General features: G+C 45.2%; 1 long non-coding RNA gene across 1 annotated transcript; it reads left to right on the forward strand.

Annotated features, from left to right (window-relative positions):
- The first annotated feature begins 17,793 nt into the window (after positions 1-17,793).
- On the forward strand, positions 17,794-39,806 carry LOC120097867 (uncharacterized). Its single transcript, XR_005495702.2, has 4 exons — positions 17,794-25,754; positions 31,788-32,028; positions 34,933-35,073; positions 35,354-39,806. It is a non-coding gene; the product is annotated as an uncharacterized LOC120097867 (long non-coding RNA).
- Positions 39,807-72,089: the final 32,283 nt, after the last annotated feature.

The raw sequence follows: 72,089 nt of genomic DNA on the forward strand, positions 1-72,089 counted from the left end.
CCCAACCATCCCCCCATTGCCGCCCTCCCCCCAACAGTCTAGTTCACTGGGGGTTCAGTCTTAGCAGGACCCAGGGCTTCCCCTTCCACTGGTGCTCTTACTAGGATATTCATTGCTACCTATGAGGTCAGAGTCCAGGGTCAGTCCATGTATAGTCTTTAGGTAGTGGCTTAGTCCCTGGAAGCTCTGGTTGCTTGGCATTGTTGTACATATGGGGTCTCAAGCCCCTTCAAGCTCTTCCAGTTCTTTCTCTGATTCCTTCAACGGGGGTCCTGTTCTCAGTTCAGTGGTTTGCTGCTGGCATTCGCCTCTGTATTTGCTGTATTCTGGCTGTGCCCAGCGTATTCTAAAACTATTTTAGATGCTTGATTTTCGCTGGTGTGCACAAGCGTTAAGCACGGTGGCCACTCTGCTGGTCAGAACTTGCTATGACCAGACACCTCAGTGAAAGGACCAAGATGGGAAACTATTCTGTGTGCTTGTCTCAGCCTGTTGTGGTGGGGATGGTGTGCTGGGTGGAGATACTCACTTCATAGTAACCAGGAAAGAGAGAGGGGGTGGTGGACAGGGGAGGAGGAGAGGAAGGAGTAGGGGAAGAGGGAGGGAAAAGAAGGAAAGACAGAGAGGCAGAGGGGGAGAGAGAGAGAGACAAAGAGACACAAAGAGACACAGAGACAGAGAGAGACAGAGCGAGCCCTATCCTGTTAGCTTACCCCTTTTCACCCTTTTTTTTTTCTCTTTTTCAGAGCTGGGGACCGAACCCAGGGCCTTGTGCTCACTAGGCAAGTGCTCTACCGCTGAGCTAAATCCCCAACCCCCCTCCCCTTTTCACCCTTCTGTGTCACCCTGTGCCACCTCCATCCTGTCAGATAGGAGAAGCCTTCCCATTTTCATTAACCGTCCCTCAAAACACCTACAGGACAAGCCCAGAGGTGTGTTTTATCAATATTCTAGGCACTTTCCAATCTAATCAAGCTGACAATGGAGTCATCACAATCATCTGCCAGTCTGTGTTAGGGCCCAGGACCGGCTTCTGTTCCCATAGGAACAGTGTTGTGTTCGGAAGTGTGGTGTTTATAGACGCTGACCTCTGTGGGGGAAACGTTGCTGTCAAACTCTGATTCTCGCAAGCAGGACTGTGCCCAGGATGTTGTAAAGCAATGGAAGGGAGTATCCCTCTCAGGAGGTGATGGAGAGTGTGGGCTGAATGAGGGGTGGGCTGCATGGCCTAGAACCCACCCTGAGGTGAGGCTGAGGGATGACCTGGATGTCTCCACCACCCTCACTGAAAGTTGAAGTAAAGAAGCAAGTACTCATGGTTGCTCGTCTTCTGGCTTAGATGGCTCTCCCTCAGGCTCTCACTTCCCCCATTTTGTCTCCAATACTTTCGTAGTTCAAAGGCTTCAACAGGAAAACCAGAGTCTCTTTGCTTCGGCTGGTCAGTCTAACTCCCTTCTTCCAGGTGGCTATTGAGTGTGTCCCAGTGGAGTTCAACTCTGCTAGCCTGTCACAACCCCGGGCTGAGCTAGTTAGCCATTTCCTGTGGCAGGTAGCGCATGGTAGAGATGCTGCTGTCCAGGACAGAATCCTCAGAGTGGGGATTTCAGTTCCTAACGAACCCCCACGTCCGTTCCTCAGCTGCTAACTTCTAGGATGGCATCCCGGGCTTTGGCTGCAGAACAGCCAACCTGGAACTACGTGTTGCTCAAGCCGGCAGAATGGCTTGGCATCAGGTGATGTGCACATCTGGGCGTGCAGCTGGATTCAGTGTTTCCAGTAGGTTTTGTCACTTGGCTCATTCTTAGGTCTGTTAGCACCAGCTGGGGCTCGGGAAGGCTACATACAACACATCTTTCCTCAGAGGGAACCTCTTAGCCTGTCAACACCTGCAGCCCAGAGTGGGATATGGGGTGGGAGGAGAGAATATTTCACTGAGCGGCACAGCATGTCCAGTCGCTCATCCACTGTGAGATGATATCCTCGGTCCACGTGGTGCTGTAGGGCCCAGGCCATGAGCAATTGGATGTGATCACTGCTCACAAGGCCTGGCTGCTTCTTGTCCTCCCACGGCTGCTTCCGGGGCACCAAGTGACCCAGGCTACAGATGCAACATGGTCAGATGAATCCACTCCCATCTTCTGCTCCTACTTGGTTAGGTTCTGTGACCCCTGGGTGATAAGGATGCCACACACAATGATTTGTCTAAACTTTAAACAACCCAGGAACATATCGTTCTTAATTTTTGAGCGAGGATGACTAAGCCCTTAGCAGACAACAGCTAGGAAGCAGACAGACAAAATCTAGAGTCTGTCCCATCTGATTGAAAGGTCGTGCTCCTTGTAGCTATCTCGCCATGGCTCACGCCACATCAGCTGTACCCTCTGAGAAGTTGTGTAGAAGTTCCAGCTATCAGCTTGGCCTCATCGTGTGGCTGGATCGTCTGCAGTATACCTCGGCTGCTTTAAGACCCGAGCATAGTTGGTGCAGATTAGGAGTTTGCTCTCAGGCTGAGCAAGAGCAATCTAAGACCGATACTTAGATCAGAGGTCAGGGGTCAGCTCCACGCCCCCTTCTTGTCTGCGTATTTCAATACAGTTCTTCACAATGTCTGCCAGTGACAGGCAGGACAAAGGACATGAGGGAGATGAGGGTAGGTGCTGGCAGAGTTAAAGAGCCAGAGTGCAAGGCTAGACCTTTTGTGTGATGGCCACAGCTTACTCTCACATCCGGGTATCAATACTCAGTCACAGGGCCGTGCACAACCGTAACACAGACGGAAAATCAGCCTTTATTGCGAACATTCGTGTTGACGTCTAAAGTGTAGGATTAAAGAAGCACAGAGGTCCACTTTGCCACTTGTCACCACAGCAAATCTGCATTTCAAACGGGAAAAAGGGTTGTACACGTCACCCAAAGTCTCCGAATGCTGGAGGGAAATGAAGACAGGTGGTTGGAGTCCCCGCCATGGCCAAGTCATACAAGGGCAGAAGAGCATCTTAATATGCTGATGATTTGTCTCACGAGGCTCTCTAGGATTTGTGGGTCACAGTCCACCACACCGGATGGTTATACATCCCTAAGCCTGACGACGAGGAAGCTGAGAATTACGGTGAAGCTCGTGGGCTTGGAGTAAGTGAGACTGCACGTAAAAATTAGAATTCTCAACTTTCCTTAGAAAATCAAATATAACAAACTCTGCCTGCGTTCCTACTGGGCAGGATCCACACTTCGTTGTTGTTCATTTTGTTTTTGTTTTTGTTTTTGTTTTTAAAGCTGTTCCTGGAGTCAAAGCAATTGTCTCCTGGTGTGCCCCACCCAGCTTCGGGGCACTGTATCTTCAGAAAGTGGTTTACGACGATTTCAGGAGCCCTTTCCTAAGCTGATCTTGACAAGCTGAGGTAACCCACCTTGTCATCCAGGGTTAGAGCAGTTTCCCCTTGGATGCCTCGCCTTTACGATCACCCCGGTGACTTTCTATGTTTTCCCTCCCTCTGGCCCACAAAATTCCTTCATGTATCTGTGGAAGATTGACAGCTTATTAATTAAAGAGGTGGGGGGCACGAATCCATAACGTGCTTTGTAAGTCAGTGTGAAAAATAATCTCGCCTTCCACATTACCGTCAAAACTTCAGGAATGGTCACAAGTCTTCTCCTCAGTCTGCTTGGGAAGTGGATGGAATTTATCATCTAAAATCTCATTGAAGCCATGGTTCTGTTACCTGTCCGATATCTGAACTTGAAGTGCAACTGAAAACAACCTGGGCCAAGGTGGTAGTGGTTAAGGGAGCTTTTGGGAGCACCGGAGGGCGCTGTAAAGGGTAACATCAAGTTTAGTTTTCAATCTTGCAAGCTTTTCCTTTTCAGCACTTCTGACATTTCGAGGATCCAGTGTCCTCTAGGGTTTATGCCACTGTTTTTATTTACCTAAGGAAGAGAAGATAATAAACACAGACAGTTCCGGCTGCTCGGAAGGGGCAGGGAGAATTTTCTCCTTTCATAGCTGAAGAGGGAAGGGGTAGAGAGAATTGACACTCCTCAGTAAATGTACCCAGAGGTCCACAACCCACACCGCTGGGACTTTCTCTGCTGTTTGGGACATAGGCTGAGTGGTGGAAAGTCGTCACTCAACACAAGTTCCCAGCGAAGAGAAACAAACGACATAGAAAAAGGAGCGTTCTTTTGAGATAGCTTTAAAACTTCAATTCGTTTTTTATCATAGCTCAGGCAGAGGAATGAAAAGCAGTGGGAACACACACTGAAGAGGTCCCCGCACAGACCTGTAGTTATTTAGGTCTCCAAAGTGACTTTTAAGGACATAATTAGAGGTAGGCAGTACCAGGAAGAGCCTGGTAATGGGACGCCAAGAGTTCCTCTTGGGGAATTTAGTTAGGAACGCAGTAGAGCTGGTGAGCACTTTGTCCATTGTGACTGTCTGTTCAGTATGGACTCAGAGCCCTGCTTCCCATCCAGATAACCACCTTGTTAATGGTGGGTGAGCACTGATGGGAACATGCTTGCAAGCCAGATTCGATGGGCTCTCTCTTCTCTCCTCAGCTGCAGGAGTTTCAGTTCTGACTCTGCTAACTGGAGGACTGTTAGCCCAAGAACAACTGTCTGGTGCATCTGAGGGAAGTCTTAGTGAAGTCTCCATTTGCCCCGAATCACTTTAATGGTGCAAGAGAGCCCATGATGAGCTTTTCCCTGATGTCTCATTACTCCAGGCCCTAGCCCAGCATCAGGACCACTATTGACATCTTATTAGAGTCATCGTTATGTCCTTGACATTATTTTAATAGCACTGGGAACTGCACGGTGGAAATAAATCACAAGCAAGCAGTCCTGAATCGGGGGTTCTTCTAGGTGACTCCTGGACTCAACTCCACGCCCTCTCCCTGGCTGTAAATACAATTAAGTGGCTCCTTGTCCGCCGGGACCACGGAGACGGAAGCTCGTCACAGCTGTGTTCTGTGCATTGGCTGTAACACCAGAGTCATGCATGAGCCCAGCTCCCAAATATCAGATATAAAACGTGTTCTGTTAGGTGTGAAGGGGTGGGAACCCCGTCACCGTGTTTCTCTCCCACAATTAGCAGGTAGCACACATATCAGCTGTTGCTACCATTTTGACTTGAACAGACGGTCTGGGTTTCTGTATTTCGAAGCCTGAATACCTCCAACATCTCATTTTCAGACTTCCCCTGCCCTTTCTTTCATTTCTTCCTTCTTTCTCCAGCAACATATGAGGTGTTACTCCCTCTCCCTCCCTCCCTCCCCCTTTCCCTCTCCCCCTCCCTCCCTCCCCCTCTTCCCCTCTCCCCCCTCTCTCCTTCGTGCTGATGCAAACTGCGGAGTTTAGAAATCTGCTCTGTGGCTAGTTTCCTTAGGCTATAAATATCTCACTTGGCTGTTTCAGAGATGGATGATTTACAAATTTGGGGAAATTTAAGTAAAATCAGGCCCCCATTAGTTACGATGGCCAAGAGGGCCGCAGCGCTCCACATCACGCTCCTGTAAAGCTTTCTCTGGAATTTGCCTGAGAAGCAGACAGATCTGCGTGATGACAGTCTATAAATAAGAGATAAATCTATAAATAAGAGACAGCTGTTCCCACCTCAATAAAGTCTTCGAGCGAGTAGAGTGGTTCATGGGAAAGCGCTCTCACCGTCCCCAGCTCGGTGCATGGACTCTCAGGCTAACACAGACTCACGACCACGGGATGCTTGTCTGAAAATCAGCCTTCAGCTGATTTTCCTGACCCTCACTTCCTGCACAGAGGGTCTGAGAATTGTGCAACATTTCCCCCCAGTGTTCAGGTGACATCAAGCCTCTCGTTCTGAGGACCACACTCTGGGAATTGAGCTAGACCTTTCTTACTTCCAAGAAACAGATGCTTCTGCACTTTCAGGACATTTTCCTTCACTTGGTGACAGTGAAGGAGTCACAAATGAAGGGACCAGCAGCCCCCAACCCTGCCCAGTGCAAAAGGCATCTAGCTCTGGCCGTGAGAACCCACCACAAACACGATGGTCATTGACATCCATGGATTCACGTGTCAGGTTCTGGGGACATCTTCCCTTCCAGTGAGGCCAGTGCTTTCTACACAGCACAGATTCCATGCCCACATAGACACGGGAGGAGGATGCCTTCTCTACTCCGGTCTCTATTTCAAAGACAGTTACGACGGTTTATAGAGATGTGCAAAATAAATCAGAATTCTAAGGGAAGACAGTGGACAGAAAGTAAGGGGAAATTGAATGTTCTGAAATGAGAGCCGAAAGGCTTGGCACAGCTAGAGAAGTCACTCACGAGTGCAGTCTGAGTGCCCTCCCCTGAATCAGGGAACCATGATGAGAACAAGATTCTCATTTATCCATACAACCAAGGAATCCAGTGACATACGTCAAGCACAGCCCTGAGTGACAGCATGATGCTCCTCAGAACCAGAAGATCGAGAAGACTGCATTGTTTACACAGAGCATGCGCATGCAGGAGCATGGGAAGAGTGCACAGAATCCTCAGAAGAAGGTGCATGCAGAATTTGAATCTGTTCTCAGAGATGATCCTGCAGTTCTCGGGTGCATCTCTGCTATTTATACAGAAGTGCTGGCGGGAATGCACCCAGTTGGCATGAGTGAGCGATGTGAGGGCATGAGGCATCACAGGCCACAGTTGGCAAAGCAAGCCTGTACATGCGGAGAAAAAGGGAGGCATAGTTTCCCCGCTTAATGGGAGGTAACTCCAAACTCTAGTCTCTCTCGCTCATCACGCAGGCGCGTGAGTGGCTGATTGGTCAGTTCCTGTCACCTGATCACGGGCTACAGTGGGAAGTCTAGAACTTCTAGACTGTCATGGGCGGTGAATGCAGAAGTCACACTGTGTTCTTTCCCTTTTTATCTCTGGGGCCCAGCAGTAAGCTTTTCATGCTCATCCCGCAGGGTCAAAGCTACTGGGGTGCTGTGAGGGGCCGGGATGCTGTGAGGAGCCGGGGCTCTGTGAGGGACCGGAGTGCTGTACCAGGACCATCGCAAAGCTAGGCATTATGGTGAGCTGCCTGGTCCTCACAAGATACAATAAACAAGAGACAGGTGCAGGCTTAGACATCTCGCTCTTTCCATATCTCATGGTTCCCTGATTCAGGGGAGGGCACTCAGACTGCATTCGTGAGTGACTTCTCTAGCTGTGCCAAGCCTTTCAGCTCTCATTTCAGAACATTCAATTTCCCCTTACTTTCTGTCCACTGTCTTCCCTTTGAATTCTGATTTATTTTGCACATCTCTATAAACCGTCGTAACTGTCTTTGAAATAGAGACCGGAGTAGAGAAGGCATCCTCCTCCCGTGTCTATGTGGGCATGGAATCTGTGCTGTGTAGAAAGCACTGGCCTCACTGGAAGGGAAGATGTCCCCAGCACCTGACACATGAATCCATGGGCATTGATGGCCATTGTGTTCGTGAGCTCTCTCAGCACAGGGCATGGCTGAGGGCTGGTGGTCCCTCCTTTGTGACTCCTTCACTGTCACCAAGTAAAGGGAAATATCTGGAAAGTGCAGTCCAGTCGAAACTCCCTCAGACTATGAGTCTATCAAGCGAGAGTACTCCTATGACTGCAGGGTGTTCCACTTACACACGTGACTCCGAACCAGCAGAAGGCGTCTGATTCCTTGGAGCTGGAGTTACAGATGGTTTGTACTGGGCTCTGGGGATCAAACTAGTGCCCCTAACCACTGGGCTGTCTCTCTAGCTTCTAAACTACTGTTTATTGCTAAGGTAAAACCCCCTGTCAGAGACCATTGACAATAAGTGAAGGACTCCTACGGAAGACAAATGATCCATTGGGATGGAGGCACTGGACTGAACAATCCGCTCACAGGACGAAAAGTGTCAATAAAAACACAAGATGAAGCCCCATTCCTTACAGAGGATGAACCAATTACATAAACAACCAGTGACGTCTCTGGCCACCAGGTAGACCCATTTTACAGAATATGGGGGTGCATAAGAATGAATAATGTCAGTCACTGTTGAGGAATTTGTTGAGCCCAGTACAAACCATCTGTAACTCCAGCTCCAAGGAATCAGACTCCATCAGTAAAAGAAAAGAAAAAAATTAAACTGCATGATTCTTTGGAGGATGCCCGTTATGTGACGATATAGGAAAGTCCTCAAAGATATATGCTTGAAGCAAAGGGCCCAGAACAATGCTGAAATGGAGGGTCTATGCAATTCAATTTTGAATGAATATTCTAAAATGCAAATACACTAGGCCCAGTGAGATGGCTCACTCTCCAGAGTGCGTCCATGCAAGTGTCAAGACCTGAGTTTGGGTCCCCAGAATGATGTGAACAGCCAGTTTGGCAGACACTTGTAATCCCAGGAATGGTAAGATGGGAGGCAGAGACAGGGGGATCACTAGAAGCTCACTGACCAGCTAACCACAATCCACTTGGTAACATTCTGGGCCAATGAGAGACTCTGTCTCAAATAAAGCAGGGAAGGTCCCTGAGGGTTGTCAGTGGACATGACTTTGACTTCCACAGGCCCACTGGTGCGCACACCCACATGTGCACCCCACCACACACACAGAGGAATACTTTACTAGCATGTGAGAGGGAACTAGGAGCGCCTCACAGAAACAGACTCACGATTACTCTCCTCTTGTTGGCTCCCTTCACATTGGAGTCATCTCCCAGGGCAGGCTTCTCAGATTGCCGCATGCCTGCAAAACGCCCAGGTTTCTTATAAAGTGCAGCTTCTGATTTAGAATACAGGGGTTGGGGATGGGGATAGGGCCAAAGAGTCTGTCACCAGCTCCCATATTGAGCTCAAGATTTTAAGGGGAGAGCATTAGCCCATCCCCTGGTGCGAAGGTGAGATGGGGCTGAGTTTCGTTGCTGGAAGAAAACTGCACACTGTTTCAAGAGAGAATCCCCCAACAACATTTGTAAAAGCGTAGGGTGGAAGGCAAGTGTTCAAGACCGTGAAGGCAGGCATAAGGAACACTAACTGAAGGGTTTGCTGCGAGGCAGAGAGATGAGGCTCAGTGCCAACAGGCTGCAAAAAGGGGCTTACAACATAGGGCAGATCAAGGGATTAAAGAATACAATGTTGCTAAGAGGAAATAAGGGGGGTGAGGGACAGGATCAAAGAATACAATGTTGCTAAGAGGAAGTACCCGGGCTAGTGAGGATCATCACTAAACAGACCTTGTAGGATTCTTACTGCCCAGGGTGGGCAGACATCCTGTGCAGGGTGATGACCCTAGTCTGATATCCAGAATGCTGTGATAGCCAGGATGGGGCTCTTGTTAAATAACTTAGCTGTAGTCTGCGCTGAGGGTGGGTAAGACAAGACAGGAAGGCTGGAAGGAGGGTCAGCAGCTGGATGGAAGCTTAGCCAGGAAGAGGATCTTTGTCGTCATACAATAGGAAGAGTGAGAAAGTATCCAGGAAACACTTGGCTACGTGCACACAAGTGTTTATTCAAATAGAATGTTTATTCAAATATAATGTGAAGAGGGAACCAGAAGACCCAGTGTGTGGCCACAATTCCCCTTCACTTCCTCTCTGGGAACTCCCTCTGCCATTTTCCCTGCCTGATTTCCTGGTCCTGAGTAAAACTCTGCATTCTGTGCTTTAACAGATGTCTCCCTCCGCCCCTTCAATAGCTGACATTTTCTTTTTAGAAACCAAGATGGCCGATCTCATCCTTACTCCAGGGGATGGGACCAATTCCCTCTGATGTCCCTTAGGACACTGGGACTTGAAATGTGGCCTGTAAATGTATACTTCCTAGGATTGGAATGAATAAAACAAACAAACAAAAACCCAAAAATCTTGGGCCCTGAATCCAACCCTCTGAGACTGCAAAACATTGAAGTTTTAAAGCTACGAACCCCCAAATCACAGGTCGTGAGGAGCAGCCCACGAAGTGTATATTAGTGAACGTTATGAATGTATGAAGTGTATATTAGTGAATGTTATGAATGTATGAAGTGTATATTAGTGAATCATTGCAGCCACATGCTTAGCCACTCTTCTCTGTGACCTGCTGAAGGTTTCTGTGCCGTGAGGGGAGTCTAGAAGAAGAGAAGTCACACTTAAAAGACGCTATGGACCGAAAGCTCAGCTCCGACACAGACACTGGGAGGATGTAAAGCTGCTCCCAGCCTCTGGGACAGCCAGCCAGGGTCTGCATGGTGGCCTGGGACTCAGGGAGAGCCCTTCCTGTCTGAGAAGACAACGGGTGTCTGTCTTCTGGTACCCCATTCCCCCCCACACAAAGGGATGATGTCATGAACATATAAGACTTCTGAAGATGCCAGTGGAAGGCCACTGGCCTCTCCACCTCTGTCCCAACACACACTTGGCTTGTCCATGCCTACTTCAGCACTGCTCCGCTGGCTGCCCATTTTTGTTGTTGTTGTTCTCTTCAAATAATTTCTGGAATAATTTATTGAAATAGATACCTCCAACCACGATTTTACTGGTTAGGACTGCTCTAGCTCTCTGGGGTCTCTTGAGCTTCAATATGAACTTTAAAGTCATTTCTGTCTCTGTGAAAAACTACATCAGGATTTCGATGTAGGTGCCACTGAACCTATAGATTCCTTTGTGTAAAATCACCATTTTCACAATACTCACCCTTCTGGTCCATGTGCATGGTGGTCTTCTCATCCTCTTGTGTTGTCCTCCATTTCTTTATGTGGTGTTTTAAAGTTTTCATCATGTAGGTATTTTTTTTTCTTCAAATTTTCATTAGGTTTATTCCAGGGGACACTTTTGTAGCCATTGTGAGCGGGGTTGCATTCCTGATTTCTTTCTCTCTCTCTTTTCCCCCTTACATGTTTGTCTTTACATGTTTGTCTTTGTTGTACCGGAAGATTACTGAAGCTCGTGCTAATTTTTCACCGGAAATGTCAGTTTTGGGACTTTCCCAGGAGCTTCCATCACAAACGTGGCCTTTGGATGTGTGAAAAAAATATTCATCATCTTAGTGAGATCTCTGGCAGAATAAGTTATTTTTTTAATTCCAGTACAATTTAATCTATGCATTTTTCCTTTGGTGTAGTTTACAACTAAGAACTCTTTAACTTAAGTCCTCAGATTTGTTCCCTCACTTCCCTAAAGGCAATCCATGTATTATATACATTCTCACGATTGACTTTGATGCTATGTTTTTGTCTGTGTACATATTCATGTGCTGTGAACATCTGTACATTCAGGTGCACATGAGTATGTACCGTGTGCATGAAGGCCATGCCAGCTGTCTTCCTCCCTCCCTCCCCACCTTAGTCTTTAGAGACAGTGCCTTTTCTGGCCTGGAACTCAGCAACAGGGTAAGATTGGCTGACTCAGGGACCCGCCTGTCTCTGTCCCCAGAACTGGGATTTCTACCTGAGCACAGGTCATCTGATTGCAAGTCTTCATGCTGGTGCGCTTTGACAATGATACATTCTTTATACGGTTTAGATTGATTTTAAATTTTTTTACTAATTCTTTGAGAAGCATGTGCATAGATTTTGATCATGCTAACCTCCCACTCCTCCCACAGACTTCTCACGCCTCCCCACCTTCCCCAAGACTCTGAGGCCTTTTGTTTTTTCAAGGAAAGATCCCATTGATTGCAATTTTTACTGCTTATTTGTGGACATAGACCTGTGGCAGTATGACACACACACACACACACACACACACACACACACACACACACATATATGCACATATGCACATGCACACACATTCACAAATGCACACACAGACATGCACTCATGCACATACTCATAGACACATACATACACATATACTCATATGCCCAATGTACACACACACACACACACACACACACACACATGTACACACATATATGCTAACATTTTTACTGTCACTGGACATCTTTTTAGAGAAAACCTCCATATGTCTAGAAATCTCTTGCTGGGTATTTATTACTTTATATATGTGAGTACACTGTCATTCTCTTTAGACACACCAGAAGAGGGCATCAGATCCCTTTAGAGATGGTTGTGAGCCACTATGTGGTTGCTAGGAATTGAACACAGGACCTCTGGAAGAGTAGTCAGTGCTCTTAACCACTGAGCCATCTCTCCAACCCTCTTGCTAGAGTTTTAAATGGATTTAAAACACACACCCACACCCACACCCACACCCACACACACACACACACACACACACACACACACACAGATCAATTTAGGAAGAATTTGCAAATTTATTGTGTTAAATCTTCTAACTCACAAATGGCATTTTTCTTCAGTTATTTATGTTTTCCTATATATTTTTTGAATATTTAGCCTTTAGATTGCACATAATAGAGCAGACACTCTTGTCCCAGTTTCAAGAGAACACGCTAACATTGATTAGTATTCTGCGTGTGTGGACATGCATGTACTACAGCACACATGTGGAGGTCAGAGGACAACTTGAGGGAGCTGGTTCTCTCCTTCCATTGTGTGGGTCCTAGGGACCAAAGTCTGGTGGCCAGGCTTGGTGGCAAAGGCCTTCAGCTGCTGAGCTCTCTCACTAGACCTGGAAAGATTATCTTTCATGCCTGTCCTTTGTGGTCCACGAGGCAGTTACATCATGAAATACAATGTATCCAGGGCGTCTGGAAGGTAAGCACGCTGGCAAGAGAGAGACAACCTTGACAGCCCACACCCGGACCCCAGGTCTCCAGTCCATAGGGAGCCTGTGGATAATCTCCTTTGACCTACACTGGTGTTTAGTCTTCATTAGTTGACAGGGTTTTAATGAAGCGCTTGAAGATGCAGAGGCACCGAGGAATAATCCACAGAGCCATTGCCGCTGGCCTTGTTTTGCGCACCTGCTAACTGCTGCACTGTTCGCTACAGCTTAAATTAGGAGCTCTTCCCAGGAAAGCCACACGAGCTGATGCCTTCGCTTGCAGGCTTTGAAGGAAATGTAGTTTGGGTGTTTATATGATTTCTGTCCCAATCAAAAATGTGATGGTCACATTTTTCTCTTCTGGATTTTTTTACCTGCATTTTTAATCACGATGATGAATTTAATCTCTTCGTTCTTAGGTGTGTGCCCCATACGATGTTACGGACCCTGCACACTGTCAACTAAAGATCTTTGATTTAATTAAATCAAAGCCATCCTCATCTCTGCTTTCATTTTTACATAAAAAAAAAAAAACCATGAAGACATCACCACCACCGCCAATAACACCAAAAAAATGTTCTGGTCTTTAGCATGTGACAGGACACTGCTGAAACTCCACCAAGCAGACTGGGTAAATGGAAGGGTTCTTCTTTCAACCAAGGGGTCCCAGCTGTAAAAACTTCCTCGGATACACCTGAGCCTGCTCATGAGAACAGCAGGGACGGAAAAACTGGCTCATGCTCCTGCCTAGACTCATCGTAGTCTTCGATTCTGTGGTCTTCTTCAGCACGTGGTTCTCTCCAGGCAACATGGCCCTTCCGCATTAGAAACAGGCCAGCCCTGCGAGTGATTAGGCCGTTTCCTAGAGGATAATTCTGCGCAAATTGCTCCAGCACAGGCTTAGACTTCAAAGCAGCAACACTGATGGTTAAGACGGAAAAAATTATTCCCTTATGATTAAAAAGAAAATGGTTTATTTCACGCAGGAAGCGCCTTTCTGGTGCAGGAAAACCTCCCCTTCCCATTCACTTCGTCTCCCCTTAAACAGTCAAAGCAGGCAAGCAGCCCCTTCATTGCCCCCAGCAGGATTCAGCCCAAGGTCACTTTCCTGTGACCCGCTGGCCTTTGTCCTCAGACTAAGAACTCGTACGGGAATGTAATTTACCACACAGCTATGTACTCATATGGTTCAGTTGAAACTCAAAAAGAATTCTTTGTTGATGAAAAGAAGTGTGTATTGATTCACATTCTGGCCAAGCTCCTTCCCGCCACAGAACCAGCGTGAAGCAGAGCTACTAAGGATCACCACCCGGGACACCCCGGAAGGAAAGGCGTCATCTTGACTTCAGAAGAGGCCACAGAAATAGTTTAGGTTGTAGGCAACACCGGAACACCCAGTCTGGCTTCTGAAAAGTGGTTGCGGACAAGCCACAGAGATTCATAGAACCAGGAAGAGCAGCCAGTGTGGAGCTCAGGCCCCCGGGAGCCAGCGCCAGAGTCACTGAGTGGGGCAGGAGCAAGAAGGACGTGCTGTAGGAGTCGGGGACCCAGAGGAGTCAACAGAGCAGACACAGTCAATGGCAGGTGCCTCCTTTCCTTCGTACATTTATTGGTACTGACCCAGAGGAAGTGGGCAGCAGACGGTGCATGGTCAATGGGAAAGAGATCAGCACAGAGTGCAGCCTCATGGCCCTGGAACTCTGAAGGCAGCTGGGCCTTGCTTCATGGGCTGAGCCTGAATGTGGATCAGCAAGGCTAAGAAGGTCTCCAACTTGCAGTCTTTACTCCCTTTACCTTGTGTTGGAACCAAACGATGAGGACAGTGTCTCCTTATCAATGGCTCTGGAAGCCACTGTGTGTATGTGTCTGCGTAGCCACTTCCAGGCACCAACCATAAAGCAGGATTCACACTCAGGACAGATAATCGATTGTTGACATCAAGAGGTGGGTCTATACAAGGAATAACTCTTCAAAGACATTTCAGGAGCCATGATAAGTGCGGCTGATAGTGTGTGTTTCCTTTTCATTAGCAACGATTAGGATAAATTCTGTGCGTCATGCCCCTGGCACAGTGGACTGAACTGCCTTCACCATGATGAGCAGGAACCTCTGAAACCATGAGCCAAGATAAAAAACCCTTTCTTTTCCTAAGTAGTCTGTGGTCCTCATTAAGGGATAAGAGAGGAATAACACCTGCCTGTGTCGCCTACAAATGGGATATTTGCTCTTCCCCACACACTTTGAATCGGTGGTTGGACAAACCCATCAGCCCAGAGCATGCTGGTATAGAGGCTCATGATCTGATTTGTGTTTGATGGGCTTTCCTTGGACACTGTGGAAATTACAGTTTATCTGGAGTTACAGAAGAGAGACCAGAGAGAAGAACCACCCAAGAGAAATAGTTGGATTGCCCAGGATGTGGCTCAGAGGTAGAACACTTGCCCAGTCAGACACAAGAGAAAGGAAAGAAAAGTTAGTGACTGTCGTAGTGGTAGGAGTCAGCAAACACTCTGAAGGCAGACTCAGAGTCATGTCTGTGGGCTAGGGAGATGGCTCAGTGGCTAAAAGTGGCCACGCCTGACAACCTGAGTTCTGTGCACAGGGAAGAAGAGAACCAGCTCCAGAAAGCTGACCTCTGACTCTGAATGTGTACCCTGGGACACAGATACACACACACACAGATACACACACACACACACACACACAGACACACAGACACACAAAGAGACACAGACACACACACATAAACACAAAGACACAGACATATAGATACAACACACATACAGAAGACAAACACAGACACACGCAGTCAGACAGACACACTGAACAGACACAAACACACAGAGACACATAGACACAGGCATACACACGCACGCACGCTCACACTGACAAATACACATAGTACATAACAAAACAATGTCTCCTTGATATTAACTACGGCTTACAGCATTAACGCAGTATCCCAACTGCACACAGCACCGCTGTGCTCAGAGGCACTGAGGTGGAAGCTGTTAAGCTACACACCATCACTAAAATCCAATAAAACGAGCAAAAGATAAGCTTCTAAAATGAGAGAAGAAAGCGATGTTATCCGAACTCTGCAAAGCTCGTGTTCAGCAGCTTCAATCTTAGGATCTCCGAAGTGAACCAGAAGCAGAGGGCACCCTTTTCATCCTCTCCCGAATCAGTAAAAGGCGCAGCGTCTGCGTCTGCGCTAGGAAATGTTACTGGACACCGCGTGGGAAACTGCTCAAGTCCCGAGAGAAAATCCTTAATTTTGTCTTCACTCATTGATCACTCTCTCGGTATGAGCGTCTCTATTCTCATTCTCTGCTTTCCCTCAACCCTCATTCACTGTCTTTTTACTGTCCAAGAGCGAAATAGTCTCCCAGTCAGAACGAGGAGAAGGCTGATTGGTCCCCGCCACGCCCTTCAGCTGCAACCGCAACCCACACATAGCAACGGACTCCGACGTCTCATCGTCTCTTCCAAGCAGCTTAGAAAAGTGTTAACCCAACAGATATAGGTCCCTTTTCACTGCGAAAGCGTTTCTTTGAACAATGACACGAAAGGATGGTCGCTACTTTTCTACAGCGATTATTAAACACCAATCACTTCGCAAAGTTTCTTCAGAAAAACAGTGAAACACCAGCTGGGGGTGGTAGTGATCTTCTGTGAATCCGGCACTTGGGAAACGTAGGCAGGAGGGAGCAGATACTCAAGTTCAGACTCTCTGACACAGCAAGTTCAAAGCCAGCCTGAGCTATACTCGATTATATGTATTATAGATATTTAATATATATTATATATGTGTGTGTGTATGTACGTGTGTGTATATATGACAAAAACGAAATTAAAATGTAAAAACAAAACTACCCATTAGAAACCAAAACAAAAGTGACTGGGCATCTGATAGGACTGTTATGGAGCAAATTCACATGGGCTCCTATGATCCCTTTGCACACAGCACTTTATAGTGAGACGGCCAGTGACATCATGCTGCAACCAGAAATTAACCACAGTGATGGTATTTGTAACATTTATTTGTTTTATTCATAATTCATTTATTAAAAAAAAAACTTTGTATATAGTCCTTGTTGGAATAGACGGTCCGAAAACAAGCAAGCAAACGAAAAACCAAACAAAAATCCCACAGAAAACCAAACAAAAAACGAAACAAAGAAACCATAGTCACCGCCCCCCCCCCCCCAAGTCTTGGAATTAAGACTGGGAAGAGTGGGTAAGTAGGTGTGTGTTGAGTCTGTTTACATGAAGAGGTGACAGTTCTTGGCCTGGGGTTCCTGGTTCTTCTCTGACACTTTAGCCCATCTCTCTTAGGACCTCTACAAACCAGCGGAAGAACAAAGGCACTGCAGAACAAAGAAAGCTTTGAGGAGCTGAAAAGATCAGATGCTGGATCCTTGAGATTTGAAGAATGAGTGGCCGGCCTCTGGGGCTCTGCAATTACTTCCCAAATCTACAAGGCAGGGAGGCTCTAGAGGCTTCCAACTGCGAGACCAGCAAGCACAGGTAAATGCACCCTCCTCCCCCAAGGACTGGGAAGGCAATAGAAGTCCTTAGATAGCACCCCCTGCTTTCTAGCAAAACACACACGAAACCCATACAAAACTTTATCTTGTAAACTCCTCACTCTCTGTTCAAGTGAGCCAGTATGCTCTGATTCCTCGGCCGGGTCTGTAGGACTGAACACAGAATTAACTATCCATTCTCTTCACTGTAATGAAGCGGTGCTGGGAGAGTCGCTAAGCTCACAAATGCTCTCTCACCTGCTGCCTGGTGAGCGTGAAAACTCCCGTGTCAGTGGCATTTTCTGGGGGAGCCGAGCCTCCACCGGCACCCACAGCGGTCACGTGACCGCTAAGTCACTAGGAAAGGTTAGAGCTGTTCTGTTTCACTATCTTCCTGCAGCAGGGTCCAGAGGAGAATCCCTGCTTTAAGTGGTCAGAGACCAGCAGTCGGTGCAGCTGAATCCTGCCTCTGACACCACCCACACGTGGAGCCCAGGGGTGGTGGAGCCTTCGCGGGACCTGACCTCAACGGACAGAAGAATGTGCTGTGTGGTGGGCTGCTGGTGGCCGGCACCTTTTTTTTTTTTTTTTTTTTTTTTTTTTTTTTTTTTTTTGCCTCCCTCGTCCTTCCAGACCAGTTCAGTGAGGACCAGAGTCTCTGCGCCTGGAGTCTTCAAGGCTGAAGGAGTACAGTAGAGCATCCTCACTTGCTCCCCCCTTCTGAGCTGGCAGGACGCTGAGATTCTGCGTTCACCTTCCGGTAGCAACCGGAATCAATTCCGGTGGAAATCAATTCTCTGCCATTTCTCTTCCTGGCAGCTCTGAAGCCAAATACGGACATGGTTTTAGAACTCTGAGATGAGGTCCGGTGGTGGAACAAGGCTATGCACTGAGAATATGTCCGGGAAAACTGAAATCCCGTCCAGTAAGTCTGTGTTCTCTCGACACCGAGGCGGCGGGATCCGGTCCTGTTACACCTTACCAGAGGTAGTGCCCACCCCCAAGATGAAGACTGAATGGGACTCTGTGTTGATAAATACATACAAAATACCTGCAATAGGGCACAGAGCCCGTAGACCTACCTAGAATCAGGGAAATCACAACACGAACCATGTGAGATAATCAGTGGTTGCTCCCAATGAAAGAAAGCCAATGGCGAACTCTCTCGAAAGACTAAAGACGTTATCGCGAGCATGTGTCAACAGTGATTTTAAGTCCTCTTAAGCTTTTGGAAATATATCTCAGTTAAAAACTTAGAAGTTATAAAATAAAAAGAAATTCAAGGAAGTTCTCAGAGTTCAAAGCATAGCAACTGGGAAGAAAGGGGAACCCGACCCCAGCCTGGTTTCCTATAGAGAGGAGCAGACTCAGCTCGAAAGAAGCCGAGAGCCCAGGAGACTGCCCGCTATTGGAAGAAGACTAAAAATGTAATGTGGTTTAAAATGTCTCCTAGAACATCAGAGAGGCCAGCGGTCATTAGAACCACAAACAAAATCAAGGCAATAGGATGCGAAGAGTGCATTTAATTAGATATTTGTGAGGAGAGACACCGAGAAAACCTTGAAAGCAGCCAGAGAGAAATGACAGGTGACCTTCAGGGCAATAGATCATGAATGATACCCAAGTTCTCATTCGGAACCGCATGGGAAGTTGCCCGGTTTTTCAAGCTGAGAAATGGAAAGAAATGGTTAACTTTGTAACTATAGATCTAGTAGAACTATCCCCAGTAATAAAGAACGAGTGAAAGCATCCCCAACCACAGGGAGATAGGGAATGCACTTACTGTTAAAAACTCCCCCAAAAGTGGCCCTCAAGGCTATCTCAGCAGAGAGTCTGGGTCCCAGAAGAGAAGGAGGAGCCTAAGAATGGCGGAGAATAGAGAGATGTGATCCTCTATTTTGACTATTCGCTTAGCTCACACGTGGCAGTCAAAGCAAACTTACACACCATCTGCTATGGTGTTTAGTGTTTACAGAGAAAATCTTAAAAATAATTACACTTTAAAGTGGGGGAAGGTATACGGAGCTGAAGGAAAATAGGGTTTTACCTTTGCCCCATATGACGAGGCACCAACCGGTGACTATAGTCAGGTCCTTACACATACAGTAATGCCTACAGCAGTCACTAAAGAAGGCATAAAGGCGATATATTCAAAATGCTGCACGTAGATCAAAAAATAGGTGTGGGGGATATATTTAAGGAACTTAGGAAGGCGGGAAAGAGAAACACGAGGAAGGAATTTGGAGGACAAAACTGGACAAATCATAAAATGAAGAATTAAACTCCAACTTTCAAAATTACCACAAACACAATGGGTTCCTACCTGAACGTCCCGCCTTTACACGTGCGACTTAAAAACACTATCTGTGAGATCTGCAGTCTTCAGGTAAGTATCTGGGAGTATATGCTCTCACGCTGAGCTCAGACCTTTGGGGTTGAGTCTTGTACAGGACAGAGATGCAGATTTAATGTCATTTCTCTACACACTGACAGCCAGATTCTCCAGAACCATTTGTGGATGACATTGTCTTTTCTTTAATGTATATTTTTTGGCACTGTAGTCAAACATCAGGCACTGTCATTGTGTGGACTTACATCTTTAACTCTTCATGCTGCTGTTGTTTACTACGGCTCTGGTGGTATAACATGACATCGGAAATGCTCACACCTCCCATTGTCTTCCTTTTGGCTAGGACTGCTTTTCTCTCTTTGGGCTTTTCAATTCCACATACATTTATTTATTTTTAATTCTCTGTATGTGAAGAATGCCTGTGGAATGCTCGTGTTAAACCTCTGCAGATTGTTTGGTAATTAAGTCTCGCCGTTCATGAATTCTCCCAGGTGATGGGAGCAGAGGACTGGCCATCTTCGGGCATCTTTGTCAATTGTTTCAGTGTCTTTGAGTTCTCATTGTGAAGGTCTGCGCTGCTTCCGCTTCCTGGTCAACGTTATACAAACCACCTGGGAAGAGGGAACTTCAATTGAGGGATTGTTTCCATCGGATTGTCTGTGGGGCATTTTCTTTGTCTACCACTGATGTGGGAGGGTCCATCTCTTTGTTAGTAGAGCCACTTGTGGGCAAGTGGTCCTGGGGTATACAGGCCGAGGAAGCCAGGGAGAGCAAGCTTTGGAAGCAGTGTTTCCCTATGGCATCTGCTTCAGTTCCTGCCTGGACTTCCTGCCCTTTCCTCAATGATGGGCTATGATTGGAACATGCAAGCCCTTAATCCCTTTCCTCCCTTAAGTGCTTTTGCTGTTGAGTCTATGACGGCAACAAAAAGCCTAAGTTGGACAAGGTCTTTCATGTCCTTGTGCAAGGTCTATTCTTAAGTACTTCATCTGTGTGCAGCAGTCATGAATGGAACTGGGTCCCTGATTTCCATTTCAGAGTGTTGGACACCGACACGTAGGAAGACTCCTGATTTGTGCTGTTGATTTTCACCCTGCTCCTTCGCTGAAGGTGTTGAACAGCTGTAAGAGCTTCTGGTGGAGTCTTCTTCAGGGATTGCTTATGCAAAGAATCACACCATGTGTAAGCAGGGGCACTTTGACTTCCTTCCCAGTTATATCCCCTTTATTCTCTTCTCCAACCTTGGAACTGTGTTCGTTCTTGACAAAAATCTCTCTGCAAACCGAAAGTAAATCGGGGCTCTCTCAATTAAAAGCATCTACGAAAACCGATAGCCAACATCTTTAAACGTTTAAAAAGCTCAATACCTCAGCTCCAAGGCAAAGTTGTCATCTCTTACCACGCTCCAGCCAAGTCCTAAAACTTTGGCCACCATTTATGGTAAGAGAAGCCAGTTATATAACGATAGGAAAGGAAGAAGTAGAGGCATCCCATCAGCAGTTGATAGGATTCCTCATGTTGAAAATATATCAGAACCTAACGTTAATGCACAACCACAAGTGAGCCAGAAATGGGACATTAACTTAAGGTAAGCACCGCTTACAACCCAGCCTAAATCACAGACTCAGGCAGGCAAACAACACAATGTCTACATGGCATGTACACTTAAGATCACAACAAAATAATTAAGGGACATAAATAAGCTGGCTGCGGTGGCACACACCTTTTGTTCCAGTACTCAAAAGCAGATCTCTGAGTTTAGGATCAGCCTGGTCTACAGAGTGAGTTCCAGGACAGCCAGGGGTATAAAGGGAAACATTGTTTCAAATGAGAAAGAAACAAACAGACAAAGACACAAACAATTAAAATAGCTTACTGTGTTCACAGATTGGATGATCCAGCACACTGGACCCTATCCCCCTGGTAATCACAAAGTCTAATGTATCACTTTTATGAAGAGACTTGGGTGACAGGAGACCTAAGTAACCTTGAGAGCCAAAATCATATGCTAAGCATAGTGAAGTGGAAATTTCTGGTTGTGTCATGTGATGCAGACTCACATGATGTTTTGCTGAAGCAAGACACAAGAGAGGATACGTGATGTTTGGAGAGTCTAAGTAGGACCCAACAGATGGATGGAGCGCTTGCATTGCTAGACATAGGATGCTTCGTGGGTCTCCTGTCTTTGCTGATCTCCATTTAGTTGAGAGGTTTTTCAGCTGGTTCTGGTGGTTCTGGCCACGCCCACTGACTCCTGAATATTCAGTGGAGGCCATGGTTGTTTCTGTTGGATCGTGCCACTGCTGCTGACTCATGTTTGGTGACACACTTTGAATTGGACTGTTGGTATCCTGACACTACTGAACTGCGGTCTCCTGACATTGGAGATTGGGAGTCACCCCCAAAAAACTACCTCTCAACAGGTGCAAATCCCCCTGTCCTGTTTACCATCTTTTCTCCCCTACCTTTGGATGGTGGGCTGCAAGAGAGCAAAGTGTTTGAGGACCCTTATTAATAGTAGGTTTTGAAAAATCTAAGCCCACAGCATAGTTCTTACCAAATTAATTCCAAGCACAATGCTCTAGTAACTAAATACTTTCCCACGAGCTAGAGGGATATTAAAATTAGTGGAATGGGGGACCACGAAACAGAGCCACACAAATACCCACAGCTGGATTTTAGCAAAAGCAGCGACGTGGGATGGGTGTGTGTGTGTAAATGGTGCTAGATCAGTGGAACAATGTGGACACGCACACACACACATACACACACACACACACACACACACACACACACACACACCCAGAGGTGTCAGCTCTATATGAAGGTAGATTACAGGTGGCCATGGGCATGCATGCCTGAAGTTTCTGCACTCACAAGCCAACAGCAGGAGCACAGTGTCTTTACATCGTATTAAGAAATATAAGTAGGGAGCTGGAGATGGCCCAGTGGTTAAGAGCACTGACTGTTCTTCAGGAGGTCCTGTGTTCAAATCCCAGCAACTACATGGTGGCAACCACATGATCATCTGTAATGGGATCTGATGCCCTCTTCTGGTGTCTGAACACACTATGGTATTCTCACATACATAAGATAAATAAGTAATTCTTTAAAAAAATATAAGTAATAAAAAGAGAATTTAAAGCAGATGGAAGGATATTGTAGGTTATATGCAGACAGTATGCAATATGCCATTTCATGTAAAAGGCTTGAGATTTGTATATTTGTTATTGGATGTTGTCTCTCATTAGATCCTTTTAAGAGAATTAATTGGGAATCCTGTGATCATGCATGTGACTCGTAGAGGGTAACACATCTACAGGTAGAATAAATGCGGGCATGCCCTTTGGGAAACTGAGTCGGTTCAAAATTCTAGCTAAATTGGAGACAAAGAGAGGGAGAGAAAGAAGATGGAGAGAGAAGAGGAGGGAGGGCATTACTGTTTACAAAATAGAACTAGATTGACTTGAAATTCAAATCCTGAAGCAGTTCAGGTGATGTGAAACTCCTCAGAGGAGAAAGAAAGAGCCAACCTCTCACTGGACATGACAGAAGCCAGATGGCAGTAGAATGACATCTTTGAGATGACAAAACGTGGAACTGTGACTGGGATCCTCCATGGAGTGGAAATGTCCTTCAGACAGAGCTGGAGAGGAGGACTGTGCATACTGTCTCTATAGAGCTCCAAGGAGTGTTTGGGGTGGTAGACACGGTAAGCATTCCAAGCCGATGAGAGCAGGCTATAGAGACCCCAATTCCCACCATGCTCCACAAAGACACTCGATTGTAACACAAATCAAACGACAGACGTCGGATGTTTGCAAGGAGACAAAGGTAAAATTTGTTTTTCACGGGGGTTCAGCACAAGATACACTAAAGGGAGCTTCTTTCGGGGAAGAGTAAAATGTGCTCAGGGGCAAGGAATAAAGAACAGGAAAAGAAAATGTACACAAATATTAACTAATCAAAACAAAGCATATCATGTGGAATTCTCATGGAATAAATAAAAATGTTATATAAAAAAGACAAAGAAGTAATCCTTGAGTGATGTAGTTACAAGTCAAATGCATGATGGTCACATTTTAAAGGAATAAAAGGTGATTTTTCAGGTAGTCAAAATTAATTCACACAATTAAGTAATAGCTGGTAAAGCTACAAAAATGATTAATGTAATTTATGCTTCATGTACAGGATGACAATTTAAACAAAAAGAGAGTAAATTGCTCTAACAGCTTTAGAGGAGAAAACAGTTTTTTTTTAACCCAGAAAGAAGGAACAATATTCAAGAATAAATTAGTAGCTCTAAGTTGTAATAGATTTCCAACTACAACAAATGAAAATGGACTAAGTAAAACCTCAGGTTATCAGATGGAATAAAAGCATTCGTATTCTGCCTGAATGCAAAAATACACAGGAGATTATATTTAAACACATATTCAATCACCAATTAGAAGGGTGCACACTGAGCTCCACTAACCCCAGATGAAGTGGGATCAGGTCAAGAAACATTCCTAAGCATATAGCAAATTATTTCCCAGCGATAAACATGTCCATCTCCTTGGAAAATCCAAGACTGTAAATTGTCTAAGTGCCAGCAGGAAGGCATCGGTGTGTGGAGGGAAGTCGATTCTACAGAGACAGACAACCGGTGCTCCTGTAGCTTACAAAATAGAAACATATATAGCAAAATTAAAAGACGCAACAAAACAAAACAGGAACGTCAGCCCACTGTCCGCTGGGACCCAGTTGCTGTGCACAGAAAACCGGGCAAGAAGCAATAGGATACATTTTTGTTCTCAAGTTCAGTGGGATTTCCACCAAAATTTCCAAGAGGCGAATAAATACACAAAGTTCTAAAAACACGTGATCCCGAGCTTCCGATTCAAGAAAGTAGGCAAAGGGTAAGGAGGAAGCTGGAGGTGGGAAACAAGAAAACACAGAAGTCAAAGACGCAGCTGTAATAATAACGGAGCAGCGTAAATGACAAGGACCCACGGTGAGAGCCAAGGATGGTTCTCAGAGCGGTGACGAAGGCCCACAACCTGCCGGCGATGGGGAAGAAAGAAAAATAAAACGCAGTTAACACATGTAAAGTGGCATTGGTATGTATTCTGCAGAAGTAAAAATGTTCTCGCGAGCACACTAACCACAATCTTACTCCAAGAAATGTGCAGATTTGACTGCCAACGGACAAATTCCTCAAGAATCGCGGGTTGCCAAATCTGACCCAAGAAGTAGAAAAATCTAAATCGATTTTTATTTCTTAGATAAACCGAACACTTCCTTTCCAGAAAAACAACTTTGGGCCCAGATGCTTCTACCAGTGAATCTTCTCAAACATTTAAGGAAGAAATAATGCGGACCTCGATGAGAAAAGATGTAGTGTGCCCAAGCTTTCTCGGAGGAGGGAGGCTGCATTCTGATGCCAGACCCTGGCAAGGATCCTGTGAGAAAGAATATTACATGCCAATTTCCCTCATGAACATTGTATAAAAATCTTGAAACACTTGCAGATCAATTGATGCGTGAGTGGTTTAAAGCTCAGAGAGCCTGGGTAACTCGCCACATTAACAGAAGTGGAAGGCATTGTAACATTTATTTGTTCAAAAGAATGAAACACAAAGTCCAGCCATGGAAAAACTCTGCCTGGCAAGCTAGAAGCGGAGGGGTGCTTTTTAATCTGACAGAGGCTTCCTTGGCATCTTAGAGTAAACACCATATTTAACAGTGAAATATGAAAGACTTCCCCCTTGAGACTCAGATTGGAACAGAGACACTCTGAGCCTCTTATTCAGTGAAGACTGGATGTTTCACAGAATGAGGTGGGGAGGAAAATTAAAGGGTTAGAAAAGAAAAAATACTCTCATTACTTGAAGGGATAGCTGTGTACAAAGAAGACTCAAAAGAATTTGCACACAATTAAAATCCACAGTAGGAGTCAGCGAGGTGACTGGCTATGGTGATGGCTTAAAAATCTATGTTATTTCAGTACCAGAAACAAATAGGATATTAAACTATGGCTTCTGGGTATGCTTCAAATTAATACTTGTAGTTTGTGAGACAAAATAAAAAATGGTGAGATAAAAATTATAAAAGCTGATATCGGATGCATTTCAGGGTGGCAGGAAGATTGTCAGTGACTCAGGGATACCAGGCCACACAGTGTCAGTCAACTGATGGATGCCAAACGCCCTCTTGATGTTAAACAACCCTGACAGGACCATGCCAAGGCAGTGAAGGTAACAAACTGACAGACAGACAAAGCGACCTGACAAACTCCCCCAAGAGCTAACCCCGCTGCCTCCAAAGACAGAGATGGGGATATTTTATCATTTTTATATCTTTTTAATTTTGTTTTTAAGTCTTGACATCCTTTAGTGTGTGTGTATGTGTGTGTATGTGTGTGTGTGTGTGTGTGTGTGTGTGTGTCTAAGTGACCGTGGATGCTTATGAATATGTTAAAGTGCCTTTTAAGGAGTCTGAGGAACTAAAGAATCCACTTACCTTCTTAGTACCCATTTAAGTGGCATTTTGAGGTCTGTTAAATGTTTTATAAATCCTTGAAATGTTATTTGCTTATATAAAACAACGTTCACTCGTAAGAGAAAAGCTTCATTGGGTTATAAAATTTGACATCAAACACAGAAATTCTTCTAAAAATTTCTTTCTTATTTTATTTACTCAATAGTCATGGCTTAAAAAAATTAGGAGTACCTAAAAATGCCTTATGTTAAGATGCCTCTGGGGGTACTCCCTTTTTGGACTAATTTATATGGATATTTTCAACAATAGTTTTAATACACAAATGTTAAATGCAAGAATTTTTCTATTAAGGCTGATATATATGTACATATATATGTATATTTACATATATATTGATAGACATAGGTTTATCAAGTAAGTTTTCTTTGCATATAGGGATCATAGGAGACATGGTATTGACAAACATTTCAATTATGCATTTGAATTTATCATTCAAATTGAGGTAATTTCCCCCTGTATAAAAAAGGCTAAATTGTTAAATGTTGATAAAATAATAACTTATCTTTTAAGACAGATTTTAACATAATTACCATATTAAGGGATACAAACCTTTGCCTGCTGCCTGTGACCTCTTCCTTAAAGAGCGCTTTTTAAAAATCTTGTCCAGTTTAAATTAAAGGGGGACAAGTTACTTAAGACCAAGCTGTTGGTGCCTACTCTGCCTGCTTAAAGCTTCCCCAGCAGTTAGACTGATCGACCCAGCTCAGGTTCTGTGTCTTTAAGATTACAGGTCTTTTACTTGCTGCGAAGCGAGTGGTAGAAACGTTGTCTACGTCGGCTTACTAGTTGTCTCAGCCATTGTTTCATTACTGTGAAGAGACTTCATGACCACAGCAACTCTTACACAGGAAACCGAGAGTTTTAGAGTGCAGAGTTTTAGTCCACTGTCATCATCACGGGAAACATGGCGGCATAAAGGCAGACATGGTACTGGAGACTCACCTGAGAGCTCTCTACCTGGATCTACAGGCAGCAGACAGAGAGGGAGAGGGGGAGAGGGGGAGGGGAGGGGGAGGGGGGAGGGAGAGGGGGGGAAGGAGAGGGGAGATATTCTGGGCCTGGCTTGAGTATATGAAACCTCAGTGCCCACCAACAGTGACACACTTCCTCCAAGAGGCCACACCTCCCCTTCCCTGTCAAGTACAGCCACTCCTTCAAGACCTTCAGTGAGCCTATGAGGGTCATTTCCCTTCAAACCACCACACTAGTTGTACTGGCTGGTTTTGTGTGTCAACTTGACACAAACTGAAGTTAGCACAGAGAAGGAATCTCCCCTGAGGAAATGCCTCCATGAGACCCAGCTGTAAGGCATTTTCTCTATTAGTGATCAAGGGGGGAGGACCCAGCCCACTGTGGGTGGAGCCATCCCTGGGCTGGTGGTCCTGGGTTCTATAAGAAAGCAGGCTGAGCAAGCCGGGGGAAGCAAGCCAGTAAGTAACATCCCTCCATGGCCTCTGCATCAGCTCCCGCCTCCAGGTTCCTGCCCTGTATAAGTTCCTGTCCTGACTTCCTTTGGTGATGAGCAGCAATATGGAAGTGTAAGCTGAATAAACCCTTTCCTCCCCAACTTGCTTCTTGGTCCTGATGTTTGTGCAGGAATAGGAACCCTGACTGAGACATCGTGAACAGTCATAGCAATGAAAACTTCCAAAGTACACCACCTACTTTTAGGAATTTATATACAATCATAAAAGTAATAAATAAATATATATTGCAAATATATAAATATGTAAATATAGCCATATAATACACACATACATTCATTTTAGTTTACAGTGCAACTAAGGGTTTTTTTTTTAAGAAATAGTCTTAGTCAAGATGTTATTTGATTAATTATTTATCCCTTCTCTGATTCTCTCAGTAATTTAAAAAAATCCCTATTACTTATTAAAAAAAATGGCCTCAGGACCTGATGAGACCTGCTCCAGGGTGTAAACTCCCCTGACGGACAGTTACCTTCACTGGGGAGATGCTCCTCTGCTCGGTTAGTCCTCACATCTGAAAACTGAGGCAATGACTTAGTTCCCTTAGTTCCCTACTTTCTTCAAGCAAACAATATGCCTTAAAATAGATTGCATGTTTTTTCAAAATGCTTTTGTTTACTTTCTAAGTGTGTCAGGCTTCTAATTAAGTGACCCAGTCTTAAGTTGGGTTTGTTTAATAACTTGCTCCTGTCAAGCCTTATCTAAGCATCACACAGCATCCAGCATTTGAAGCAGGATTTGTTCTTCAACACTGGTGTAGCCAGCCTTCTGCAAGTCAGTAATCACCTCTGGAGACTTACACTGATGTGGATAAGGGGTCAAAAGACCAGTGTTTTGGGCTGCGTGGTGGTAGCCACAGGAGAAAAAACACAATGGTCCTTGTAACAGCCAAGCAAACACAGAGGCCACATACGTGGCGGCGTGGTTTATGGTGGTGGCATTGCAGTTCACCGAGAAAACAGTGGCCTTTGCAATAAATAATGCTGGGTCAACAGAATATCCACATGGAAAAACAGGATTCTTGACTTCTCCTTCACCCCAGACACAAAAATCGATTCCAGATGAAGCTGAACACTGAGTTGGTGGAGCTCTTGAATCCCTCTCTAAATACAGCCGGCCAGAAGCAGAAGCCACAAAAGGACACGCACAGGAAAACTGGACCCCAGAGCAGCGCGGACTCCTCCCTGTGAAAGATGCTGTTAAGCAGGGGAGAGGGCCAAGCCCAGGGTGCAAGGCCATGTAGTGATGAGAGATTTGTGTGTGTAAACCACGGATTTTATATTTCCTAACTGTTCATGTATTTTACACCCACATGTGTAAGCCTTTGTAATTAATTACACCACTTGGCACAGATATCAATGGTGAAAGTTTTAACAGACAGAGGAAGATTGCCGAGTGAAGAATGAGTCCGTGGAAGAGTGCTTAACTTGGTTGTGAGAGAAACACAAACACACAGCCTTCCTTCGGCAGACTCCTGAGTGGTTACAGAACACAGAGTCAGTCAAGGGCTGTTGGGAGCAGTTATCTTTCACAGTCACACTGGTGGGGCCTGTAAACTGGTAACTAAGTAGGAAAACTGTACTCTGTGCTAAATCTAAACACACACACACACACACACACACACACACACACACACACACACAGTCGTGGGCTGAGTACGGTCACACGCCACCCAACAACCATGGGTTCTGAAAATGCTTCACTGGGTTCTTCTATCACAGCAGCAGCCTAGAGAGGGTCAGGCATGCCAGACCGGGGGATAACCTGTTGCTTGCAGGCTACAGAGTAATACCACATGTTAGAGCGATGTACACGGTAGGGAACTGCAATGCATCCTAAGAATTTGTGAGTCTAAACATGGAAGGAAGAAATACAGGAACATGCTAGCTGACAAATCTTCAGCTTCACTGGATTCACAGAGGCTCAGGCTGCCATGATCACACACCCACATGGTTAAGAGTTAACACTGAAGCATGGCACACATGACTTATACAAGGATGTTTGCAGACATGATAGTACTTTATATTGAAACCACCCACTGTCCATCAGAGAGATTGGCTGGCCTGAGCAGGGAGTGAGGAAAAACTGGCAAGGACCTTATGGTTGGGATCCCCAGGAATCTGAGAGCCAAGAGGTAGACCAGATGTCTTTTCAGGATAGCTTCGTGTCAAGCAGGCACACCCTCTTTCTGCAGCACATCCACCGACATTCAGCATCTACATGAAGGCACAGAAGCCTGAGGAAAATGCTGAGGTGACTGGATTTTTCCAGAATAACATAGATCAGATCTTTATTTAGTTTTTTTAAAAGATGTTTGCTCTTAATCTTTTCAGAAAGGGTAACGTGCTGCTTTCAATAAAAATGTGCCTTTGTAAGTATGGGTATGTGGGGGTGGAGGTAGCAGAGACCCACTGTGTGTTTGCTACCACAGAGCCCTTCCACTTGCTGTACCCCTCCATCATGACCCCATGACCTTCCTCTTCTACCCCTGCTGCTTTCAGCTGCAGGGATCTAGCTGCTGTTGATACCTCACGGTTTTGCAGGTACAGGGCGAGCTTTCTGGATCACACGTCCATTCTATTTGTCGAACTTTGAGGAGCTACCATCTTGTTTTCTGTAGGGGCTATGGCATTCTATGCAGAGTATTTTAGATTAAACTTGTAAGTGAAAAGAAAACTCAAGACAGAAGCAAGTTGTTGGGGAACAAGGGAAAATCAGCGTTGTTTTGCACACCTGTGCTTGTTAGCTGAGAAATCCTGTTCCAGCTGCAGCTACTGGGACCGTGGAGTTTGCTTTCTACCTCTGAGAGTTTGACTTCAGAGGTTCACCTCGTTTTGTTTTGTTTTTTCCCCCCATTCTCAAAAACGCTTAAAAGCATGATTTTTTTTATCTTTATTAACTTGAGTATTTCTTATTTACATTTTGATTGTTATTCCCTTTCCCGGTTTCCAGGCCTACATCCCCCTAACCCCTCCCCCTCCCCTTCTATATGGGTGTTCCCCTTCCCATCCTCCCCCCATTACTGCCCTCCCCCCAACAATCACATTCACTGGGGGTTCAGTCTTGGGAGGACCAAGGGCTTCCCCTTCCACTGGTGCTCTTACTAGGCTATTCATTGCTACCTATGAGGTCAGAGTCCAGGGTCAGTCCATGTATAGTCTTTAGGTAGTGGCTTAGCCCCTGGAAGCTCTGTTTCTTGGCATTGTTGTTCATATGGGGTCTCGAGCCCCTTCAAGCTCTTCCAGTCCTTTCTCTGATTCCTTCAACGGGGGTCCTGTTCTCAGTTCAGTGGTTTGCTGCTGGCATTTGCCTATGTATTTGCTGTATTCTGGCTGTGTCTCTCAGGAGAGATCTACATCCGGTTCCTGTCAGCCTGTACTTCTTTGTAAAAGCATGATTTTAATGATTTTTTTTTTAATTTTGCCTCCTGTGTCTGAGAGGTAGAGACAAGGCTTTCCCTTTACCCCATGAGTCAAGAGGCTTTCACTGTGCATAGACTCTCTCAGGATCTTCCTTGGCATTCCGGGCTTGGGATTAAAGCTGGCCACTGTCCTGAGTGTTCTCTCTCTCTCTCTCTCTCTCTCTCTCTCTCTCTCTCTCTCTCTCTCTCTCTCTCTCCTGGCTCTCTGCTTCAGTACTTTTCTTGCTGCAGGTAAAACCTCCAAGAAGAAGCCACTTCCGGAAGGAAAGGCTTGTTTTGACTTATGGTTTGAAGTCCATTATGGCAGAGAGGATGGATGGGCAGAAGAGGCAATGAGTCACACCTCATCTGCTGCCATCAGGACACAAAGTGACAGACGTTCACACTGGGCCAGCTTTCTCCTTATTCCCCAGGACCCCAGTGATCTGGAGAAACGTACTACCCACGTGTGGGGGAACGTTCCCAACTGAATGAATCCATTCTAGAAACTCCCTCTCAGACATTTAAGATGCATGTTTTCTGGGTGTTTGTGTGGGGGTAGAGGTAGCCCTTACCACTAGATTAAGGTCTTTCTCATGCACGTTCTCACTTTTACCGGATTGGGTCAGGCCCAGTGAGGGTAGATTGTGAGAAATCAAGGATAGTCGCCATATATCATGGAATGGCACCAAGATTCAATGAGAAACAAACCCACATCCCTTAACCCTCAACTAAGGAAATCCCTAGGCTCACAGGTCTGACCAGAATCAGAAAGTTGCAATCCCAAGTTGAAGACTTGCACGATGTGTGAGCTGTTACCGTAGCTGGATCTCTTCCTTTTACAGAGAGGGAAGCTGGTGTTGCGTTGTCTGAATACCCCCGGAATGAAACCGGAACCCAAGTCTGTATGCATCGGTGATGGTTCTTCCCAACGAAGATCTACAGGACCTTGAGCCCCCACGGCAGCCACATCCGCATTGTGGTTTCCACAGCAGCCACCGTGGACCATACCTCATCTCCTTCTGTGGACTTGCCCTGACCTCAGAGGAGCCTGCTGTGTTCTGTATCAGCCCACGCGCAGTCCAGGTGAAATGAATTAGTCCACATGGCCCGTTGTCATCTCTCCCTACAGACCACATGCTCATCCATCAGTCTTGGGGAATCTCCTATGGGTTTTTCTTTTTTTTTTTTTTTTTTGCCAAAGGCTAATTCTAAAATCATTTTCCCCTAACCCGATGCTGCTGCCAGATTGCTCATTTTTTAAAAATGATGTTCTTTCCAGCTGCCTGTTTATCATTATCAGATGGCCCTCCCATAAAATTCCATGTGTGCACATGACTTTCCTCTGTACGTTTCCAAGTAAGTAGGTCAGGCAGAGACTGCTGCAGCCTTAGGGAGGGACATTGAGTGTCCGTGCAACGTGGCTGTGAGATATCCTCATGTACATAGGGAAGGGCTGCAACCACAGGAGGACAGGGATAGTCACGTGACCCAACAGCTAAGGCAGCAGGGAGGGAGACCTGGGTCTACTCCTGGAGGCAATTGTGGTACTCTATCTTAGGTGGGTAACACATCCATTCATGTCACCACCCAGAAGATAACTAGACTCAGGCTATCGGAGAGTCAGGAAGAGGACATGTGGTTTTCATTTAACATAGACTTTATTATTTAGAGCAATTTTAGATACAATACAATTTTTTTCCAACTCACAGAGAGATCTATCTGCCTCTACCTCTTGAGTGCTCGGGCTTAAAGATGCATGCCTCCAGGCCTGGCCCACAAGAATTTAAGAGAATTCACACTCCAGATCTGATTTGCTATTTCTTTTCCATACCCAAAAGGTAGAAGCAAGAGAGATTTGCCCCAGGGCACTGACAGCTGGACTGTGAATTTTTCTCCCTGTTTGTATTAGCCACACACTGACAATACTCAGAGAGACGGTCACCCTGTAGCTCCCTCACTCTGCAGGCACTGTGGACAAGGTGTTCTGTGGGTCGGTTCCGCACTGGGGCCTGGAGAACGAAGAGTGGTGTTCACATTTTCATTGGGAGGTTTGATGTTGCATTTCTGTGATCCGGCTCTCACGAGGCCGAGGCAGCAGGATAGCAAGCTCAAGGCCAGCCAAAGTTCATACGAGAGCGACACTCTCTACGCAAACCAAAACCAAACCCTTACACTCACCAGATCCAAACTACACCAAATCAAAAGCCTACTGGACATCGAGTGTGGTCAACCCATTCAGTTCCTTTAAAAAGAATTTCGTGGAGTAGTGTGGAGGACCAGGCTGTCTGGGTGTCTCTGAGGAGTAGTGTTACAGCAGACACGACATTGAACGTCTGTCTTTTTGTAGGCTTCCAGCTCCATCTCCCTCAAGACACACAGAGGGCCAGATGCTAGTCCTTTGCATTGCCTTTAAGCAATGAGGAATTTCTTCCACACTGCTGGCTGTGCGTACCTTATACTTAACCTGGGTGGGACGCTGTCCCACTGCCTCCTGGAATTTTCTTTCTCACTTTTATTATCTTCATAATAAATTAAGATCTTTTCATACCAGAAAATAAAAGCCTAGGCCCCCCTTTTTAAAAAACAACACCACAATCGTGGGAATGAATGAAGTATATTTGAATGAACTCCTCGCTAGTGCAGCTGAGAGGTCACGAGGCTGTCGGATTGCTGAGAAGAGGGACAGTGTGTATTCTTAATGACAAAGTTCTTCCCGCCACCCCTGCTCCCACCTTCCTCCCAGCCTCCCCTTTTGCGCTAACTCTCACCACAACCCATTTTGTAGGTGGCAATGGCGTCGTGGTGTTGGTGTCTCCGTTGCGGCTAAGATTGTGAATGAAACAAAGTGCCTTTCCTATCTTGCTGGCTACCGAGGGACAGCGTAGCTGATTAAATAATGTTCTGGGTTTCCGGAGACTGATTCTCTGGGCTCAGACCTTAGATCTACGGCTCACTGCTCCACTATTTAAGGCAAAACATACAACTTCTCTGCAGATCCGCCTCGGCGGCGTTAACAGAGACGATGATAATTAATAACCATCCCATAAGGCTGTTGTGAGGATGACTAAAATGACGGAACACAAGGCTCTTAAATTAGAAAGTGTGAAATAACTAGAAATTACCATCTTTTATATCTATTCTTACAGGATTTTCCAATTTACACGTTTTTTTTTCTTCCCATTGAGGTTTTGAGTCTCTATTTAGCATCTCCCCTGCCTCCCACACACTCCAGAACACAGGCTGCATAACATGGATTTACAAGGTTTTATTTGCCCTCCTGTGTCCAGACTAATGCCTGGAATGGAGCCCAGTGCATGATACAAAGATAATAAGAAACTTTCGAGAGAGTTAATAAATTATTAAATCAGGAGGAGTCCCTTTGACTGTCCTTGTATGTTGAAAATATTTTTCCACTATGTCTTATGTCTTTGATTTTGTTTCTTTAATATGTTTTGATAATATTATTATTTAATAAGAGCACTGGCTGCTCCTCCAAAGTGCTGAGTTCAATTCTCAGCACTCACATGGAGACTCACAGCTACCTGTTAAATCCAGTTTCAGGGGATCCAACGCCATCTCATAGCCTTAAGGACATTAAGCACACATGGTACACAGACATACATACAGGCAAGGTGTGCACGTTGGTGCATACCTGCATGTGCACACACACACACAATATTTTTTATAGCAAATCTAAATTTTTAAAGACTATTTGGTTTAATTTAAAATGGATTTTTCTGACTCCAATATAATATTTTTATGTTTCAATTTTCTCCAACCCCTGCTTTATTTCTCCCTTTCTCCCTTATGCATCATTCCAAGAGCCTGGGCATGCTAATCAAGCACTCTACCACTCACCTATTTTCTTTTCTTTTGATTTTGACTCAGGGTCTCACCCCACGAACAAGGCTGGACTTGACTTTGTTGTACACCCTAGGAAGGCAGACCTCAAACTTACGATTAATCTTTCTGCTTCATTCTCCCCAGTAACTCAGATTACAGGTCTCTGCCACCACGGTTGGCTTGGTGTGTTTAACGGACTTTTGGATGTCCTTTGCCTGCTGATTGGTCCATGATGTCACGCTGCAAACACTCTTGACCTTTAAACTCAAGACTGGTTCATATTCGGTAAGATGTGTGGGCTCCTGGACTTCAGCATATATAATATTCACAAGTTATTTATGAGGCAGAAGTTTCTATGGTGGGATGATGCTGTTAGATGGACATTCTGGATCCCTGGGCATGGACAGGTAGGGCAGAACCAAATGTTTAGAGAGAAAAGTAAGACATTCGAGGTCTGAACATTCATTCCTTTTCTCACATGAACTCTAGCACTGGCTTAAAGAGAATATCTAATTAGGGATCTAGCCTAGTGGGCCTCAGGTTGACTTTTCTCATTGTATTCCAGTAACCATGCAACCCTCCACATGGGACGCCTCTGTCTTTGCTTCCGGTATCAGTCACTTTTGTGTTGCTGCGATTAAAACACCATGGCAGCCCAAGGAAGAAAGAGTTTGTTTTGGCTAATGTTTCCAGAGGAATTCGAGTCCACAAGGGCGGATCAGGAGATATGGCAGCAGGAACTTGAAAGTGAGTGCTCATGGCTCCAACTGAAAGCATGAAGCAGAGAGAGAGAGAGAGAGAGAGAGAGAGAGAGAGAGAGAGAGAGAGAGAGAGAAACTGGAAAAGGAGCCAGCCCTTAAACTCTAAAAGCCCACCTCCAGTGAAGACTTCCTCCAACAAGGCAGCATTACCTAAATCCCCCAACAGTGCCAAGGCCTCAAGTGTTCAAATACAGGACTCTGGGGTTGGGGGGCTTTGCCATTTGAGCCACTACAGCTCCCTATTATAAAGCAACTTAGCCTACACTAGAGACAAGTGTATGAAAATTGCCGAAGCTCTTTGGCACACGGATGAGTCTTGGCGCTTCACTGTCATGGACAAATTAGATAAATGGGTACTAGATTAGATCTAGAGGCTAGAATGGCTATGGAGACTGGCAAGGCCCTGAATGATCAAAGGTCCTAACACAAATTCTAGCCTGGCGGACCAAAGGTCACACAGAGAGGGACAGCCTATTATCCTAGTTAGCACCAGAGGAGTCTACCTGGAAATGTAGTGTCCCAAAGAAGGACAGAGGCTATGAAAGACCATCCAGCTTCTAATCACTCCTGAGTGACTCCCTCTTGGATGCTCAGTAGTCGACACATAGGTATCCAGACTCAGCGAATATTAATGTGCTCTGCCAGCAGGATGTGGACCCACTGTTGAGCATAAACAAGCCAGGAGACTGTTCATGGTTCACCATTTTGACAAAGTACTCGGGAAAATCAATGCCAAAAGAGAAAGGTTGCTTTTGGCTCAAGGCTTCAGGGGTTCTAGTCTACAATCAAACCAACCACTGGTTTAGACTTCTGGCAGAGGTTCTAGGTGACAAAGCAAAGAATGCAAGAACACACAGGAGGTCAACTGCGTTTACCTCATGGCTAGGAAACCCGTAAGGAGCAAGTCTGTCACAGTCCTCTGGAAGGGGACATCTCCAGTAACCGAAGGGCTTTCCGTAAAACCCCTCCTCCTGATGAGCTCCACAGTGCTTGCCAATAGCATGCATATATATATATATATATATATATATATATATATATATATGCGCATATATATATATGATCTCCTTCAACACATGGGCCCTTGAAGGACACTCTGTATGCAAAGTTGAAGAGGCTCAGATGAGTGTGATGTGTAGCTGGCTAACAGGGCTAGAAGCAGGGTCAGCAAATCTCAGCCCATTGGCCAGTCCTGCCCCTACTCGGTATGAATGAAGTGACCTGGCCCACGTGACACAGGCACACAGCCTCTGCGCTGTGCTCACTGTCTGCTGCTTGGCACTACAGTGGCAGAGTTGAATCACAGCCACAGAGGCCATGTGATGCTACAGAGCCCCAGTCATCAATCCAGCCATTGACAGAAGTTTGTCCACCCAAGCTCTAACTTGGAACACAGATTTCTGCGAGCACGTTTTCGTCTACTTTGGTCACCTGGCTATTCCCAGCAACTATGACAGTCCCTGACGTGCAGCAAGGGCCCAACCGTCGTGTGTTAGCCAACGAATGAAATGACTGAGTAACGGAAGGAATCCAAGACTGTTAAGAATATTCTTATTTTTTAATGTTCTTTCTGAAAAAAAAAAAAAACAAAAAACTAAACAGGATTGTTGATGAAGACGAGAGTTGGGTCACTTGAAACTTCAGAGAGAGCAAAGTTGACATGGCAGAAACTGGGACTGTCTGGTGGACAGAGTGGGTTTGCACACACCCTGACTGCCTTACCTGCAGAAAAACGGCCTGTCTCTATTTTGAGAAATTAAGGCTAATTTTAAATGTGAGGAATTGGCAAAGCACCCTGACAGTTTCCACTAATGAATTCCTGTGGTTAATTACACTTAGATTTCTTAACGCTTCTCCCTCTAGAGCCCTCCATGCTAATCTTGCTTGGAGGATTCAAAGCCACACCTACTGATGTCTTCCTCTAAAAAAAAAAGAAAAAGGAAGAAGCTCAGAGATTGCTGTGCTCTCTTTGTGTTTCCCGTATTGAGTCTTCCCGTTTTCACTGATAACCGGACTGAAGGGACAAGAGCTCCAGCGGGTCATCCTCTAGACCTTTGCAGGTTTTTCTGGGTGCAGCTTGGTGTTAAGTGACATAACAGCCCATCTGTAAGCGCACCAGTGCATGGAGGCTCTGAGACTTGCAGGAGCAGAGCCGCATGCCTCTGCGGACCCGCTCTGCTACGGGTGTGAACCCTCAGAAGCATCCCTGTTGCATGGGCGGGCCTGTGAGCCCTCGTGGCCCCTTTCCTAAAGTTTTCCTTTCTCAAGGAAGAAGATACATCATCCTATGACTGACAGACATCATCCTGTGACTGACAGATATCATCCTGTGACTGGCAAAGCTTCCAAGTCTGAAAGTAGCCTCCCCTTGCCGTGCAGCTAGGGGGAAAGCTGACAGGATGAAGCAGCTGTGGAGACTGAACAGCAGACATTGCTATCTTACTCTTCTGGGCCCTGTGAGATCGGAATACTGGCTCCCTTCATGTCTGGGGTGGTCCATCTCCCTAGTTTGCCTCTTCAACTTCTCCTTGTATCCTCCGCTGGTGGGATCATAGCTTTTCTGCCCCCTACTATAGTGTTAGTCTGAAACACCAAGCCCCTAACTCTCCTCTCAGACACACTCCCAAAACATCCACTTTCAAATACTGTCTTCTTGGACACTAGACGTCAACATATGAATTCTAGTGGACACGTGTTCAGTCCACAGCACTTCCCCTTCCCCATTGCCGTATCGGCAATTATGATTGGTGTACATGCTTTCCAGGTTGTCTGGTAACATGGGCATACCGCTTCCTATTGGCACACTCTGTGAAATTTAAGGAAAGGTTCCAGGTGTTGCAACAATCCTGTAGCCACCATCCTCATGAAGTCACCAGCCAGTGGACACTCTACTCCATTCACAGCATCAAGTGGGGTGGTGGGAAACAGACACCGTAGTTACCAGAAGCCGGTGAACGGTGTGGAGAAGAGAGGCACAAGAGATCACAGAGGAGGTAAAAGTCAACACTGACCCTTTAACTCTCAGTACGAATTGTCCCCAAGGCGATGAAGTCTCAGCCCATTCTGTGACATGAAAGTGTGCAGCATCTGTTAGTGGCTTGCCCCAAATCATCCACGATGGTGGAGGCTCAAGGAGGCAGTGTACCCTTGTCCTCCTCCTTGAGCCTTTCTGTCTCCGACCTCCGCATGCCCATCTATTATAGACTGCTATACACATTGTATAGACACATCTTGGCTATTCCATGTCTATGTACTCTAAGCCCTTATCTGAGTGTTGTACTGCTTGCTGTAAGGCTCTTACCAAAGACTGAAAAGCAGGGTACAAGGGAGTCAACCTTTTGTGTGGTTACAGTAATGCAAACACAGTTGCATACAGCACAGGGCATAAGAAAGTCTTGGAGTGCCTGGTGTATAGTAGGTACTTAATAAATGGTTATATTTTTTATTATTATGACACTGTCAAAAGTAAGTTCATGTTCTAACCTTTTAAAAGTAGGAATGTTATCAACACTGTCCACTATAAACCCTTCACTACCTCCAGAGTAGATAATCCAGTCTCCAGAGCCACAGGCCGAATCCTCCTGTTCCGCCCTCCCAGTCATTTAGGCTATTTCCTACTTCCTTTATTTTTTTCTTCCTTTTCTGTTGGGAGCACAAAGGCCCTTGCACCCACTGATCTCCAGGGAGCCCAGGCATGTTCAGCACCCAGGGTTGTCCTTTCACAGAGAAGGAGATATAACCTGGTTTTCTGAAAGGCTGGGAATTGGCGGTGACTAATAACTTGCTGACCCGCTTTACCTGTTGGGCCAGGCCATATCAAGCTCCTGCAACAAGAGCTGCAGGTGGCTGGTTATCGAAATGGCCCTTAGGTTATTAAATGACCCTTGGGTTCCTTGTACAGCCAGGAGCTCCCCCGGTCTTCCACAATCAGGACCAGAGGTGGCTACTAGCCCAAAGGACCTCTCTGCTATCTACATAACTAAGAGACCAGGATCCCTTTCAGTCCCTTAAGCTAGTGCAGGCAGCCTATCTCTAGCCGCCATCTTCTTGGAAGACAGGACATGCTCCCTTCTTGTTGGGCTCTTACTTGTCTAGCGTTGCCTCTTTGCTCTCATCGGGGAAGACTTCCAGGGGATCAAACAGCATCTCCGTTTCCTAGACGACTTTGCACATGGCAGATCAGAGCGGCGAATCGCACCTAAGTTATTGGTGAAATAAACAGTACTTCTTACAAGATTTGCCAAAAGGAAATTAAAGAGTGACAGCTTATCTATTCAGGAGTGAGGATGGCGGGGGATTGGGGGGGGGTCTCACGTGTGCGCAGATCAGGATTATAGTTTATCAACAATCTGTTGAAAATCTGATTAATGGTATCTGAGAGTGAGTGAGTGGCAGAAAGTAGCTAATTAAATTCGTGTTTTTAAAACACCCTCAGCAGTATGCAAGACAATCAGACCAACAGGGCTTGTTTTGGTGAAATTCCTGGATTGATTGTAAACACACACAGATACACACATACATACCGCATACACACACATACATGCATATACACACACACCATATACACATGCCAAATACACACACAGATACACACATACATACTGCATACACACACATACATGCATACACACACACCATATACACACATGCCTCACACACACACAGATACACTCATACATACCGGATACACACACATACATGCATATACACACACACCATATACACACATGCCTAACACACACAGATACACACATACATACTGCATACACACACATACATGCACGCTCACACCAGATTGTCCGGGTATTGTCTGATCGGTGAGGAGTTAGAAGAAGAAAGGGGGGTTACCTGGCTTGGGGCACAGATGTCTACCTTCCATGTTTTCTGTATAACCTCCTCTTTCACTTTCCCGTGTCTTGTTCCCAGAGTGAACCTAAAATTGTTTTTAGAAAGTTACTGGTGCATACTGAAGCCTTGCTTTGGGTTTTATAGATGGTGGGACTCTTCGAAATGATTGGGGTTTGCATGTAGACCTCAAATCTGAAAGCGTGCTCCTGATTGGCCCCTAACAGTAACCACTGTAGAGGAGAATTGAACATTTGGTGGGTGATGGGTTTTGGTTAAGCTCATCATATTCTCGGTTCTGAAACAACGTGTCCTGAGATCGTCTCTTTGAATACACAAGGTTCCCCAGCTGTGCTTTTTGATTCTGGATCTCACTCCTGAAGAATGCGTGTCCTAAAGGGCTCTTCTCTCCTCCCTGAGGGGCCTTTTCTCACCCTGTAAACAGCTTTCTCTGGAGACTCCTCCTACCCAGGCTGCAGGGAAGCCCAGGGCTCTGCGGCACCAGTGATTGGCTTCAGGGCTCTGCGGCATCAGTGATTGGCTTCCAGACTCTTCCTTTCATTACTTAGCTCCATTGTGGGAGGGGTTTTCAGTCTGGAGCTTGATGGAGACCACGTGCACCCAATGAAGCTGAAGGTTGGAACTTAGGGTTCTTGGAGGTAGACAGGAAAGACCACTCACCCTTTGCCCTTGGGTCCCTCAGTCAGGATGGCCACGACCCTGAAGACACATGGATGCCTGGGAGAATAGAAAATATCCGTCATAGGACATGATAAATTTGGCTCAGGGTCGGAAAAGCTGCCACGACTTAGGAATGAGGCACAGAGAGATTGCGAGTCCTTCACTGTGAAGCCAATGCTGTAGGTCGCAGGGTTTCTCTGGCCTGTGCCGAACTCATCACTCAGAATTTAATGCAGAATCCTCTTCTTGCATTTCTATATCGCTGACTGTCAAGCTTCAAATTGTTCATAGTCTCTTTTTGAACCTGGCGTTCATAATCTCTCTGTTCACCCACTAACAAGGCAAACAAACTCCGGCACATGCTCATGACGTGCTGTGGGATATTATGCTTTCAGTCTGGTTAAAATGTCATATTGCCAACACTAAACTATAAGCTTCGAATGTTTATAAATCCCTCAATCCTCAGCAATGGTCAGTTATGTCTTGCAAATTTGTTTAGAGTATTGAATTCTTTAATATAAGCATTCAGATATGGGACAAATTTTATATCTCTAAATCAGCATGTCACACACATGCACATGCATACACACATATATGCACATACACACATGTGCACACAAATACACACATATACATATATACAGTACACATACACACAAATATATATACACACACATATATACACACGTGCACCTACAAATACACACTCACACATATATATATAATACACATTCACACCCAAATACACACATATATACATGTACACACAAATATACACATACATATACAATACATATACACACATATACACACATGTACACACAGATACACATACATATATACATATATACAATACACATACACAAATATATATACACACACATATATACACACATGCACCTACAAATACACACACATATGTATAATACACATGCACACCCAAATACACACACATACACACATATATACATGCACACACAAATATACACACACATATATACAATACATATGCACACACACACACATATATATATATTACACACGTACACACAAATACACACACACATACATACAAATATACCAGGAGTCTCAAAAAATGGAGGCATTAACCTGGACGCCTTTGAAGAAGTTGTCTGGGGCCTTCCATCTTGGTCACTGAGATGTGGGTGGGATGTTGCAGCCTTATAGAGCATAAAGGAACATAAATATACCCACTCCAGCCCTCATATCAGACCTTACAGATGCATATCCCAAGGAAAGAAAACCTTTCCCTCCGAGTTTTGCGTCTTTTGTCTCCCTTAGAGCCTGCGTGCCATTAAGTTCCGGCATCAAAGTTACAGGCCAGTAACATGGCCGTCCTCGAAAGGGATTCTAGAGAAAAGTTGCTTTTAGAAGTGAACATGCGTTTACGTAACCGGAAAGTACCAGTGACAACCAAAGTCACTGTACGTATCCTCTGTTTCCTGTCATGTCCTCATCTGGGGACAGCACTGCAGCTGGGTGCAGAGCTCCTGTCATGTCCAGTGCGGAAGTGACGATTCTCTCCTTTCATCTGCACCGACACAACCTCTGATCCCTATTTCTAGTGATGAAGCCAAAGTCAAGCTTAAAATACCCTACCCTTCTGACGTAAGGGTACTCAAGCCTGTGAGTCTACCTTACTATCTTAGGGCTTTACTCCCAGCAGTGCCATACCCTGGGCCAAGCATACACAAACCATCACACTTCTAAACGCCTCTTCATGGAGCCATACCACCCCGCGCTCCTTGCCACCCGCTCATGAAAGGCAAAGTTACCTCTCGGGGATGGATGCCAGTTCCCAAGTGATACACCCACATCTTACTTCTTCCTGTTTGGGTAAACAAACTTATAGCCTTTGATCTTGCTTCCTGGTTGTGAAGTGTCTTGAGTCTCTCCCAACCCACATCCATATCAGGGAAGCAAGAATAACTACTTCCAGGTCACCGTGAATGACTACTTCCTCCTGTCTACCCTTTATGCCCCCTAGTCAGGCATGTAGGCGACAAAAAGCAAGGTACCCTTGGAGACAGAGAAAACAGGTTTTGTTTCAAATTGTTTAGATGTGGAGGAAGAGGACCTCAAACTTCTGACAAACAATAAAACAGGAAGCCACAGCCACATGAGAGCCGGGCAGGCAACAACAGACTTTTGGAGCAGGTCTGATTAGATTCTTGACCGAGTGCTCTGTCACCAGGTGGTCTCTGGTGAGTGCGGAGTGAGTGGTTCCTGAGAAAAGAGCAGCTCAGAACGCTACACTCAAGTGACATTTGGGAGATCCTCTCTCGCTCGCATCTGGACTGCTTTTGGTCTCCTGTGGGAGGAGAGTTCTGGGGCAGGGCAGGAGAACGCCCCATGCTCATCTGGGGCTGATCTTGTCAAGTGGTTTTAGAGCTGTATTTAGGACTCTATTGCCTTGTGCCTCCGTGCCTGCATAGGATAATTCCCAAGAGATCTGAGACAGTGTTCACTCTCCAAGCAGAGGCCACCACATAAGAGGTGCTGGGTGTTCAGTTCCTCTGGAAAACGGTAAAAAAGAGGCATGTTAGCAATTCTTAGGTCGAGTTAGCCTCAGAAGAATCTGAGCTCCCAGATCAGATTAGCAGTTAAAGGGGGGTGTTTTGCTCTGGTTGGGTAAAGCATGGGGTTCTATCACCCAGCATTTCAGGGCCCCTTCCCTTCCAGATTCCTCCTGAGTCTTCTTCACTGCGTGCCCCCACGGATTGTGTCCAAGTTATCCACAGATAGACTCATCTTCTGCTAATAAACCTGCTTTACTGCTGTGTATGGGTTTCCAGTTCGGACATGCCATCCCCTGCATGATCACCACGAAAACAATGACCTCAAGTGTATTCTGAGACATACCGTGGCATGGGAGTGAGCCAAGACCGCAGGAACCTATAATAGTCTTGTGGGAGAGGCCATCTTCTGGTGCCCGAGGCTGTAATTCCTGGCCTCAGATTCAGATTTCTGAGCACATGTACTGAGAAGATTTTGGTGGTTCAACACAAGAAAGGGTCCCCTGTGGCAATGGGCTTGTCTCACAACTTCCATGATCTCAGAGTCAACCTGTCCTATTCCTGTTGGGTTTTGCAGATTAAATGGTCTGTGACTTGCCTGAGCTTACCTTAAATCCACATCTCTCTCTTGCTCATGTCTTCAGCATGAATGTGGGAACCCCGTTCTTGACTCTTGCTGCAGATTCCTCTACGGCATTTGTTAAGCTCACTGTCTGAGGTGTGTGCACAGACCTCTGTGCACCAACCTCCTCTTATACGCACTTAGCATCACTAGCTTTAGACTTAAGCTAGTGTCCCCCGACCGAGTAAGGATGGCACTGCTGGTACTGTATAATCTTCCGAGCCAGAGTTTTAGCATAATGTCAGCCCCTCATGACAGACATGCAAATTAATCTAGCTCCAGATTTGCAAGAAGCTGAGAGATCACACAGTGCAGGACACATTTGGACGCCAAAACTGTCGATTGAGGCTCCAAGGTCGCGAATTCAGACAACATCATCTGTCCTCGCTGGGGAATGGGACCCCCCAAGTCCCACAGCTTTCAAATCCGTAGATGTTCAGAAAGAGTCCTGACAGATTCCTCAGACTTGGCCTGCACCCATAGGCACACAGGCAAGGAGCAGGAGAGTTATGCTTTAAGGTCTGTCACAGAGGCTGGAGAGATGACTCGGTGGTTAAGGGTATGGTTTCTCTTGTTGCTCTCGCAGAGGATCAGAGTTCTGTTCCTAGAACCTACACACAGTAGCTGACAAGCATCTATAACTCAGTTCCAGGGGGTCCCGTGTCTTCTTCTGATCTAGGTATGTGCAGGTATAGACGTGGTGTGCACAGGTACATGCAGGAAAAATACTCTGTCCTAGTTGCTTTTCTACTCTATGATAAGGCACCATAAAAGAAAAGGCAACTTATAAAGGAGAATATTTAATTGAGCTTACAGTTTCAGAGGGTGAGAGTCTGTGATGGTGAAGCCAAGTCCTAGGAGCAGGAATAGCTGAGAGCCTGCATCTTGACTGACAAATAGGTAACAGGGAAAGCCCTCACCCAGTGACACACCTCCTCCAACATGGCCGCCCTCCCAATTCTTCCCAAATGGTCCCACCCACTGGTGAGCAAGTATTCTCGAGCTTAGGGAGTCCATTCTCGATGAAGTCACTACACACTCATACATACAAAATTAAATGAACAGATCTAAGAGGATAATCTTAGTCATCTGTGGTGTTTTGGTGTCAGTTGCCAGCCGTGCTCTGAAACTGCTCCTGTCTGGTGAGAGACCTGCTGTGACATATGCAGCTGCCAGGACCTGGTTGCTCAACCTCAGAGTCTGTCTGTGAGGACAGTGCCTCTGCACCACCCGGGGATGCTGCCTGACTCCAGATCTCTTCCCAACTTTCCCAAGATAACTGGGATAATCTAAGATCTTTCAGATCTCCATAGGCTAATGGGGAAACTGGGGCTTTGTGGTGAAGTGTACCGAAACTGGAGTCCTACTGGCCAGCTTCCAAATCTAAGCTTGAGCAACCTGTTCCATGAGCCTTGCATAAAATACAATTTTATTTAATGTCACCCATGCATTTGAGGTTTTTTTTTTAATTTCAACTACTTATTTACTTCTGAACACATTCTTTATATCACCCGCACTTCCAGTTCTCACATCTTTTCTCCCCTTTTCCGGTGAGAGGAGGAGCCACAGAAGGAGAGAAATGGAGAGGGGTTTGGAATGCAAACATAATGGTCCTTTTACTGTACCTGGTGTGGGGCATCCCCCAAACCGCCCTTAATTAACTTGGTTAGTCAGAAACCGATTTTCTGATTTCCTGAGGGAACCAACATTCCATGTTAGCTTTCCTTTAGCATAAAACCTCATCAAATTTGCTCAGTAATTGGGAAAAACACAAACAAACAAACAAACAGCCCCAGCATTGAGAAAACAGATCTGTGTAGAAGCGTCTAAGCAGAACTAGTGTGCTAAGTAAGCAGTAACATAAACAAGGGGCAGGCACGTTTGACCCAGGTTAGGAAACAAACATTTAAATAACTGCGGTTTGTGAACAGTCCGTGTGCTGGCATGGCACTTCTCAACATCTGTCATATATGAGGCAAAAAATGGCTGATCTTGAATTATACATATTGCTTCATGAATATTTCCTCTGTGTTTTACTTCAACACATACATATACATGTCTATGAATGTATAGTTCAGCAACCGTCTGAAATAATGGGTTCTTTTTATATTCTATGCATGTGTGTTTCTGTGCTCTGACACATCCAGCCCTCCGAACACCTTTCCTAGTACACTGGAAGATTCGAAGGGTGTGTGGCTGTCCTGAACTCAGAGATTGATTAGAAGAACAAGTGATACATTGTTTCCACTCACCTGAACTCAGAGATTGATTAGAAGAACAAGTGATACATTGTTTCCACTCAGTCTTGAGTCGGGGTGAAAGAACCCTGGAGCGGGGAGACCCTCACTCAAGTCTCGGGATGATGCGACCCCCCAAGAACTCACGAGAGACCGATCTTGATGCAATCAACAAGAGGTGTATTGATAGGGACGACAGAAACCAGTGCACTGGGGTCGAGACTCGTATCTCACACAGGGATAGAGGAGTTTGACCTCGAATGGTTGGAAGAAGGGGTATTTAAAGAAAAAACCATACCGAATCACAAGGAAGAACCTCCTGTTTCTCATGATTGTTCTTTAAGATTTTAATCTAACTTTATGGTTAACCAGTTCCTGCTACTATGGTCAGCTGCTATTATGGTCGGCTGCTATTATGGTTTCTAGAACAAAGTGGCTGAACCAGCTGGTGCAATTACTCTTTCTATGATCAGCTAGTTCTGGAAAAGGCAGTTCCAGGGCCCACTTTTGGCTTCAACTTTTGTCTAGGGGGCAATTTTAAACTTTTTCCTTTCAGGGGCAGTGAGTGGGCACCACGGGTTTGAAGTCAGAAGACTCTGGAGTCTTATTGTTAAGCATACCTTCAATGTTCCAATGGCCACAGCATTTCAAAACCAAATATGGATAGGCAAGAAAAGTGTTACAAGAATGAAAGTAAAAGCCTCTGTGTTGCCTAGCCAGCCTGAGAAGGTTGCCTGGGGTGGGACTTGGGCACCAGTGGTTTTCTAGGAATGGTCATGAGGAGTGAGCGCTGATAACCATACACCAGCATAACACAGCACTGACTTTTGTCAGGAAATCCTTCTTTGCAGACAGAGGCATCGCAAAAATCCAGATGTGGACAGAAGCGGAGAACGGGTGACTGGGGGCAGAGGAGCTCAGCCTCAACTGGTATGGCCATGACCCTATACTGAAGGGCTATGCTGTGTGTGTAACCTTATACTTGAGGGCTATGCTGTGTTCACAACCCTACACATAAGGGCTATGCTGTGTCCACAACCCTCACATAAGGGCTATGCTGTGTTCATAACCCTATACATGAGAGCTATACTGTGTCCGTTCCCCTATGCCTAAGGCCTGTGTTGTGTCCATAACTCCATACCTAAGGGCTATGCTGAGTCCATAAACCTGTGTCTACGGACTATGCCAAGAACATCTTGGCATCTTGCAGGAAGAGCCAGCAGTCCAGGATGCTGGCTGCTAGGAGGTAGTGTCTGCTACACAGGACAAGGAAGCTACATTCAGGAAGTCCTAAGAATCTGCCTAGTCAAGACCTATGTAATACAATAGCATTCAACATGCCAATCTAGATGGGGACATTTTTACAAGGTTCCACCCTTAGATAAGATGTTGCAGAGAGAGAGAGAGAGAGAGAGAGAGAGAGAGAGAGAGAGAGAGAGAGAGAGGATTTGAATCAACTTTGTCTAGGGACAAGGAGGTCTTACAGGTTACTCAGTCTCAAAGCGTCAGTCCTAACCCTGTGTATGTAAGATAGGTTCAGTGGGCTTTGTCTGTTTGCTTTCTGTGTGTGCCAGTAACACTTACAGAAGAGGCCATGAACTTGAGAGGGCCCGAGAAGGACACGGGAGGAGCCGTAAGGGGCAGAGGAACAGGTGGGGATGACGGAAATACAGTACTCACGTCTGAAACATCTCAAAAGCTTAGAATTACAAAACAACATGTTGCTGTGGAAGCAAACACAAGAAAGGCTAAGCGTAAGTTCTATGACCTCATCTGGCTCACTCTTCACTCATAGTTAGGGGTGACAGACACACACATCTCTGGGCCGGCCACAAGCAGAACGCTGCCAGGATGTCCCGACTCAGCGCAGTTTCTCATTCCCTTCGTGGGCATTTACCAAGCAGGTATTCAGTGCAGAAAGGTGACAATCCTTGTCTGTCTGCCTTAACATTCACTGCGGAATACGGGCAAACCGGGGGGATGGGAGGGCGTGTGTAGAGCTAGGTGAAAAGCTAGGGTCCATCTCTCACGAAGCTCCAAGGAATCTCCTCGGAGCATACAAACTTTGAGGCACACATTTAAGAGTTGGGAGTTATGACACTGCAGTGCGTTTGACACTCCGTGTGTTTGGCAACTCAACTGAAGACTGTGCTACAGAAGTGACCCCCGAGCCGAAGAGCTGCTGTCTAGAGACATCTGTGAATCTTAGCAAGATGCTTTGAAAATAAAGAGAAATAGGGGCGGTCCCTTTAAAAAGACAGCGTTGCAGTAACTGCAAGCCCATGGCTGACCAGAGATGCCCCTTGGAGAAAAATCAACAAATGGGTTCTTGCAGGTTTAGTGACTACGAGATGGGTCCCTCACCGTCATCCTTTGTCTCTTATGTATCTCAAGGATAGAGGACGTGGGTGCGCCAACCTTCGTCTACAGAAACAGTGTATGGTACGCAGACCCTTCCCGTCGCCACGCATGCGCAGGGCGCAGGGGATTCCCAGTGGAAACTGAGCCTGACAGATGCTGTCTGCTCTGTCATTGCTAGGTCACAAAACATTGCACAGAGAAACAGTTGCGCTCCAGTTTGTGGTGGAGGAACAAATTAGGCAGCACCGCGTAATTGGGCTCAGGTTGGCTCTGGGAACAGGACTAACAGTCTGAGTGCATCCGAAAGCTTTCCTGGGGCCGGAACGGTGGACAATCACACGTGTTTAGTAAGAATCTCATTCTCTCTATCCCCCAGGGACATCATTCGATCCCCAGACGGAGCTTGATCTCTTACATTTGTCAGTGAGCCACGTCTCCGTGTTCTGGGGGAAGAGGGGATCCTGATGGATGTGCCGTCTGGGAACATACGTGAACTTCCTCTGAGTGGAGTCTCTAGACATCAGCTTGTGCCAACAAGGAAAGAATTTGTCACCAACTATGCTCAACAAATATTTATGAAAGAAACTTATTCTCCATGCGTTCCTGCCTCTCTCCCTTCTTCTATCTTTCTGTTCAATTTTACTGATTGGTCTTTAGGCTTTTTCTCATTGGGGAGGGACGGTTTCCATCACACGCTGTGTCTTCTGCCAGCAAAGTCCAGCAGAGTGTTTGCAGTTTATACTGAACCTTGTATTTCATGGATGCAAAGCAAACAAAGTATTTATTATTGTGCCCAGAAAACAGAAGACTTGGTCAGTGGCTCATTTCAATGACCTCCGCGATCTTACATCCCTTAGCTTCTCTGTTTGGTTCTGTTAGCTCAGCACTAACAGGGGAGCTTCCAAGATGTCTGCCTACCGTTGCCTTTCCTGAGTGCTCAGACACTCTAACAGCTGGAAAGCAACCAGAGAATGGCTGACCAAGCCATAGGACTGAAACAGGGATATGTAAGCGAAGGGGTCTGAAGGTACCTGGAAGAGAATGGGGGACAAGAGACACGAAGAAGGACGCCAAGACAAGAGTCTGATCAAGGCGACAATTTTATTTTTTCCCAAGGCTTAATTTTATACCATAACATGGGTAACAGAGGGAGGGGGGAAGTGTGAAACATTTACCCAGGCCAAGGACACAGTATTCATGTGGTCAGGGAGTCGGCTGATGTTGACAGGATGTCAGAAAAGTCACAGGTTTGTCATATCTATTAGTCATCAGGATGTTGGTTTTTCAGAAAGGTTACAGGTCATCACATTGGGTATCTTGATGTATCATATTATTATTCATTTTGACCACCAGATTGGTATTAGTCTTCTGCAGCTGGCTGGGGATTTTCCGTGAGCCCAGTCATACTCAATTCTAACCATAATAATAACATCAACAATGGAGGGCTTCAAGGGCATCGCTCCCAACACGAATATATTGCAATAATATTAAAGTACAAATCAACAGGATCCGTGTAGCTCTGAGATATTTCATGTAAAAGAGGGTATAGAAACCAAGGTGGAAGGTTGGAGGAATGGCTTGGTGCTTGCCCACTGCTCTTTCAGAGCACCCATGCTGGGTGCTCCTGTAACTCTAACACCAAGGTTTCTGGCTCTCCATGGGTGTATGTACATGCATGCCCCCACACGTGCATTCAATCACACAGACATGCAAATAAAAATAATAATAAAAATAAGTTTGAGGCAATCCTGGGCTACAAAGAGGGCCTTGTCTTAAAGGATACTGATTAAAACGAATAAACAAACAAGTCAAACTCATGGGATCAGAGAGTGTTGGTGTGCCCGAAAAATAGTCTAACTCGGGGAATCAGACCCCCCCTGTGCCTACTCTGCCCATCTGCCTGTGGAGGCCAGTGGGCCACCATCAAGTAACAATGGGTCACCCATTAACCCTTACCACTCCTCAATCCATATACTCCATTCTCATGAGGATCCAAAAAGTATTTCAGGGGAGGAAGATGCATCAGCTCAGCCTAGCCCAGTCCCATAGCATCATCACTATGTGCTTCCAGCCTAACAGATTGGAAAGGTATGCATTTCACCTGGTCTGGGAATATGTTCCATTGTGTACAGCCCTAAGTGGCTTTCAAGGGTGTGGTACTACTTAATACCTTGGCAGCCACGCTGTGGACTTATAAAGAGATCCAGTAAGCATACCTCCCTGAGATGTTTGCTTCAGAAAGATTCTGATGGAAATATTATCTCTTTGAGAAATCATTCCTGACAAAAGTCCAACCTGGGCATTGATCCACTCTAGAATATCTGAGAAAGGAGGGGATTGGAGAGAGATCAAGGCTCTCCTTAGACCCATTCCTAACGATGTGGGGATTTTTAGCAGGAGGGCGAGGAGGCCTGGAGATAAGTGAAGTCAGGTGTGCCTAGGCCTCAGGCTAAATTCTCTCTGTGATTATGGGAGACAGCACCGGTGTGGTGTTGGGCCTCCCTGCACCTTGTCCTGAGGGGTTACACATCACTCCCACGCCAGCAACAGCTACTGGTTCTTGGACATGAGACAGAACAGATATGACTCCTAAGACAGAATAGAGGGTTGACTCATCGGGGATTCTCATAGCCTTTTCCATCTCAAGCAGCCAAGTTATTGTTTCTTCATGGTAAACATTGGACAGACAGGCATGCTTTTGAGATGACAATCCAAAAAACACTGTAGAGGGGGTGTACAAGGAGGTATAGACATTGCAATGGACTGCCATCTACAACTAGCCAACTGAAGAGTAGGTCTTCACTGAAGTTGAGAGGACAGCACTGCTTCAGGGGATAGGTAAAGTCCATCGAGGGCACATCTGGGCACAATATAAGAGACTTAATGTCACGTGACTTAAGATGCCATTTTTGTCTTGTATGTACAGGACATGACACACATAAGTTCTTGTGTGTTTGGGAATGTGTTGTGATAATGCTATTTCCATAGAATCCTGACCCTTCAACTATGCTTCTGCCTTCTTGTGAGTTTGAAGAAAATAAATCTTATAAAACGCCTAAATTGCCATGCCACTGGTTAGGGGTTACAAGTGCTGAGAAACATCAGGCCAAAAACAATCTGGGGAGGAAAGGGTTAATTGGGTTTAGGTTTCTACCATCCCTGAAGGAAGTCTGGACTCAAACAGGGCAGGAACCTGGAGGCAGGAACTGATGCAGAGGACATGGAGGGGTGCTGCTTACTGGTTTGCTCCCCATGGCTTGCCTGGACTGCTTTCTTCCAGAACCCAGAACCAGAACCATCAGCCCGAGGATAGCACAACCCACATGGGGGGTGGTTCCCTCATCAATCACTAATCAAGAAAATGCCCCACAGACTGCGTACAATTTGATCTTATTGGGGCATCTTCTCAATTGATGTCCTTCCTTTCTGACGGCTGTTGACGTGCCAAGTTGACATAAACTAGCCAGGACAGCTGACACCCTTGTCAACTTGACACACAAATACAGCACTGTTAAGCCACAACCTCTTCTTTCCTGGCATCCCCCAGATTATACATCAATAAAAATAAGTAGCCAGCCAACACACGTGACCTGAGAGTGCCACAGCGATGCGCAACCCGTGGTCTTCGATTTAGAGGGAATATGTGTGTCATCCGGGCTTCGTCCAGAGCACCCACAGTCTTGCTAAGGCAGAAATACCACAGCCTTCAAGTGGACTGTTCAAACAAATTTGCAGAACACCCTGCCCTCCTGGTTTTGTCTAGCTCTTTCTCTGAATGAACCTCCTACATTAGTGGCCCACCACTGTGTCGGAACACTTCTGATGGTTCTATTCATACCTGTGTTCAGGTTCCTGTAGATAACTCAAGTATAGAAACTCGACCAAATGTGATTGGAAAGAGCACTGGGAATTCAGGCCTCCAAGCTCAGATTAGATGCATCTTTCATACCCAACTGTGTACTCTTAGACAAATTGCTTAACTCTGTTGGGCCTTGGAAGGCTTAAAACACACACACACACACATACACACACACACACACACACACACACACACACACACACACACACACACAACATGCACCACAATGAAAATTCTAGTCTATGCACATTCTTTCTAAATGACAGCTTTGCACACAATCATACTTACAAGATAATCATTTATATTGGACAATTACAGCTCCTTAATACTTTTATAAGTTATGACATTAAAAATATTATTCCTCTAGTGACTTAACTTTTATTTGTTTTCTATTACTTTTTAGTATGAAATAAACACTGTTGCACATGTACATGCTACAGTTGGCCCAGAAACATCCTTGAAAGGCCTATGTGTTAAGAGTGTGTTCTCTAGCCATCTTTGAGGTAAGGCAGCTTAATAAGAGGTTTCAGGGCCTTAGGGAAGGCCCTAGAAGGGAATTTCGAGATGCCAGTCTCCTGTCTTTTTCTCTCTTCCAGTTTCGGACCAGGAAAGGCTTTGTTCTGTCACGCTGCCACCATAATGTCTTCGCTCATCTTAGGCTCCAAAGCAATGTGCCAAGTGATCGTGGACTAAAACCATGCACCCAAACCCCTTTTCTTTATATGTTGACTTCTCTCAGCTATTTATAACAATAGCAGGGAGTTTTCTAACAAAGAAACTCAGCATATCAAGAATGTTGTTAGAAATGTGTACATTTAAATGGAACTTATGAGTCTCAGGGTACAGTGAGTTCAACTTCTTTGCAGAATCTCCACCCCAATTGTTCTCCAGAGTGTTTGTGTCCATTTACATTTTTATCATAAAGGTATAGAGTACATGAAAAGCAGAAGCCTTGCTAAGACTTTCTGAGTGTGAACAAGTTGCAGGAAAGTAGGCTTTGTCTATAGGGTAACTTTGATGGGAAGTGAGAAGTTATTAATTTGGTTAGTTTATTCCACAAATACACGTGGGCCTATATCATGTAGCATCTATATATCCATAGTTGGAAAGCACCAAGGATCAAAAGGCATGCTGCTCTCACTCAATAAGGAAAGTATCTGAGCCTCTATGAATGTGTCCTTTGTGCAGGGAACTTACCCACTCCCTTTGTTCTTACTGAATTATTACAATAATTTGAACTGGATATTTCAATCCCATTTTACAGATGAGAAAATGAAGGTTTAGAAAGAACACACCAATCAGAGTCAGATGGAACCATGCCATGCCCTGCACAGGCAGGGTCTGCTCTGTGTTGGAAGCACATTGGGATCTAGGGTGACTGAAAAAATGTGCAGCCATGTGGATGGCTTTCAGATGAAAGACTGAGATTCTCCAGAAAGGAAATTGTTCTTCGTCGCCTTCCTCTCTGGAAATATGTGAAACCTTAGGAATGGAGTTCTTACGACTTTTCCCTACTTCATCTCTGGATTGTTCAGGTGAATTGTATTTGATTATGGATTGCAAGAGGATGTTTGGTTCACAGTCTCTGAGAGACAATACATATTTCTATCCCAGAGATATGTAACCATGCACGTGCTGCCTAATACTGGGTTCTGAAGAACTCGAATCTTGAGGGTTTCCCCATCACAACATCTTGAAAGTATTTTCTCCCTGTCAACTCCATATTCTAATCCCAAAAGGAAGATTTTGGTACTTGGAATATGCAACATGCCTTTCCCCTCTCAGCAAGGTGTACAATTAATTCCTTATGTTCTTATAAAAAATGGCTGAGCAGAAAGTATCTCTTGGATTCCCCAGAACTTCCAGGAACCCAGTGAGTCTGGTCATATTTCTATTTGCAGAAACAATCATTGCGCAGTCCTGCTTGTAAGACAATGAACAGCTGGAACTTCCCTCCATTCTTTTTCCCAAATGAATGCGAGGGAAGTCATCAAGCCATCTGGTCGACCTTCTGTAGTCATTTGCTATAACTATGAGTAAACGATAATAAAGAGAGGGCCACAGAAATAAGGATCCTGAAACAAGTTTAAGTGTTGAAAGTTGCCATTTATTTTTACAAATTTTAAAACTTAAAAAAAAAACAACTAAGTAGGGAAAGGAAAAAACAGCCTCTCCCTTCTTAACCACTCCACTATCCACCTGTGCCTCTGCCCTCTGAAATGCTGCAAGAGTTTGTACAGTGGCAGGTTCTTCTCAGACATGCTGGGGAGAAGAGACAAAGATTAAGAGACATTCTTGAGATTTGCCTTTATCAGAAAGCAGGCCTTTCCTCTCAGAGGCCAAGTAATTTCTCCACAGCTAAATGTTAGACAAGTGCTGGAATTCAAGATGCAGGACCACATGGTGCTGGGTCTGTCTACTACCTCCATATTGTGGAAACCTAAACTGATCTTTGAGGTTAACCCCGAGTTCTGTACTTTTATTTTCTTTAAATAATAGTCAATTTCCCCAGCTGCCCAGATATTTCCAATGCCACATAGGAACTGAACATCTTTCTCAGACCTTATTTTGTTTAATGAAAGAAGATGGAAGTTAATTAATGACTATGATGGACAGAGTTATATGTTGTCCGAGGGTCCCTCTCTGAAAGGATCCCTTCTGCCTTCAGAGAATGTGGTGGGAACATCTCAGCAGCACGTTTGAGTAGTCTTTCTATGATTCACTCAGACAGTCCACTTCTTTGGCTGGCACACTTGGGTGATCATATGTAGATATCATATCATATTGGTAGTGGCATATAAAAGTAGTGGCAATGTAGGATCTTGACTACATCAAAGCCTCTGTGGGGTATAGTGAACATATTGGGTGCTCTCCCTTTTGTCTGTATTATTTTTTTACTTTCCCTTTCCCAGATGTGTACCTAAGACATGCCTCCAAAAGTGTCCTTCCTGCTAATCTCTATCACAGCTGCTACCAAGAATGGCCTGAAAAAGAAAGTGTTATTCCAAATAGCCTCACTGTTGACCTGGGATAGCTTGGATCCCCTGAGAAGAGAGTTGGCCTGAGGGAGAATATCTTTATTGTTAATTGATGTAGGTGGGCTTAGCCCACTTTGGGCAGCACCATTCCCTAGGCAGGTAGCCTTTGAGTAGATAAGGAAACTAGCTAAGCCCTGTGAGCCACACCCTGTGATACCCCACCACAGGTCATGATCTACTAGTTTTTGAAGGAAATCACCATGAATCAAGCGTATACTCGGGAAGAGATTACACAGATGGGGATATGAATCCCCCTGGGATCCACGCACGTTTTGGAGGACATTTCATGTCAAACCAAAGTCAGATGACTTAATTCCATGCACCTATACTTCTCAATATCATCAGGAGAAAGGAGTTGCAGTGGTATGGACCAGTCAACGTCCACACAAAGGATGTGGAAATAACTTCAAGGAGGATGGATGCCAACTAATGCAAGAACTACAGAGGGAGGGAACAGTTAGGACCTCTGAGCGCTGAGACAAAATATCCACAGAAGAAATATATGTGGAAGAGAACCCCTCTTAAGCCCAAGCGGAGAGTGAGGATGAACTTTGCAGGTTGGCATCAAAGCTGGAAGCCGAGGGTGGAGTATTGGAGAATCTGCTGAGCTGGAGATGAACCACCACCAAGCCGCTCTCCAGCAGGATGGACACTCCAAGATGTTGCAGGATATTTGAGCACACTGTGAGCCCCAAGGTTGTGTTGTTTACTGGAAAATCATGTGTCTAGCTTGTTCTCTCTCTCTGCAACCTGTCTGTCATTGTTCTGTTAGAACTGCCTCCTCCTCTCCTCTCTGCACTGCTCACTTAAGTAGCCTCCTTTCCTCTTTCTTCTCACAAGAGTTGCACATATCCGATTCTGTCAAATCTTTCTCTGATTTGTCACTTTGTCTGCCACTCAAACTAGACATCACTTTCAAACATGGGTGCTTCCTTCTACAGTCTAACTTACCTTAGTTGTTTGGGATTACAGATGTGTTCTAAGCGCATACCTTCACAAGGAGACCCTTGAGTGGTGGGGCCAAATGCAAAGCATAACGATTTGTTTAAGAGACAGAAGCGAAAGTGCAGACCAGAGTGCTAGAATGGAACTATCATGTGCCATTCATTAACATAAGAAGTGTTATGGCAAGACAGGGATGACAACAATGTCCAGGCAAGTTCTGTTACTGAGTATGCTAGTCAACGATTATAAAATATATCAATGAAATAATATAGTTGGTAACATTTTATATAGTATCATAAATGATACTCAGTTGCTATGCCACCTTGATTGACCATGAGATATTTATTACTCTCTTGTCTACAAGCCATAAAACCCAGCAGCTTTATTCTCTGTGCTATAATGGAATGCGTTATCAACTGCTCTTGGCAATGTAGAAATCATAAATAATTTCAATTTGAAGCATATTCCTGCTGACGCAACTGTTAATGGAGCTCTTAAGAGTACACTGTAGGCTGTGACAACATCAAGATCAATTTCTGACAAATTATTTTGAAATACGAATTTCTGTACATCTAGAGTTAGTTTTTAAATCATTTTCTGAAAAAGATTTAACTCTTTACATAGAGCATTTTTGTTTGTCTTCATTTAATTTTAAGTATAAATTCACAAATGGCATTTTAATGCCTCCTCTGACACTTGCTGCAATTTGGGGAGTTTATACAAGAAACTAAAATGACTCCCTTGCTTGTGTATAATTCAAAATGACTGCTATGTATTTTATTGCTTCATTTTCAATGACAAGAAGATAATCATTTAAAAACTTCTTTTCTTGTTAATAATTGGTTTATTATAAGGTTCATATAAAATACTATTTTTTCTTCTGAATGCAATGATATCATTTAATGAGTATGCATATGTATATGTATATGTATATATATATATGTATATTCCCAATCTTTTAGAATACTAGAAGTAGAGATTATAAATTCTTTAAAACTTCTAATAACTGTACAATATGCTTCGTGAGGTCAATGGGCATGCTTTCATTTACTGAAGAAGTGCACTATTTATCAGGCATAGGACATCCCTGACCTGAGTCTCAGGCCATAATTAACATTTGTGCTGAAGATAAAAAGATAGATTCTAGTGACAGTTGCTAAGTTTGCCTCTTATCCAACATGGCTTCTATGGTGGCTCCCATGATGCTTCTGTTTTGGCGCAGGCCCTCCTGTCAGGGTCATTGGGATCAGGCTCCTGCCTGCATCACCTGTGCTTTTGTATATCTGACATCCAGGTGAACTGCTTAGCACTCGTGCTGCCCACTGCCTGCTGTGTCTGAGACTGAGACCCTTCTTGTCATCTTCCCTCAACTCGCTGGACATAAGTGCACAAAGGCAGAGATCCAGGATTATAAAACTGTTGAGAATTCCACGGCCATATCAACAAAGCCTTGGGTCTTGCGTTGACCCTTCTTCACTGGAGTGTCATGAGGTCCATGGGAAAGGGAGCCTTGGTGACCACTCTGTGTTGCTTGCTTTCACATTGTCTGGTACAGGCTGGGCAGAAATACCAGGAGCACATCAAGGGGACACCAGAGACATTTCCTTTTCGGTAGCTTTCCCCCGACGAAGCTGAACACAATGTTATCTGACCAGGAAATGCATTTATATGGTCCAGCGCATAGCATGCATAGGATAAGAGGTTGGTTTAGAAGAATTAAGTGCCACCCTATCTCACTTTGGATAACAGTGGCGTCTGTAAGACTGAAGACCCAGAGACATGTTCACAAGAGCTGCAGTTTGGTTCATGCGATTGCTCCCCGTGAGGAAGTAACTAGGCTTTTTCTCTAGATCTGAACAATCAGGTAAATGGAGGATGGCCACATTTCTTCCTGGTTTAGTGAGAAGTTTCAGGAAAGCAAGAGAACGAAGGAGAAGAGTAGGAGATGTTCCAAGTGGAACAGATTGGAGTTGGAGACATCAGCCTTAACTCTCATATTTGGCTTAATATAGAAACAGATGGATATACACAACGATATTTATAAGTGTGTGTGTGTGTGTGTGTGTGTGTGTGTGTGTGTGTGTGTGTGTCTTGATCTGTCAAGTAAGAGAACAAAAACTACCAAAGTATGCATGCTTAACCTTGGAGTTGCTTCGAGTGCTGTTTTCCAATAAATGGAATCAGGGCTTCCTAGAGAAGTGGACAGTCTTAGAGCTAAGACGGGAAGTGGAAAAGATAGCCCAGGACATCTGTGGAGGGTGGAATATGCAATGTTCTCAAACAAATGACCAAACCATCACGCCCTGGAGAGAGCCGTGATGTCAGGTGTAAACCAGGACAAGTATGACAGACAGAAAGAGAAGGTGCCCCTCCCCACACAGGGCAAACACCTTTTAGGTACTCTCTTCCCTTTGCTCACACCTAGCTAGAACCTCAAATCAAACCCCACCACAGGGTTGGTTGTGAGAAAGAACACTTTGCAGCCATTTCTCTGGAGATCTGTAGCTTTGCCACATTAACTTTCTCTAGCAAATCCATCCATGATCTTGGCCACTTAATCACACAGCAGCTCAAGTTCTGCTCTGATGTAAACACTTCATCCTGGTTGTCGAATTGTTTTCCTTTAATTAAAGGAAGCGGGGGGGGGGGCGATGTCGTTATTTTCAACTCTGCACAAATTACTGCTCGGTAGAAACTGAACAATGCATTGTAAGTAGTACTTATCCTATTTATTAGGGAGTCTATTGATGCATGGTGTTGGTCTTGTTCTATTTTAGAGGCACTGCCATGGTAACTGGTCTCGCGACAAAGGCCTGTGTCAGAGCAGGACTTGAGCATACAGAACTTCAGATAACTGGCAAATTAAAGACCTAACCTCAGATACCATTTAAAAGGCCGCGCTTTATACTGGTTTAAATTTCTCCACGAAGTTGCAAAGCCCCGAGAGGTAGCTCCTGGGATCAGCTGGGCAGAGCTGGTCATCATCAAAGCTGTAGAAGAGAGCTTCTCCACGACCTCCCAGCTCCTGGTCTACATCTGTGGTCCTGCCTCTTGTGCCATTTTGGCCTTTGGGTCAAGATCACAGCTTTAGTCAGATAGAACAAGTTGCTTTTCAGCTTTCAGGAAGGCAGAGTGACTCTGGATAACTGGCTTCCAGTCCACAGACATGAGACCTCATCCCAACTCCACCCCTAACCTAGCTGAGCGGCCTCTCTGGACTGGCATTCTTTCAGTGGAGGATTTAGGAGTTCTTGAGTACCTTGAACTTTAAGCTTGGTCCCCTTGAAGCTGTTGCCACAGGGAAAACAGAGAATGGTCCAAGTGACCACCTCCTCCACAGAGCTAACAGACCCCAGTGGTCACTACAAAGAAAGCTCCTGTGAGATGCTGACATTGTCCCTTTAATGGCTATTAGTATCTAGGGCCTTGTAAGGAGCCAGCAAGAGCAAAACCATCTCTCATAAAATTTCCTTTGGGTTTGTCTTTTAACAGCCCCATTGCTTCTTTCTTACCAGGGTCCCCTCTGCCACCTTCAACTCTCCTCTCCCCCCACCTGGCTTAGCTTCATCCTTAAGTCATGCCCAGGAGGGCAAAGGAGCTCAAATGTGGTGGGTGGCTGTGAGTACCTCTGCATTTCAGGGACAGCTAAAATCTGTTCTCATTTCTCAGGCCAGCTGTGCTCATGACTTAAGTCTTCCTCCATCTAGAAGCAGGACAGCTCTCAGCTCTCAGGAGGGTCTTCCTGTGACTGACTAGTAAGCAACAGTGTACAGTCCATGTGGGAAGCCATGGGCCCAGAGAGAAGACTGCCGGGAAAGGCTGTCAGGGATGGTATCTTGCCCAAGGAAGAGAAACCAGGACACAGAAGACAGACAGAGAGAGAGAGAGAGAGAGAGAGAGAGAGAGAGAGAGAGAGAGAGAGAGAGAGAGAGAGAGAATGAATGAGAGAGAGAGAGAGAGTGAGCTAGAGAGGGGGGAGGGAGGGAAAGAAGGAGGGAGGTAGGGAAGGAGGAAAAGAGGGAGGGAGGGGAGGGGAGGGAGGGAGGGAGGACGAGAGAATGAGGGATTTTCCTGGTTATCACTGCAATGGCCTTGTGTTCAGTGGAAGTGGGGTCTGCAGATTAGTGAGGAATCCCAGGTTCTGGCTTCAGCCATATTTCCTCACTCCCACATTTTACAGGGTGGCTATAGAGTGGGGGGGGGCAGCTTTAGTGCCTCCTCTCAGATTCTACTCATGATCCAGCAACAGAGCTCATAAGCCACCTCCTGGCCCTGGGAGTCCCCACAGCCTTCCAATCCTTGCCGTCCTGTTCGCTCGCTCCCTTTCACCTCTGCACCCAGAGGGCCCCTGGTAACTCAAGGACAGACAGCTCTAGATTGCAGATTTCAGCAGACACAGCCCTCCTTCACTCAGTCATCCCTTCGATTTTTCTGCCTTAAAAATGTCAATCGAACATGTTTCCCTAATTCCACTTCTATATCCCTCCGCCAAAATCTGCTTTCGCCACAAACCCACAAACCGTAGAAACCCTCTCTTTGCCACTGCATGGCCTTTTGTTTTGGGATCCCGAATATTTCCAGCTAGGCAGTCATCATGCCAACTCTCACTTTCCTCCCTCGTTTAATCAGTCCTTTCTTGAGGCTGTTAAGTATGTCTTCTTGCCGATGACGCATCTGCTGGGGCATGGGGTAGCCTGAAGACTGTGGAGGCGTGGGGACCAGGTGTGTTGCTGCATGGGCCAGAGAGACTGTTCAGGACAAAAGGCAAAGTCTGTCTTGTCACACTCCCCACCCTAGAGGGTAGAGTTCATGACTTGGAAAATTATGAAAGTAAAAGAAAAGAATGCATGAATGTTCACATCTGGGGTGTAGATGCATTTTGCCAAGAGAAAACGGAGTGGAAGGAGTGGGATGTGGTTCCTGAAACAAGACTGGAGGAAGATCAGGAAGGGGTTCTGTATTTTTAGGGGTGACAGAACACTTCCGGCCTTTGGAGGCTTGATGTGTTAATTATAGGACCCGTGGATGTCAGCAGAAATCTTTTAAAAGAATCACTTGAGTGCCCAAAAATCCCCAAAGAGTACAGAGGCCGTTTTTAGAAATGGCAGTCAAAGACAACAAGTGAAATGCGCAAATGCTTTCTACGCACAGTGGTGCTGGGCAACCAGCTCCCAGCGCTGCTCCCCACCCCCCCAACGCTGTTGCTAGGAAACCAAAGGGCTACACTTCCATCATCTCCATACTTGCTAGGAGATTGAGTAATTGGTGTCTGGATGTGAGTGTACTGTTCCAAAAATATCTCTTTGAAAAGACATGCGAGGGATGCAGTCGATAGGTAGGGTGGCGAGGCTGGAGTAGGCTGTGTTCCTTAAAGGCCTGATGACCACACCTGAAGGCTAAGGAGGGGGTAGGGATAGAAGTGAGAAGTGGTTAACAGCCTCCCCAGATTGGGGGTCAGCCTCTGCCTCCTTATTTAGAACCCACTTCCTGAGTGCAGGCTAGAAATCAATAGGTGGGGACAACTAATATTCTGAGGAGGGGCGGGCAAGTCAATGTTGTTTGTGATTTTGCCCTTACTATTAAAAACAGTAGACCTGAGAGACAGTTTCACTTTTATTCTGCAGATTTTTTAAGGTTTAGATCCATACTGGTCCTAGTGCCTAATTACAGATGCAGATGTGAACCATTCTGGGTGTTTTGTTTTGTTTTGTTTTTGTATTTGTGTGGGAGAAGGAATAGACTATGACATTCATATGGGGACACACACACACACACACACACACACACACACACACACACACTAAAACTAGTCTCTTCATCTACAGGGAACATAGACTTCTAGGGCCACAGCTGTGTGGGTGTTTGGAGTGAGGAAATCTGAATCCATGCCGACCCCGGCTTCCAGCAGTTGCTTACCTTGTCATGACACAGGCACATGGCCAGTGTCCCTCTCTAGTCCTGCCTCAGTTTCCCTATGTGAAACAGGACAAGGTTTGGCTAGAACTCCAAATCACACTTTGAATGTTCCTCTTTTGGGTTTGATATCTGGTCTACCTTCCCACCCCCCTAAGCGGCGATGTTGTATCATTTCTTTGTGGATGTAAACACTTTGCTCTTTTTCACCACTAAGAACAAATCCAATTGGTGGCTACATTTTATCTGTTTCCAACTATTCGTCCCAATAAGGATTGCCCGGAGTTTTGACAAATAGGTTGAGGAGCAGAGTAAATAACTTGGAAATTGTATTATTTTTCTTGCTTTTCACACTTGTCCTACAATATGTAAAATGTCCAGAAATCCAACTTGAATAATATCACTCTTTCCTCCCAGATGAAGGGAAACCAGGGAAGCATTTGGGACTTATGAGCTCAGTTCCCCAATGACGCACTTGAAAACTGCTAATCTGATGCCTTCCCCACCCGCCACATGCTTTTGGGTTCTGGAAATCCATCAAGAATTGGGAAACCTACAGTCTGGTTCCAGGTCTACGCTGCGGGGTAATGGTCTTATATGCCAAATGGGGGAAGACAGCCCAGAGTCCTCATGAGACAGTCCGAAGGGAAATGCCTCAATGTGCTTTACAGAATGAGGAGAGGGCGCACAGAACGTACTGCATCTTTTCACTGTGTGCCTGAGAAAGTTATTCATTTATTCAGCAAGTATTTTTTTTGAGACACTGCTTCTGCCAGCCCCTCATTAGGTATTCATTCCCTGATTAGGTATTCATTCCCCTCATTAGGTATGCAGTCACATGGTCCAGTCACATGGTCACCGTCTCTCATCATTTATCCTGTGCACACAGTTCCAGGGAACAATGAGGCTTAGTCCCCACAGCACCACAGGCAAGATACCTCCCTTAGCTAAATTCTCCTCATTCTCCGAGGCTAAACCTTTACCCTCTGAGAAGAATTCTCTCAAATCATTCCCACGAGTGTCTGTCTTATTTTGTTCTTGGACACTCCCAGTGACACAAACCTCAGACGCTTTATTTCCTGTGATAATGAATGCCAGTGTCTAACCATCGTGCAAGCAGATGTTCCTTAGGAAAAACAAATAAAATTAAAGCTATCTTTGGGTTAGCAAATTCCCCACCTCCACCCTTGGCTGAGCAGGCAAATAAGTAAGCAAGCTTCTCACCTTCTCCTCCATCATTCTCCTTGGAGATGCTGAGGACAAGCATCCCACAGAACACCCAGGCTTCCTTATTTTACATAGTTTTCATATGAAAGGGAAATTTCAGATAGATCTGGGCATTGATGCCTGTTGGGGGAGGTGAGGAGAATGGGAAGGGTGAGGGTAGGAAGAGGGGAGGGGGAGGAGGAGAGGGAGGGGGAGGGAAAGGGAGAGAAATGCCTGTACTAAGCTGTTTGTTATGTTGACACACTGATGAGAAAGAGGAGACAAACCTCACTACTAACCTTTCTGACCCCCTAAAAAGTCACTTTCTGTTCTGCTTATAAAAGGAGACAAAGCCTGCAGAGCAAGGAAGCTGAGCTCTGTGACTGAAGAGGAACCTGGGAGCTGAGGGCTGGGAGTTGACTTCTCTCACTGAGCCACAGGACTTGGCTCTTTTTCTTCCCTTTCTTTTGGGGATTTGGCAAGCATTCTGGGGGTTTTCAGTAGAGGGTTGGATGTAGAGGAAAGAGCACAAGGGAGCCATAAAGAAGTGCCAAGTAATGATGAATAAGTTCTTCTGTGCCCTCCCAGGGGGTCTGAGACCATGGGCAATAGTTGGAGGGGGCAGCTGTTGCTTCAGCACCAGGAAGTCCTTGGCTAAAGACACTGCAAACTGCAAGTGGACCGGGAGGTGGAGGAGGGTAGAGCTGCTCAAATAAGTTTACTCTAGTTAGAGCTTGACCACCGCCCCCAACACACACACACACACACACACACACACACACAAACATACACACACACTCACACACTCTTACACACACACTTACACACACATACATACACACACTCACACACATACACACACACTCTCACACATACACACTCTTACACACACACATACATACACATACATACATGCACACACTCTCACACACGTACACACTCTTACACACTCACACTCACATACACACTCACACATTCACACACATACACACATTTACACGCACATACATACTCACACACACTCAAAGTCATACACACACTCACATTCACACACACTCACATACACACACATATACACACTCACACATTCACACACACATACACACACTCACACACACACTCACATACACATTCACACACTCACATACATACATACACACACTCACACACACATACATACTCACATTCTCACACACATACACACACATACACACACACTCACTCACTGCAAGGATGTTCACAGGATTGCCCTCTCCCACACAGCAATCCTATGAACCTGGGATGCTGTTACAGATCGCAAAGACTCCTCTGGTCCACATTCATCTTCTACGATGTAGCCATCCTGCAGTCAGAAAGGCCTCTATTTGCCTCATAAAACAGGTCCTCAAACTAAGAGAGCATTAAATAACTTTACAAAATAGTTTTTAAAAGTCACTTATAGAAAAGTGTCTCTCTTAGACATCATCTCAAAGATACCTGTCTTAGTCAGGGTTTCTATTCCTGCACAAACATCATGACCAAGAAGCAAGTTGGGGAGGAAAGGGTTTATTCAGCTTACACTTTCACATTGCTGTTCATCACCACAGAAAGTCAGGACTGGAACTCAAGCAGGTCAGGAAGCAGGAGCTGATGCAGAGGCCATGTTACTTACTGGCTTGCTTCCCCTGGCTTGTTCAGTTTGCTTTCTTATAGAACCCAGGACCACCAGCCCAGGGACAGCACCACCCACAATGGGCTGGGCCCTCCCCTCTTGATCATTAATTTAGAAATTGCCTTACAGCTGGGTCTCATGGAGGCATTTCCTCAAGGGAGGCTCCTTTCTCTGTGCTAACTCCAGCTTGTGTCAACTTGACACACAAAACCAGCCAGTACAAGGCTATAGAACTATTTGCATTTAGACAATAATTTTCTCATTTCCATTCATTATGGGGACACCCTAAAAGAAATGTTTAACATTTCATATCTGGGGACAATAATTTTTAAAAAGGGGACCAATGATAATATCTCAATTTATTTACAAATAAAACTTGCCATTGTCATTCACAAATTTTGTCTGGATTCCCTGAGGTCTCCAAACTGAGCCAGAAAGGAAAATGTCTCTGTTGACATGAAAGCTTTGAAGTCATTGATGAGGTTGTACTTTATGGTTTCAAAGTGTGGATTAGCACACCTGAATCTGAACTGGAAACCAGAGTCTATGACATAGCTGGGAAGTGGGGACTCTGAGACCCAACAAGATCAACTTTCCTAGACCTGCACAGTGGGCACATGAAAACGCCATCACCCTCCCATAACTCTTTCCTACTTTGCTAGGCTTATACTTCACGCTCCTTAGCAATCCATCCACTAATATGAAAATGTTACACAGGGTTTATCGGTCAGGAGGTATTCTTAAAGTCACTAAAAGGCATGGTCCCTGCTGCCCAGGGTTCTGCAGGACTATACACAGTCCCCTGGCAGGGTTGAAGAGGAACCCTAAGCAGAGGCAGTGGGTTCTGCACCCAGTGAAGCATTTGTCTGCTGAGATGGTTGGGACTGGGCAACCAAGCCTTACCATTCCTTAGTACAAGATTTCTCAACCCCAGACAAATATTAACAACACCTGAAGATTCTGAGAGAAAAGCAGGCATCTGAGGGTCAACTGCAGGCTCCTGGAAACCAATTATTTTGCTACAATGCTTTCCCTTAAACGCCCTTCGAGATGCTGTCACATCAGGAAAGCAGAGAAGGACTTTTCTAATATGACTCTTGCCAGAAAAGCAGACCTGCCCATCTGTAAAGCCAATGGACCACAACAATGACCAGCCTGCCAAGACACTCTCAGTGCTACAACAGTGGTACCCCAGCATCCTGGGGGTAACCGATAGCTGGCAACCAACTGCCATCTAGTTAGATTTAAGTGCTGCTCACACCTGGTACTGTAAATGTAGTTAACCATCTGTGCCTGGTGGGCTCATGGAGCTAGAGGACAACTTACTATTGCCACTTTCTTAAAGTGTGATACTTTCTAACTCGGTTCTAAATACTCATCCTTATCCCGACAGGTAAGTGTAGCTCTCGCCCCTCATCACTGAAATTCACAAGTTATCAAACTTAGGAGAGAAACTGGCCAGGAGTGCCAAGCTCCAACTGATCTATCTATAGAGAAATTCCTACACCCAAGACTCAAGGAATAGCATGATGGGAGGAAGACTAAGAGCTGGAGGGGTAGGGTGTTTGCTTTGAAAGAATGTCTCCTGTATGTGTCGAGAAAGCTGTGCCCATGGAATCTCAACCATGTGGATGCCTAAAAGAGACCTACCCAATGACACTATAATACCTGACATCCCAACATTCACAGGGCCCCAACCCTACATGAAGAGCAATGTCAATTAGTTGCTGCCAAGAGAGGAAAGAGAGTTGGTCTTCGACAAGGATAAGCCCTCTGTGAAGTGGAAACTTCCAGTTTCTTTGGAAAGTCGGTTATGTCAAATGACATTCTGCTGGACCACATGGGTGAAAGGTTGGTTGCCTGAAGCAGACATAGGTGAAAGGATGTTTTGCTATAGCAAATACATGAAAGGACCCTGATGGAGGAGTATAAATATGACCTTGCAGACAGTGGGGCATGAGCACTGACTGAGCCTCGGTTTGATTTGCTCTGCCTTGCTATTCTTCTCTTAGGACACACATGTATTGGCTCACCTTCCATAACATTGTTGAGCTGAACTCGTGGTAAAGCTTCCATTGAAAAAAACTCACCCAAGAACTGCTCCTGGGGTTCCTGCAACAGCTTGCTCCTGCCGTGGCCTCCCTTCCAGCCAGTTGATGAGTCTTGCAGTTTTTTTCAGGATTCAACTACAGTTGCTGGTTCCTGCCTGGTGTTGGCCTGTCCAAAGGACTGGTCTGTAGCTGGCAGGTTGTACTGGCTGCCTGCCTAGAGGACTGGTCTGCGGCTGCTGAGTTGTATGTTACGTTTGCTATGGGACAGAACTGCTGCCAAAGAAGATTGGGTTATCCCCCAAAGAACTACTGCTGAACAGGTCTACTTCCCCCATATCCTAAAGACTTTTTCTCTTCTACTACCTCTGCTGGGTGGTGGGCTAGAGAAGAGGCTGAACCTTTACTAAAAGTAGTTTGCAAACATTTTATGCCCACCCTTCTGTTAGGCTATCTAACCCCAAACGGTCAGCCTAGCGCGCGTGCGCACACGCACGCACACACACACACACACACACACACACACACCCCAAATAGACTTGGGGGTGCTGCTTTGTTGTTGTTGAGAAATGTGTGTGTGTGTGTGTGTGTGTGTGTGTGTGTGTGTGTGTGTGAAAGAGAGAGAAAAGGTGATGAATTTGAGAAGGACTTGAAGCAAGGAGGAATTGAAGCAAGGAGAAAGAGAAGGGTAGAAATGGTGTAAATTCAGCATTATACATGAAATTCACAAAAAAATAAATAAATAAGAGAAAGCAGTACTATGAAATTTGGAGGTTGAAAAATCACATGAAACAGAGGACTGGGCACAGGGTGCTGGATGTTGAGATGCCCCACTGTTAGACCTTGAACAGTCGGTTCCTTCCTGGCCACTCTGTGCGTTATAAAGCTCTATGTACCAACATTTGGAATATGTGTATTTAGTTATACTTGCTTTTCTTTCCTTTCATTAGCTTGGTATATTGACTTCCAGTCTTTAATCTTTGATCAATTAGTTTCTTTGCTTGCAAAGTTCATTTCTGGAAGACAACAAATATTTGGATCTTGTTTTTAATCCCATCAGGAAGTCAAGTTAATGACCTTCTTCTCAGATCTACAAGGTCTGGAATTATAGACACATACCTTGCTTGGTGTTCATTTTATTATAAATTAAACCTAAAGTCTCTCTGAAGAGAAAAAAAATGAGAATAAGAGAACTCAGAATATCTTTTCTTAAATTCTTCTATAATATTAAGAGAAAACATACAAACTATAATTTTAGGTTAATGAAGCCAATATTTAAATAACATAATTTCAAAAAGAAAATCAACAAAGTGACTTAAAATAATCACCAAACTAACAACAACATGTTAACAAATGGGAAGAGTTCATCGAATGTATCCTCACAATAAATAAATACTGTGAAACTAAGCCACATGCATAAAACTTTAGACTACTAGGAGTGAAGAGAAAGAAACTTCCAGAAAGAAATAAAGGAAGAGAGGAAGAAAGAAAGGTAGGTGGGAAGGATGAAAGAAAGGTAAGAGAGAGAGATTTTACATATATAAATGTACAGAGAGAGAGAGAGAGAGAGAGAGAGAGAGAGAGAGAGAGAGAGAGATTATCACACAGAACTGTACTTTCCAATTGTCACACAGGAGTCTCAAAGTCAACCCTTCAATAACTCCAAGGGAATCCCCAACCTAATATTATATATTCATTCAAACTGCCAAGTAAGTTTGAAGGTCATACAAACAGGAAAAATAACCATGGTTTATTATACAGTTCAGATGAGAATAAGATTTTACTTTATCCAAAACAACATAAAAGGATTACTAAGGACCTACCTTCATCTTCTAGGAGTTAATTCAGTTATTTAAAGGGAAAGGGCAGAAATGGGTCCCTGAGTTTTTGGTACTTGTTGGGGTATATATCTGACTATAAGGGACCTGATAGCCCTGTTTCCAATTGCCCTGGGAAGAAGTCAACTTTAGGTGAATGACAGCAAGGGCTTCTGATTGTGGCCAAAGATCCAGGGGATCGTGATGTACAGTCAGTCAAAGTTCCTTCCCACAGCCCTTTGCTTCAGTGGTTCTTCAGAGACATTGCTTACCCCAGGGAGAGAAGGCACCACGGTGACTTTTAGGGTTAGAATCAGATGGACCCTGACTCAAATGAAGTGACATTTTGTGTGCTGGGGTAGACAGCCAGAGGCTCATAGCTACAGGAGATATTTGTCAGCATGTAGGTATGACCTGTGTACATGGCAAACCTATCCTGTCCCCTAGCAGAGAGCAGCATAAGAAAACTGTAAGAAATGAAGGTTGGGGTTATGTGTTTAATTTCTAAGGAAATCAATACAAGGAGGTCTGTTTGTGTAAAGGTCATTGGGTTGTTGTTGTTTCTGCTTTCCCTTGTTCTGGGGTTTCATGGAGATCAGAAATAGATCTTCTATATGAACACCAGTATTTTTACATGGGGGAGGTAGCAGGCTGGGGCAAGCCCAACTCTCTAGAGCCCACACCGTGGCTCTCAGTGATGGAAGGTCCCTGGGTCCTCTATTCTTCTCTGCCACCAGCTGGTGTGAGTAGAGCCAGGGCTGGTCCTCAGAGAAGCACACCGTCACTTCTGGTTTTGACTTTGCCTTCTACATAAGGTCAAGGAGAGAACGTTCCTGGTCTACTGAGGGGGCATAATCTGGGTAATAAATCATACTCATTTGAAGGAATTTTCTCTGAACCTTGCTTTCTTTTTTTTTTTTTTTTTTTTGGTTCTTTTTTTTCGGAGCTTGGGACCGAACCCAGGGCCTTGCACTTCCTAGGTAAGTGCTCTACCACTGAGCTAAATCCCCAGCCTGAACCTTGCTTTCACTGTGACCCTTCTTCACCCAGTAGGGGGCGGGAAGTAATAACCTTGGACCACACAGAGTTTTAGAAATGGGAAACAGTCAACTGGAGATCTCATAGAAAAAGCTGTCTGTGTACCCCAACTGTAACATCACTCTGCCTCTTGCTCCAGAACCCAGTGCTGTATAGTTCCCTTCATCAATAGTCTCATCCTTCACCAAAGTGATGGATGAACAACTACAGACACAGGGTCTTTGGAGAGCACAACTTCCCCAAAATTTTCTAGTCTCCTTGGCTTCATCCACCTGCTAATAACCCTATTCCTACAGTCTTGGGCCATTAAACTATTTCTCTCCAGTCTTTGAGGACCCAGAAACCCATATCCTGAGCTCTCAGTTAACACTGCTGGCTCTGACCCTGGCCAAACGTTCTCCTTATCCGAGCCAGCCACTATATTTTTGTCTATTGTCTGGAGCTCTGAGAATGTAAGGAGTTAGTATATGAATCTTTCTGGTGCAATTCTGTAAGCACATTGTTCTTACAACTTACCTTCTTGCATAGTTTTAAGTGCTTAGTGCTGGATGGGTAGAAGCATGGTGTGAGCTGGCTATCAAGTGCTGTGTGTTGAAGACTTGGTTTCTGGTCCATGATTCTATGGGTAACCTAAGCATTATGGACTGAGGGCAGGTGTAAGGAGGTTATGTTCAGTGGAGGTAGGGTGTCCCCAGGAAAGAGATATCAAAATAAATGGCTGCTGTCTCCCCTCCTCCCCCTTCTCCTCTTCCTTTCTTTCTGCTGTCAGTCTCTGTCTCCCTTTCTTTCCCTTTTTCCTTTTGGCTACCTTGAGGCACATAGAATTCTTTTGCCACATTTCCCTGCCACTACCAGATCAAAGCACCAGCGCCAGCCATGGGACCATGGACTGAAACCATGGGGCCAATAACTCCCCTTTTGCTTGTCAATTATCTCAGATACTTTGTATGTCAATTATTTCAGATACTTTGTATGTTAATTATCTCAGATACTTTGTCACAGTGTCAGAAAGTTGACTGACACACCCACATTGGTCAGAACAGTGGGTCGAATATGTGCTTACGGAATTAGAACCCAGCAAAGCAGATACATGAACAGGAAGATACATGTATCCAGGGAGGCAGAAATTGCTATGAAGTGCCCAGGGAGCATCAGAAGCAACCAATTCTGGAATGGTAAGGAGCAGGCTCGCCCATGGACCTTTGCAGGGAGTATGTTCTTGCCAACCTTTTCAACTTGCAAACTCCTGGCCCCTAATGCTTTGAGCAAATAAATTGTGCTATCCTAAAGTGGCTTATTGGTTGTGGTTTGTTATGGCAGCCATGAGAAACTAAAACATACTCGTCACCCTGTACACAAAGACCTTCCTTTCCAGTAGGTAACTCCTGCTGAAGACCAGCGTGCCTGTTTTAATACAGTAACTAAGAGCACTTCGGCAGTAACGTCAGTGTTGAAGAAGTTAGGCATCCTAGGTTATCTGGGAGAAGAAAGGCTAGATGGGACAGACAGACAGACAAGTGAATGTTCTAGAACACATGACTTCACGTTTCAGGCTCCCATTGGTATGGTTGTAATGGTAGCAATGAGGGATAGGAGATATGGTAGAGCGCACTTAGAACTTCTACATAGAGTTACAGCTGGTCAAGGTATTAGGGAATACATTTTCTTCTTGGATTCATTTTCCTTGAGTGGGATGTATAATCCTGTTTGAAAGTTTGAACCCCACGCGGCTCTGAGCTTGC

The sequence above is a fragment of the Rattus norvegicus genome, chromosome 17 (genome assembly GCF_036323735.1).
Source record: "Rattus norvegicus strain BN/NHsdMcwi chromosome 17, GRCr8, whole genome shotgun sequence".
Classification (NCBI taxonomy): Eukaryota; Metazoa; Chordata; class Mammalia; order Rodentia; family Muridae; genus Rattus; species Rattus norvegicus.